This window comes from Hirundo rustica, chromosome 1 (assembly GCF_015227805.2).
Source record: "Hirundo rustica isolate bHirRus1 chromosome 1, bHirRus1.pri.v3, whole genome shotgun sequence".
Lineage (NCBI taxonomy): Eukaryota > Metazoa > Chordata > Aves > Passeriformes > Hirundinidae > Hirundo > Hirundo rustica.
The window spans coordinates 13,178,635-13,231,792 of NC_053450.1; the positions used below are offsets into that span (position 1 = coordinate 13,178,635).

At 41.8% G+C, this 53,158-nt stretch overlaps 1 protein-coding gene across 2 annotated transcripts; it reads right to left on the bottom strand.

Annotated features, from left to right (window-relative positions):
- Window positions 1–36,699: 36,699 nt before the first annotated feature.
- On the bottom strand, window positions 36,700–47,885 carry MAL2 (mal, T cell differentiation protein 2). 2 transcript variants are annotated; one of them, XM_040068599.2, is made up of 5 exons: window positions 47,713–47,885; window positions 45,285–45,455; window positions 40,972–41,130; window positions 38,501–38,587; window positions 36,700–38,402 (listed from the first exon to the last, which is right to left on the bottom strand). In XM_040068599.2, the coding sequence occupies exons 1-4, from the start codon at window positions 47,845–47,847 to the stop codon at window positions 38,507–38,509; spliced, it is 546 nt and encodes a 181-aa protein (XP_039924533.1). In that variant the 5' UTR covers window positions 47,848–47,885; the 3' UTR covers window positions 36,700–38,402; window positions 38,501–38,506. The 2 variants fall into 2 exon arrangements, with proteins under 2 accessions (XP_039924533.1, XP_039924525.1); XM_040068591.2 differs by having other exon boundaries at window positions 36,700–38,587.
- Window positions 47,886–53,158: the final 5,273 nt, after the last annotated feature.

A 53,158-nucleotide genomic window follows, 5' to 3' on the forward strand; every position in this document is an offset into this window, starting at 1 on the left:
TTGACTGCCCTCAGGGGGAAAAATTCCAGAGGTCTGAACCTCTTCTCCTTCAGCTTCTGCCCAGAGTCTCTCATCTACCCACCAGGCCTGGCTCCCTATGCCTGACAGCCTCCTCATGGGCACTGGCTGTGGGCAGCCCCCAAAGCCTTCCCTTCTCCAGACGGGACCAGCCCAGCTCCCTCAGCCCCTCTGCAAGGACATGCTCCTGCATTTACCTTCTCTGTCCCCCTGCTGCACTCACTCCAGTGGGCCAATCTCTTGTGTTGGGGTTGCCAAAATATACAATCCATCTCAAACTCATAAAATTACTTCTGTCTCCATCTTCCCCGCTGTAGAAGAGCAGCTCATAAGGTGACAATCTGAAACTTTCAAAAGGCAAATCACGTCCCAGGTGGAATACCATAGGTCTTGATTCTTGGTCTAATGATTTTCTCTTATTCCCATACAGATGTTTCTTTTCCATTTCTTAGATTCACACTGTTTCCCATTCCTCAGACTTGTATGACAAATCAGTTTAGATTGCTGTCTACCAGAGGTGCAAATGTGCATTTTCATTTTTCTTTTCTCTAACCTGCACCTTTGTTTGCTGATGCAAATAGAAGTCACTCTGCATCAACTAACCCTGAGAATGGCAAATACAGCAATGGCCAAACCACACTGCTTTGCTTCCAGATGATCTGAAGGCTAATAGGAATTTATCCTACTGCCAGTACTCACTGTTCAGTTTCCTAACGGTGGCCTGACTTTTGCTGCCTTTATAGGTGGTGGAGGGTAGACAGAAAGAAAATTAATTCGATCAAAATTTATTTAATCAGAACCACTTGAGGATGTTAAGGAAGAAGTCAGTAGAAGTAACACAACCATGACAGTTTCAACATAAGAGTAATCCAAGTTTTTTCACTTCTTAGGTGCAGTGCTTCCAAAATGTGCTTACTTTGGAGCACATTCTTTACTTCTTGGTGTTTCAAAGTCAGAAAAAATCCCCCAAACAAGTGTAAAGCTGCTAATTGCATTGGCTGCTCTATGCAATGAAGAGCACACTGAGTTTCTCTAGCTGTCCAGGCCAAACCTGACCCTGGCCTGCTGAGGTTGCTGGGCACACACTGCCTGGACTTGCATTCCACAGCCATGGGAAAGGAGCACATGCCTTCAATATCCCTACCTTTCATCAGGAAAAGGCAAGCAGATTGCAATGTGCCTTGTAGGAAAGGGAGCCAAGGAAATCTCTGAAATCAATGGTACTGGAGGGAACCCAAAATTTCACCTGTGGGGGAAGGGGCTGGTACAGCACAAGGCTCTGTCACAGCACTGACTCCTCCAGCCCATCTCTAACTATCTTAATTTGGCCCTCTGGATTACAAAGACCCTCAAGAGAGGTTGACTTTGGTAAGTGGAGATAAAGGCAATACCGTCTAGTCCACTGATTTCACTGTTGTCTTTTTAAGCTGCAGAGGACCATTATTTTCTGCTGACTTTATTTCCCAAATAGCCATAAGGGAGGAAAGCTGACTGGGAACAGTGTGGTGCTGGTTTGAGGGGTGAGAGGGGACCACTCTTTGGCAAGATGAACCTGAACCTTTTCACATTCCTCTATGGCCACTATCATTAATAATTTGTAACCTGCTTTTTTTTCAAAGCACACCAGAAATATCACGGCTGTGTGGAAAGCTCGGTGCCTGCCCCACGGCTGACTGAGGTAGCTGCAAGCCTACTGTTGATAGCTCTACAGTAAAGAGGTTTCTTTTCTTGGCCCACACAAAGAGTAGCTTTGACACTGCAAGATTTTCCTGATTTGGATGCATTTATAGTCATAGAAGTGGAAAAGAAATTATTTTAAAAGAGAAAGGGCAGTTTTATTTCATACTGAGGTGCAAATCGTGAAAAGCCTTTTATCCCTGCTAAAATTTAGTGATGATAATTGTGTCATGAGCAAGGGAAGTGGCTCTTTCTTTTAAAGAGCTGTGGAAGAGCAATTTTCTGCCTATGCCAGCAGTTTACAGCTGGTATCTTTTTATTAGCATACTGGTGCATTTCCTCCCCACCCCAAAATTGTCTGTGACTAGAGATTTAAATCTGAACTTTAGTCCATTCACACAGAGGTTTGCAGAGGATCCTGAGCTTGCACTCCCACACAAATCCCATTTTTATCTGCCACTGCTCTGGAGAGAGGCTGAGATGAATAGTGTGCTGTGAAGAGGAGATTCAGGATTGCCATTCCCTGGACTTGAATTATGAATAATCATGATCCACACACTGCCAACCATGTAAGTGGCTTTTGTATTCTCACTAGAAAATCTGTTTATTCTGTGCCTTCTTATACTTGTGTCTTTTATATTCACATTTTCACTTGACTATACCACTTAGCAAAAGAGGCATGAACCCAGCTGTCCCCCGAAGCTGTGGCTTGAAGAAAAGAAGCAAGAGGGGGAGATCAGTGACAAAACTGTGTTTGTCTGCAGCTCTGGAGTAAGGCTGCCCTGGACTCCTGGTGTGGAGGGAAGGTGTGGGCACTTTGGTTTCCATATCCTACGAGTGAGGACATGTGTACCCAGCCCCATCCTGGCACAGAACATAGTCATGGCCAGGTTGGACATAAGGCCTCACAAGTGAGTTGGAGACCTGAGAATTTGAGAGCAGGAACCCTTGGCACCTGAGCTGAGATGATGTCTAGAGTTAGGAAATAAAGGGTGATGGTCTGCAGTAAAATGATTTTCAGGTTCTGTTTTGGGTGCATGCTCAATTCAGCTCTCAGTGAGGCATTGGAACAATAAGAGCATATCCTGAGCCTAGGAGGTGGACCTTTGCCTAAATCTAATCCAGAGTCAGATCAGAACACTGCACCCTTGACCCTGCTTCATGCACCTGGCTTTGGTGAGTATTTTCTCTCAAGTGAGACAATGAAAGAACTGTGGAACAGAAATGTCAGAATTTCTTGGGGAATACGTGCCTTATAGTATATAAGAGGTTAGTGTTGTTTTAATTTCAACAGTCCTTGATGGATTTTCCTTGGTTAGATTAAGAAGTGAATGTAGCTATTCCCCAGTTCCCTTTACCTGATTCAAGTGCCTTGTGGGTTATATAAAAGATCAGGAGTACTAAGTTTCAGGTCATAGTTAAATACTGCTCTGGTTCTAGTTATATTCTTCGATCAGTAGGAAAATTCATCCCAGAAAAGAACAAACAGAAACATGACAGAAAGGACTTACTTACTGCACCTTGCTTATCTCCTTTTTTTTTTTTTTTTTTTTTTTTTAGAAGAAGAAGAATGATATGCACTAGAGTGACACCACTTTGAACATGTTTTCCCATCACTGCTCTACCAGCTCTAAAAACTGCTTTTGTTTGGATATTGTTATTATCTGTTAGACACTGATAGGAATGTGGAGTCACTCGCTGAGAAAGGGAAACATGGTTCTCATTCAGAAGGAATGCAGCTTCAGCCATGCACTTTACAGCTCCGCTGTATTTGAAGTTGAGCCGTGGGATCTTGTGGCAGTAAAAATCATTGTGATTTATAGGAAAATGTCACTCTGGCTGTCTCCTCTATAAAATCTTTTTACTACTCTTGTCGAATATAAATCAGAATTATTTGTCCAACAATATCATAGTTTTGGCAAAATGTTGTGAACACAAAAAATAATCAGGTTTGAATTGTCTTGGCTTTATTCTACAGAGAGATATTACTGGAATTTATTGCTTTGTCAAGATCAATATCCTTGTCCTTAAAAATAGGTGTGTGCAATTGTATATGTAAATTGATATCCAAACTAATTTAAGGATGTTCACCATGAAGTTTACCTCCAAATTGCAAGCACAGTAGATCTAACTGCTTGAAATGAAGGTGACAGAATTTCAAAATCCCACTCTGACCATATTTGGAGCACCAGACTTCAAAGTCTTTGGCGTACTTTTTCTCTTTTCAGGGTGAAATCTGGTGTGTCTCAGTATATTTGACTCTTATCAAACTTCACCCAGGAATTTTAGTAGGAGATCAGTCTCTCTTCCCACACTCTATATTAGTTCAGTTTCTAAGGAAAAATACTAGTGTGGCAAGAAGTAAATGATCAATTAATTGTTTGTTACAGTCCAGTTTCTGCCTCTGCAGTGAAACCAGCAGGGGGATGGATGAGAGTTAAAGGAAGGTAAAGGAGGCCAGGAGACAATAAGAGAGATGATATTTAAGGCTAGACCTGAGACACCTCTTTCAAAGCCAGAGCTAGCCAGGGGTTGCCAACCAGCAGCATTTTAGCCATGTGTGGTTCATGGGTGTGTAATCATTGTGGTTTCCTGAATTTGGCTGAGGACAGACAGGCTACAGGGACTGCAGGGACAGTATTTCCAGTTTGCCCTAAGACCCAAGCAAAGTCCCAGCTCTGGCTAATTATTGAGTGGAGCAGAAAGATTCATGGAGGTCCAGGGACACCTCTCACTGGTGGATGTTTGTGGAGTCCTCTGGGGTTGGTGGATCTTGGCCAAATGAAGATAGTGGGGAAAAAACGTTAACTTTCCTTGCACCATCCAGGAGACTGGCTTAGACAGAGATTGTAACTCTCCTTTCTGGCCTTTATGAATTTATGAGTTCACAAATCCTTCCCTGTACTTAAAATACCACTACTGCTGGTAGATGGGCATCTGTGCATGCTTTCTGTTCAAAATTAGCTGTAGAGCAGCTGGAACAGGCAGCACCCTCCTGACCCATAAATTATTCAGCACACCTAGTTCAGAGTGATGCGCTGGTCAGAGGTACCAGCCAGAGATGCTCAAACCACAGAAGAGTTTGGGCATGCAGTGAAGGGCAGAAGAGACTTAACTGTCCTATGCAGCCAATTCCTTTTTTCTTAGAAGTCCACACCTCAAATAATATTGAGCAGTATTGCACAGGAGTATAGAGGACAAAATAATCCACCTCTTGCTTCTGTATCAATGTCAAAAAAATTCTAAAAAGTGAGATATAAGGACTTGCCCAAGGCTGGGCATAACTCGTTCTAAGGCTTTGTTCTTTGGTGGAAAATGCATCATCTAGGCCAAAGTAGCTGAAATAGTGATCCACAGGTAGCTCACAAATGAAGCAAAAAATATCTCTATGTCAAGTAATACATAAAAAAGGTAGTACAGGGAGATTTATTTAGAAATGGGTACTGATTGTATAAGCCGGAGCTGATATGGACTTCAGAAGCAGCATATAATATATTTAATGTTCAGAAATATGAATATATGTTAGTAAGAAGCCCTGATATACTTTTGTTCCTTTCTATTTTCTGTGTATGAAAAATGCAGATATATCTCTGTGAAGGGTCATTATGGCATTCCTAAAGTATACTGGTCTGTTTTCACCACTCTGCTGAGTATTCAGGATGAGGTGATACAGATTCCTGACTTTTGAATTAGATATGTATTTTGTAATAAGTTATATTTCTGCCTCAGCCTTCCCATTTGTGCAGTGGAGGTAAAGCTATCTACTTTCTTTCTTCAAGGAAGGCCCAGCAAGATTAAAATATTTATTTAGGATTTTTAAATGGAAAATATGAGACAGGCACAAATTGAATTCGTTATAAATGTGCATTTCTTGCCTTACATGCACAGTGAAAGGTGTTTCCCTTTGCCTCTATTATGACAAGATTGCAACAGCCCAGAACATTCAGGAAAGCAATCACAGATGTAGACTACACCCACATTTTTCTGAAGCTTTTGGTGATAAGCACACAGTCTGCATACTACAGGAATAAGCATGTACTGATTCACATAGAAAATGAAGATACAGCAATTTAAATCAAGTACTGACAAATTGAGTCTATCCCCCTCTAGCTATTTTCTGCAATGTAAAAAAAACCTCAGTATTTTTACTTCTTCCTACACAAGACAATAGGCTTTCATTTCTCTTTCTTCTATTATGCCAATGAGTCAAAGATGTCAATGTGACGTCTTTCAAGGTCACTTCTGTAGGATCAGATATTAAAAAAACAAAGTGAGAAAGAAATTGGAATCAAATTTATATTGAAATTTGATTTATTAAGAAAAGTTTAAGTGTTAAAACTGTTAAAAACCTGGAGGTTTATAGCTAGCTACTGTATTTTTTTGGGTACACAGTTTGTTATCCAATACTTTTGGCAGAAGAAGAAGCAGAAATATGGAAAACTATTATAATATGGAGAAATATTACAAGAATTCACTCAGTCTTTCAGAGACAGGTTCATGCTCAAATTTGCAGTGTGATACACAACAGATTAATATGAGCACACAAAATTTTCAAGTCCAGCTTTTCAAACAGAGAGTTTTAAGTGTCCAGGCAAGCAGATCTCACTGTACGACTTCTAAGACTCTGACATTAGGAATGTATATTTATTTAGCAGTTAATTTCAGGATTTGGGAAGAAAATGTTACTCCCCAAAATGCAGAAACACTTGACCATAGCTTAAAATGCATCTTGTTTTCTCCATAACTGTCTTAGCTTTCAAGCCTTGTCACTGAAAAAGCCATGTGAAATCAATATAACAGTGGTTTTGCAATTATTGAGCCCTCATTCTATCAGTGGATAACAAGGAAAAAAGTTCTTGTAGTCATTCACAGCCCTATCTCAGCCCCTCTTTGCTCCTATCTTTGTCCTGGGCATTTTTTTAGTCTGTGTTTGGCATAGAGTTACAGTCCCTATGTTCTAAACTTTTCCAAGTAGCACAAACAGGTACTGGCTCTACTTTGTGGTTGCTGGTGCAGTGCAGAACTTCTCTTTCTTCCTTCTGAGGATGGAGATCCCAAGAGTGACCCATTTGCAGAAGCAATGTCTATGAAGTGTAAATTTGTGGAGAAATGTGATAGCAGAAACAAATGAATTTAGCAAAATTACTACTTTGACTAGTAAAAGAAATGTACATATTCAAATAAAATAATAAATGCACAGGTGCCATCACCAGTCTTGTTTCTTTACCTCTGGAGAGTGTTCTGGGATTTTGAACTAACAGACATTACAGAACTTAGAGTTCCTCCCTTTCCCGATGTCTGCTATAAATGGATTTTCTGGTAACATCTACCTATCTGCAAAAGGTCAGATGAAGGTTATTTTGAAATAGCTCCTCTCATGCCTATGTTAACACTATAACTAAGCTATTCGGTCTTGAATCAAGCCTGTGCTTCCAGGAGCTACAAATGCTCCCATATGCATGTGTATAGATACACATATTTACATTTATATCTATTTACACTGCTTTTGTTTGGTCTGGATTAATGAGAGACAGAAAACCTGAATAGAGGCTTTAGCACTCTGCAAACTTTAGCACTGAGTGTCAAGGAGTTTTCCTAGGAAAGATTTCTCCACTCACTGTCTTCTGCGGGTGACTTTGCTGTCTGCTGTCAGCTGTGTGGTGTCACTGCATGGGGAAATGCCTACAGGAAGAGTGCACCAAAGGCTGAAAGCAGAGCAGACGGCCAGGGACTGTTCCACTTCACCAAATACAATGAACTACCTCAGAAAGAACTCAGAAATACTCCTGAGGGCAATTAATATGACCCTAAGGCCTCTTTTGCACAAGAGAATAGATGTAACCGATGGGTCTGTGGTTACTCACAACCTTAAGTGCTTCATATTTAAGGCAGCAGAAACAGTGAGAATGTAGACTGATAAGATGGTGACTGATATTTGTAGAGTTTTAACAGAATTTGGTTTACTAGCAGATGACACCAGGATCTTCCAGCTAACTTTGAGTCAGATATGAAGACAGAGATTGAATAGGAAACAATGATTTCTGCCCAAAGTGCTAAGAAAGAAGACAAACCATTGTAATCCCCTGGCTCTGTCCAGGTTTAGAAATGGCTAATAAATATCAGTGAGCACCGTGTATTTTTTTGCTTGACCTTCTGGTGGGCCACATAATTGCATTGCTTTTAGCTGTCCTGGCATTCCTTACAGGGCTGGGCAGGGTACACATAGGCTCTGCCATTAAAAATAGCCCTGTGAGAAAGAAAATAGCATTTTGGAATCTGAACTGAAAGAAAAATACATGGGTTTTGTCATAAGTTGACGTAATTTGTTTGTCTTATTAATCTTCATAAATCAAGTTCCACAAATAGATTCACAACATGATTCTGCTGGTAGAGGGAGTCTGACGTATAGCTGATAAGCATCCAATGTAGAGACCTCTGCTTTCAGTGCCTTCTTAATTACAGGCTCAGTTTTTCATGCCTCCAATTAGATGAGCTGAGCTGAGAGGAGTTCTCCCAGTGCTGATGTCACATCAGTGAGACAGAGCATGACTTCAGCTGTACCTGCAGAAATCCCCATGCACAGCCACACTGGACACGGGATGGAATTGCAAAACACATTACCTGGTGTGTTCAGAGGCCAGACACAAAAATGGGAGGCAAATTCTGCAAAGATGAAGACAGAAAACTCGGCAAATCCAGTTTCTGTCTTAAGGCAGGCCATGAGACGGCCCGTAACTTCACTTTGCCGGAGGATCCCAAAACAGAAGCCATTTCCTCATGCTTTTATGGGCACATAACAAGCAAATTCAGCTGTTGTGCTGACCTTCCTTCTTGGCCCCAAACCCTGGAAACAGGACTGAGACCATACCTGCTGTTACAGATCTTCTACCATCAAAGCAAGAGCTGAGAGGACTGGGAGGACTGGTTGTACCTCCCCTGCTCGCTCATTCACTGTGTACTGCTGGAATCTGTGTAATTTATGCTCCTTTATGTCCCTGCAGACTCTCAAAAGGAGCAGTCACGATATAATCCCCTGTTAAAATGCCATCTTAGAGATATTTGTTGAGAGTTCTCGTGTGCTGCTGTGTAATTTGATTTATTTCTACCACCAACTCAAATGAAGTGCTGGGCTGCTTTCCTGTCTCTGTTTGGATTTTAAATCCTCTCTGGATCCTGCTGAAATAATCTCTGCCAGAGACAACTTATCGCTAGGTATTACTGAAATGCTCCCAATGAGCACATTTATTTCTTTCTTATTCTTGGCCTAGACCAGGTCACAAGAAATGGGAGGAATTTTAAAGAAAATTCACATAAGTGGATGCCAAAATACTCCTCCTTTTGCTCCAAAATCTCATCTTCCCCAGGTTTAGGGGGTGCAAGTCAAGCATGGCTTGCTTTGCCTGTATCCATGGTCTATTTTCCAGGAACAAAACATGAAGTGATGTGCTTTGTGCAGGTAAGGTCACCTCCCTGTTTGGGAACAGAACTGGGAGAGCTTTCAGGTGATGTGGATGGCTGAATAGACTCTCCAGCCTCCCAAACATCCTGGGTAAAAGCAGATGGTTGGTACTGGAAATTTGCTTGTTTAAGATGTTGGCACTAGGCTTCTGCAGACTTTATGTTATAAATAAGATCGACCAAATTCAAAGTATCAAAATTTAGAATTTTATTTTGAGACAAAATATCAGTCTCGGAAAGCCACAATTTAAAAGGACAGCGCCGAGCCCGGGATCGGTGCCGGGTGAACGCGGATAACAAGCTCTGTCAGCCTGGTATCCCCCCCAAGTTCACAATTTCTGGTCTCCGGCTGTCCCTTTTTATACACAAGATCGCGGAGTGAAGTCCGAAATTCTGACGTTATCCTCTCCGAGGCGTCTTCATTAATTATTCAAGTCCTGGTATCGGAGGTCTGAATAGACCGGTAGGGTGGAACAATGCTGTTGATGATCGGGTCCGGGTGTGTCGTGTATATGTTAATTTCAGCGGAGACGAGTAGAGATATCCATCTGAAGTGATTATCTTGGTCTCCGGACTTGTATCTTCTTCTTCCGTGGTTCTTTGTTTCCTTTCAGGGATTCCCGGCAGCAATAGTTTCAAGGCCCCCTCTCTGGTAATTCCAATCATACTTTCCTCGTGTCCCTCCTGTGCTTCCCAAGCCAGGAAATTTCTAATTTTTAGTTTCTACATTTTACCTTTACTTTATGTACATTTGAACACATTTCTAACATTCATATTTTATACAGTTCAACATTTACCTTGTATAATTTGATAACACGAATTAACTTTAGCACATTTATCACAATCCCCCCTCTTCCAAATTCACCAATTTAATTCGTGTTCTGGTTATAGTCTTTTTCTCTGTCAAGATAAAAAAGCCTCTTAACCATTATTCTGTTAACCTTTCCCCTGTTGTTTTGTTCCAATATGTTCTCTCTATGTTTCCTCCCTGTATCTGGGCTTCAAATTTTTCTAACACTTGAGCCGCAGTACTTCTTTCCTCGGTTAAATTCATAATTTTTGAGGCGGCTTTTTCTTTGGCTAATCCTCCTGAAGCTAATTCCGGATCCATAGGAAGGGCTGCTATTTGCATTCCCTGGACCACAGTGTGAATTAGTCTTATTAGGCAAGGTATTAAACAAGGCAAGAACACTAACCCAGCCACTGAGCACAGGATAAAGAACCCCACCTTCTTCCACCAATCTCCCGTTCCAAATATTTGATCCCACCATGATGCTTTTAGGATCGAATTCCATTTCTGCACTGGGACGTGCGCCACTTTTTTAATTTCTGCAGCCAAATCTCTAATAGTTTCTCCATAGTCATTGATTTCGATACAGCATTCTGAGTCATTAAATTTCCCGCACACACCCCCTTCCTCTGCTAGTAAATAGTCCAGAGCTATTCGATTTTGGTATACGAAAGCTCTCATTTGTGAGTGTTGTTTGGCTAACAATTCCAGGGCGTCTGAAGTGTGGTTAGACACTATTTCTACTACAGCCTGTAGCCTGATTAGCCGGTTCAATAAGTATACTGGGGTCCTGTAACCCCAACTTCCATCCTGTGCCCAGGTGGCTGGACCATAGTATTCTATGATGCGCTCTGCAGGCCATTCTTCCTCTCCCCATTTCTGATTCCCTCCCACTTGTGGGAGTCCTTTCTTTACCTCTCGCTTTCTCCTGCTGAGGGTTTCATACAAAGGGGCCCCTAGCAAATTGCTACCAGTCCTGGGGAGTGTAAAGAAAGAGGGTCTAATCATACCTAGGGTACAGGACCCTTTCCATTTCCGGGGCAATTCACTGTAAGCTCTTTTCCCACAGATCCAATAAATCCCGCTGGGAGCTTTCCATTTAATGTCTATATTTTCCGGTTTGTCCCAAAATTCCACCAGTTCAGTTAAGGAGTAATATGGGTTAGCGTTAGTGAGTTCATGCCAACAGAGTTCAATTTCCTCTACCCAATTACACTTTCCTTGCTTCTCTTTTCCCCAGTACCCGTTTGGGGGTTCTGGTTGCCACATTTTGGATCTGTTGTTGGAATTTACAGCCAGAGTGGATAGACAAGGGGTGTATCCCACTACATCACTGTACACATTCCCTTCCCTACTAATACAGATTGTCCCTATTACTCGTTCATCCAGTGTCCACCCTCCTGGCCGGGTTAAAGTGTTTAGGATTTTATTATCCCATTTTAGTAACTGCTCAGGAGTTAAACTCTCACCTTTCCATGGCCATCTTTCGGCGGATTTTAGTCCTCCGCAGATCCAACAATTAGTTAGCCCTAACTCGGTAGCAATCTCCTGTACCAAATCCAGGAAAAGATTTTTGCTGGAAGTAGCCAGACTCCAATCATTAGACTGTTTTTCCAATTGATCATATTGTTCACTTAATGTCCTCATTCTTTCCTGCTCCATTCTCTTTTTCTTAGCTGCCAATTCTTGTCGTTTAAATTCCAGGGCTACCTTTTGTATCTTGTTCTCAGGGTCTAACCCTTCCTCGTCCTTGGAAAAGCAGAAAACTTTATCCATTCTTAAACAAACCCTTTCATCATTCTCCCCCAACATATCGAGTAATATAGGTCCATTCGCTAAAGTAGCTGTTTGCAATTTCTCATTTTGTCCCACCCAATATGTTTTCCCGTTCAAGGCACACATCTTCAGTTTCCTCTTATCATAACATAAAGGGTTAACTTGGAGATATCCCACAAAGGTACTCTCCTTTTTCCCTCCAATCCACACAGTTTTGTTACATTCTTTGCATGTTGTGATCAAAGGAAGACTGCTTACCTCCCTCCTTTTCCTAGCCGTTGCCATCGGGTGATTGGATTTGTTCAATTTAACCCCTCCATTCCACTGACGATTCTCCCCCCTTTTTGGTGTAAACCAGTCTACTCGTACCCTGGATTCCAAAACTCTGTTCCGGGTAAGGTTTGGAGGGACCGTGGGGAGATTAGTTTCCATCCCCATCCCCTCTTGGGGTTCGTGGAGGCCATTCGTGGGGCACATGGCTTGACTCAGGATCACCAGGGTTACCCATAGGCCTATCCCTCTGCTCCACCCTTCGCCCGTTGGGTTGCCACCAGCGGCGGGGTAATCCATCTTCTTGGCAGCAGGGATATTCTTCCGGGTCCCTGCCGGTGCTTCTCTGAGCATATCGCCTCTTGTACTGCTCCCACCTTGTTCTCCTTATTTGATCTCCTCTACAGGGTACTTTCAACGTTCTCCTGCACTCAATTACGAGTGGATCCGCCCTTTTATTCAATCCTCCCCTTAACCCTTTAGTGTAATAGTGGAACCACTCAGGAGAATCCAATTCGAACAATCCCGATTCTGTGGCAACGTATAGGAATAGATTGGTAAGCCTGACCTCCTCCTCGTAACAAGGTACACACAAATTCCAAGGTCTAGCCCCCCGGACACAATGAGTTACCCAAACTTGTTCACAATACCCGCATTTAAAATGAACAAAAGGATAGCAGGGACATCCTGCTTGAGTGCAACTTATCCGATAAGCGCTGGTCATTGGGTGTCCCGGTGAATTCTCAGCTTTAAATCCCCAGGTGCAGAGGTGATTTTCCACTGCGGAGAGCTGCTGTGTTGTTCCACCTTTTTCACTCGGGAGCAATGGGTCCAGCCTTTCTCCGCTGTTCTCACGGCAGTATCTGTTGTGAGGAGGACGAGGAAAGGTCCCTCCCAATGCGATGACAGCGGTGCTTCTTTCCACGCTCTGATCAATACTTGATCGCCCGGCTGGATCTTGTGGATAGCAAACCCCAGCGGGGTGCTTTGTGCTATTAACCCACGCTTCCGGAGTTCCTGCAAATTTTTGTTAATCACAATGATATAAGACTGGATCTGACAATCCTCCACCCGGGGATGTCCAACTGGCATTCCATGCTCATAAGGCATTCCGTACAACATCTCGAATGGAGATAATCCCGAACCGGAATGAGGTTGTGTTCTGATGTTTAGGAGGGCTAGAGGGAGGCATTTTATCCAAGTCATTCTAGTTTCTAGCATAAGTTTTGACAATTGTGCCTTCAGAGTTTGATTCATTCTCTCTACTTGACCTGAGCTCTGAGGATGCCATGGGGTATGATATTCCCATCTGATTCCCAGAGCCTCTGCTAAGCTTTTTATGACCTTGGATGTAAAATGAGTTCCCTGATCTGAATCAATGGAATCAGGGATTCCATATCTGGGAATTACTTCCTCTAATAATCTCCGTGCTACTGTTTGAGCTGTAGCCCTAGGGCTAGGGAATGCCTCCACCCAATGTGTTAATTGGTCTACTATCACTAGCAGATATCTATATCTACCTATTTTTGGTAACTCTGTAAAATCCACTTGTATTCTCCCAAAGGGGCGATATGCTAAAGGACGTCCCCCTAATGCATTGTGTTTGACCTTTGATTTATTAATTTTCTGGCAGACCAAGCAACTCTGTACCTCCTGCTTGGCTAACTCGAAGATACCCTTACATCCAAAAAATTTCAAAAATTGTTCTGCTAAAGCTTGAGTTCCCCAATGAGTTTGTGCATGTAATCTTTTTAATATGATCCTTGCATAAGCCTTTGGGATCAATTCTCGACCGTCAGTCAATTTCCATTTCCCATCTATTAAATTTCCCCCCATTTTCTTGAAATCCTCAATCTCCTTTTCTGTGGGATGAGGAGAACCTTCTCCAAAATTTTCTGTCCTGCTTTCCAGGGTATCCAGGGTTAGGAGAGCTGCTTTCCTGGCTTCCTGATCAGCCAAATTATTCCCACGTATTCTGAACTGTAGTCCAGCCTGGTGACTCTTTACATATACCACTGCAATAGCTTTTGGTTCCCTTACTGCCTTGAGAATTTGCCTTATTAGATCCTCATGTATTAACCCTTTTCCTCTAGTGTTCACCAGTCCTCTTTCCTCCCAGATTTTCCCAAAGGTATGCACTACCCCAAACGCATACTTTGAGTCAGTGAAAATAGTTCCTATTTTTCCTTTAAGTCCTTTGAGTGCTTGCAACACAGCATACAATTCACATGCCTGAGCTGACCATGAAGTGCCCAAGGGGCCTGACTTTATCACTCCCCCAGTTTTCCCATCTATAATTGCATATCCTGATTTTCTTTTCCCTTCTATAACCCTGGCTGACCCATCTACAAACCATTTTTCCCCTTCTTCGAGCTCCTCGTCCTCCAGATCTTCCCTAATTTTTGTTTGTAATTCTACTAGGTCTATACAGTTGTGTATAGGCTCTGATGAAGCTTCCCCAAACAGGAACCCAGCAGGATTACTTGCTTGTGTTGTCCTTAATTCTAATTCTGGAGCATGAAGGAGAATGGCCTCATACTTCAACAATCTGGCATCTGTGAGCCATTTTTCAGCTTTTTGTTGTAAAATAGTTCTTACATTATGTGGAGTGTAAACTGTGATGGGAGCCCCAAAAGTAATCTTTTTGGCTTCTTCTATCAATAAGGCAACTGCTACTATCGCCTGTAAACATGTAGGCCATCCCCTGCTTACAGGGTCCAACAATTTTGAAAGGTAACCTACAGGCTTCCTATCCCCAGCCCATTCTTGTGTCAATACCCCATGTGCTGTGTGGTTTTCTACATTCACAAATAATTGGAATTTCTTATTGATATCTGGGAGGTTCAATACTGGGGCAGTCACCAAAGCACCCTTTAATCGCTCTAATTCCTTATCATCCTGTTCTGTCCATTTTATCCTCTCTGCAGTTAATTTTTCATACAAAAATTTTGCTTTTTCACTATATCCTTCTATCCACTGCCTACAATAACCTAACAGCCCCAATAGCTGACGTACTTGTCTTTTGGTTTTAGGGGGGGGCAGTTCTATGATTCCAGCTACCCTTGCAGGGTCCAATTTCTTTTTCCCTTTTACTAACCAATGCCCTAAGTATTTCACCCCAGATTCTGTGAACTGTAACTTTTGTTTTGCTACCTTTAATCCCTTTTCCCCTAAAAAGTTTAACAAATCAATAGTGCATTCTCTTACACCTTCCTCTGTTTCACCAGCCACCAGTAGATCATCTACATATTGTAAAATCTTGGTCCCTTTCCTAGGGGAGAACTGACTTAGCAACTTTTCCAATGCTTGTCCAAATAAATTTGGGGAGTCCACGAATCCTTGGGGAAGTGAGGCCCACCTTAACTGTTGTTTCCGGTTAGTGTCTGGATCCTCCCATTGGAATGCAAAAAAATCCCTGCTGCCTTCAGCTAAAGGGCAGGTCCAAAATGCATCCTTTAGGTCTATAACACTGTACCAAGTATCTCTCGGGGAGATCCTATTCAGAAGGGTGTAGGGGTTAGCCACTACAGGGAACCGAGTTCTTGTTCTTTCATTTATGGCTCTTAAATCTTGCACTAACCTATAATTCCCATCTCCCTTTTTAACGGCCAGTATTGGGGTATTGTGTCTGGACATACACGGCTCCAATATGCCTTTTTTGATCAAATCCTCTATTATAGGTTTCAGCCCCCGCCTCCCTTCTAGAGGGATTGGGTACTGCCTGATCCTTATGGGATCCTCAGGCTTTTCAATCTCAATTGATATAGGTTCCATAGCCAATTTCCCCGCTTCCTTCCCTGTGTGCCATACCTTGGGATTAATTTTGTCCTCATCTTCACAGGTTAGTTTATATATACTAACCGTAATCTGTGAATTCCTTATGATGAGGTTGATCCCCAGTGCAACCATCAAATCCCTACCCAGCAGGTTGTAATCAGCCTCTTCTACTAGCAACATATCTCCCAAACAAATTTTATTCTCTGATTCTATTTCCACATTCTTAACTATAGGTACCTTGAATGGCTCCCCTTTAGCTCCTATAACTACCATAGAATCTTTACTTACTCGGCATCCTGGGGGCAGCTGCTTGAATGTACTTCTCTCAGCCCCTGAATCTACCAAAAAATCCATTTTTGTTCCCTGGGGTCCTATTTTCAATGTTATCAAGGGCTCTCCTGATGTTATGGACCCCAAAAGATAGAGCCCCTGACTTCCCTAGTCCTCCCGGAACATCTTCTCATCTCTCATCTTCTTTGGACAATCTTTTTCCATATGTCCCTTCTTTTTACAATAGAAACATTCCATTCCCTCTATCCATTTTCCTGAAGTCCCCTTTTGCGGGCGTGTGGCTCCCCTCGGAGGTGCTTTCCTTAAGGGTTTCTCCGAAGCTTGTGGGCGTTCCTGTTTCTGGGCTTCCCTTACTGCAGCTACTAACACCCTAGCCTGTATTTTCTGTTTTTCCTCGTCCCTTCTCATGTAGACTTTCTGGGCTTCCCGCAGTAATTCCTGCAATCCCTTCTCCTGCCACCCCTCAATCTTTTCCAGCTTTTTCCTGATGTCCTCCCATGATTTTGCTACAAATTGGGTTTTTAAAAGTACCTCCCCCACGGGAGAATCAGGGTCTGTCCCAGAGTATATCTGGAGGCTTTTTCTCAACCTTTCCAACCATTCTGTGGGGGTCTCATCTTTCCCTTGACATTCCCCAAAGACCTTGCTCAGATTTTGTCCCCGGGGCACGGCCTCCCTTATTCCCTGTATGATGATGTTCCTCATATCAATCATGCTTCTCCTACCCTCCTCAGTTTGAGCATTCCATCGGGGATCTTGGCTTGGCCATTTCTGATCTCCAGGAGTGCTCTGAGGGTTCCTCCGTTCCCATTCCCGTATCCCCGCTTGTCTGATCATTTCCCTTTCCTCCGTATTGAACAAAGATCTGAGAATAGCTGTAAGATCTTCATACGAATAGATGCTAGTTCCTAAGAATTCATCTAGTCTTTCGGAGACCCCTAAAGGGTCATCCATAAGTTTTCCCATCTCCTTCTTAAAGGCTCTCACGTCACTGGTATTAATCGGGACGTTTACGTACCCGATAATTCCGGGAGCAGTGGGAATTTCCCTTAAGGGGAAAAGATTTGCTCTTTCACCTTCCCCTTCACTCTCCGTCTCATTCATCCTCTTTAGTTGTCTCCTAGTCCTCCTAGCGGGAGGTGAGTGTTTTGCTTCTGCCCAACCCTGCTGTGTGTTTTCAGGAGAATTAAAGAAAGCCGCCAGATCTAGATCAGGCAACAGGTCATCTCGGGCTGGCGCAGGGGTGTCTGTACTTTGTGTACCTTTTCCCAGTGACTGAGTGGCTTGTACAGGTTCTAGCGGGGGAGGGAGCCCGACCGGTGGGACCGGGGCCACTGTTCGTGACTCCAACGGAGGGGCAGAGGGGAGAGACGGGGATATAGGAATCCTCCGTCCCAGAGGGGGTCCCAATCTCCCCGGGTTCTGTGGATTGTTCTGCTCAGGGAGGGGAGGGGGTGAGGGTACTATGTAAGGTGGAGGCAAGTTGTCTAAAGGTTCCCACTTATCCCCGGAAACATCGGCAGGGTCCTTTATCCTTATGGGTAGTAATTTTGCATCAATTCTACCCCAGACCCCCGCATATTCCCGTTCTTCCACAGTTCCCTTTTCTCCGACATAACGTACCAGTGCCTTACATATCCATTCCTCAAATGTTCCAAACACGGGCCAAATTACGTGATCCCGTATTTCTACCCCACCCCATACTTCTATGCAAAAATGCACCATCCGTTTCTTGGATTTTCCCTCCCTTATGGGGCATTCTTCCCAATGTTCTAACATCCATCCCAGAGGGCTCTCAACTGGGATTTCAGGGATTCCTTTACCGGTTCCCCGCTTTGGTTTCCTAAGATTCCTTTTGCTAGCTTTGCTTTTTGTCTGTCCCATGGTGTGAGTTTACCAGATACTAGCCCTTTGTGGGTGATCGCTCCCCCCCCGGGTTTCCTCTGGTGTATGCGAGCTCTCTTCTCCTTACTTCCTTCCCGGACCGTCCCTGGTCCAAGGCTGGAAGGTTTACCAGTCCCCGGAACTCTTGTAAGGACGTAACCTTCCCTCCCAGCCTTCCTGTGACCGACCCCCCTTTCCGAAAACTCCCCGAGTTTTCAGGGCTTAACGTGTGAGGTGCGTTTTACCCCCGAAACTTTCGCTTCCCCCGCAACCGACCACGCCCCTCGCGGGACTATGGAACTGCGATTTTGGGGTCCCACTCGCTTCGTGATAAAATCACGTCTCACTCACACGCTCGGTCACTCCCCACTCAACCACGCAATACTTACGATCCTTTTCCTGCGTGGATTCTTCGTGCACGTAGATTTTTATGAGTAGATTTCTTCACCGCGGCTCCGGAGGTTCTGCTTCCAAAGAAAAAACCTCCCCGAGTTCCCCGAGAGCTCTGACCTCGCCTATCTCCCTTTTAAATGTGGCTTTCGCTGTTTCGTTCGTCGTGTGGTTGATCGGTTCCTCCCGGACACCCCAGTTCCGCCAGGCCGCTGAATTCAGCGGTGCGCCTCCTGGTCAGAGACGGGGGTCCCTCGGGGGTCCCGGTATCACTCCAATCACGTCGGGGTCACCAGAATTGTTATAAATAAGATCGACCAAATTCAAAGTATCAAAATTTAGAATTTTATTTTGAGACAAAATATCAGTCTCGGAAAGCCACAATTTAAAAGGACAGCGCCGAGCCCGGGATCGGTGCCGGGTGAACGCGGATAACAAGCTCTGTCAGCCTGGTATCCCCCCCAAGTTCACAATTTCTGGTCTCCGGCTGTCCCTTTTTATACACAAGATCGCGGAGTGAAGTCCGAAATTCTGACGTTATCCTCTCCGAGGCGTCTTCATTAATTATTCAAGTCCTGGTATCGGAGGTCTGAATAGACCGGTAGGGTGGAACAATGCTGTTGATGATCGGGTCCGGGTGTGTCGTGTATATGTTAATTTCAGCGGAGACGAGTAGAGATATCCATCTGAAGTGATTATCTTGGTCTCCGGACTTGTATCTTCTTCTTCCGTGGTTCTTTGTTTCCTTTCAGGGATTCCCGGCAGCAATAGTTTCAAGGCCCCCTCTCTGGTAATTCCAATCATACTTTCCTCGTGTCCCTCCTGTGCTTCCCAAGCCAGGAAATTTCTAATTTTTAGTTTCTACATTTTACCTTTACTTTATGTACATTTGAACACATTTCTAACATTCATATTTTATACAGTTCAACATTTACCTTGTATAATTTGATAACACGAATTAACTTTAGCACATTTATCACACTTTATATAGAGGTTTTATACAGAATTATCTATAGATATAGGTATAGATATAGATATGAGTGTTAACCTGCTGCATTTTTAAAGCCCTTCATAACCACTTCAATTTTCCTGTCTCCTCTGCAAATCTATGGTCAGGGAATCTGTGCAATACCTGATTTTAAGCACTTTTTTTTGTAGGCAGCTCTTCCAGTGGCTTTTAGCCAGTTCTGACCATTCAGCAGATCCTTCCTCTAGGGCAGGACCCCAGGGACAACTGGCAATGGCTCCGCCACAACTTATTTCCTCTTCCAGCCTCATCAAGCATCTGGCTTACAGTGGGGAGATTGTGTACCTAGTGCTTAACCAGCATTCAGGAAAAAGTGTTAAATACTTGTGACATGTAGAGAATGAATATAAAAGTAGGCAAGAAAGGACTGTTAGCAAACCTTCCTTTTGATTAGTGGAAAGGAAATGGTAAGAGCAAGTGGAAGGGTTTCCTAGAGCTGGTATCACAAAGCCAGCAAGTGTTTGACATAAATTAGTAATAAAGAACTCATAGATACTGGAGGAATTTTTTAAAAATGAATGTGGTAGATTACACTGTTTCATTTTTTTAGAGTTAAATCCTGCAGGAATGCTTTGTCTCCTTCAGTATTTTAGCAGGACATACTGCATGTACAATGAACAGAAGTTTGTATTCCTTGCAAGGAGGTGTTGAATTTTTTGAGAAAATTTGTTCTCAGGAAAATAACTGTGTGGTTTTATCAAAAACATGTTTTTCTTTACATGTAGTAAACCAGATTACCAGATTTCACTAGAAGCAGTTGGCATAACCTATTTTTCCCACCATATTTTTCAGTTCTTGAGACTCCAGATTTTGACTATCAAAGAGCAGTGCCAAACTTCCACTATTCAGGACACCAGCTGGTAAAGTCCCCCTGCCTGGAGCAGTTGAGAGGCTCCAGCTCAAGGGTCTGATCTGCATAGGGAGTTGCTGCCCCTTCTAGAACTCCATGGAAAGCAGTAGGAAACTCTGTGGTTGTAAAGGTTTGTCATCACTTATGTTCTTAGACTTGTATTTCAGACAATCTAAACCCGTGTCAGGATGTTGTTTAGGAAATCAACATTATCTCCACAAGAAACTGAAAACAGTGATGCACACACCATATTCAAAATGCTAACTATTTTAAAGAAATATTACCATAAAATATCATAGTCTTGATTTTTCTGTGCTGTTCCTGTTCTTCTCCAACAAATAAACTAAGCCTTAGTGCATATATAATAGATTTTACTAGAATGCAAGTGTGCATGGAAAAGTATGAACCATTTACTGAAGGAAGCTTGAACTTCCTGTGGAATGGAAACAATTTGAGAGCAAAATATTAAGATCATTCTTTTATTATATTCATTGGCCTTAAACTACTTATTTATGGACAGTCAGAAAAGATGGGAGAGGTGTTAGACATATCCCAGCCACAGTATGTATATTTCCATTATTGATGCTAAACCCTAAGCTATTTTAAAGAGGATTGGTGCCTTCATCTCAACTTCTGCTTTTAATAAAAATACCATTTTCATAGTAAAACTAATAATGGCTTCCTGTCATTCCTCCAGATTTGGATTTTGCTGTAGACTTCGGTATTAGAGTAGGCACAAGGTACAAGGTAAGGCTTCCTAATGACTGCTTTTATGCCTAGCCATGGCAATAAAATCATGTTCCTTTTATATATATATGTATATATACACACACACATAAATGTACCATATCCTCTTTAAAGGTTAGGAGAACATTCTACAAGTTATTGATGGGATGGAGATACACTGCATGCACTGTGTACGTTCTCCAGGCCTATGAAAGCCATGGAAAGTTCCAGGCCTATGGAAAGACTGTGGTGCTCCTTGGGGGAACCGGATCAGGCTCTGTATGATTAAAGAAATAGATTAAACATTTCTGTTGCCCTAATTCACTGGATGTCAGCAATATAGAGAATGTCACTGAGTGATTTTCTTTGGTAAATTTCACTTCTTCATTGGACATCTAACACAAAACCCATGAGAGTTGTAGTTGCTGCAAGAGGTTAAATGCTTACACCTGAAAAAATTCATCTGATGAAAAATCAGGAGAAAGAAATATTATCATCAGTGATACAATCTGAATTTGAGCAGAAAAAGGGAGAATTCCTCAGTGGTATAGATTTGGGAAAACAAAGAGAAATACCCCTTAAAAAATACCCCCTGAGAAATACCCAAAGGAGGATTAGCAAGTTGAAAATAAAGTGAGTTGCAAAGCAGTCTAAGAGATAGTAGCACTTAGGGGTGGGTGATTTCCATTACCATCTACACCCAAAGATGCATCCAACAGTCCCTGGACTCTGTTACACATTACACTTTTGAGGCAGTAGAAATATAATTGGTGTGTTGGAGACAGGCAGCCACTGGGACAGTCACTGGGACACTGAAAATAAAGGGAAGAAGAGGAGGAAAAGGTGCAGGCTTTTGAGCCCAGAGTTTGTTGGAGGCGAATTTCGATGGGGGATAGTTTGCTGCTGTTCTTTATTTCAGTTGTGAGTTTAGTGAAGGGAAGCTTTAAAAAAACCAAAAACAAACAAACAAACAAAAACCCAGCGCCCCCCAAACAACAACAGCAACAACAGCAGCAACAACAACACAAAAACAAAACCAAAAACCACACACCCCCCCCCCCCCCCCACCTATTGTAAATAAATACAACTTTTTTTTTTCTGAGTGCATGCTTAAATCTTATAAACTGTTTCTCATTCTAAGGGAAATGACCCTTGGTGGGCTCAAATATTGGCTAAGCACTTAGATTTTAAAAAAAGTTGTGTAAACTGTTCAGGAACGTGAATAGGATGGAGGATGAAATCTTACTGAAAAATAAACTTTAAATTATAGACATATTTTCCTGGATTCTTTTCTTCATAGTATCCACTAAAGGCATTAGCAAATGCCAAGGACTTCATCAGAGGTTATTGGACACTGTCCTGCTGTCACTTATCTTGTGGAAGCCACTTGGTGTGGCTTCTCTGCCACGTTATCCATGGTGGCACCTTTCTCACTGTCCTTCTAGAAATTGCTCTTGACCAAAGAGCAAGTCCTGGTCCCGTGCCAGTTTCAGGTCAGACTCAGCCAGCAAGGGGGACGCCCACACGTGCCGTGATGATGCACTGGGAGAGCCACTGCTCCTCCGCAGAGTGGGCTCAGTTTGTGTGGAACTGGGCTGGTGTGTCAGCATACGGCCTCTGTAAGTACTAAGTTTTGTCAGCTGAACTAAGAAGCCATGAAATACAAGGTGATTTCAGCAAAGGCCAAATGGGGATGGAATAATGCTGGAACTGGGAGTTGGTTTTGTTCTGACTTGTGTGCAGAGCTGTGGGTGTAAGCCCCAGCATGAGCACTTGGCAAGGAAATTGCACAAAAATTACTTGCCAGAGGCTTGCAGTTTATGCCTGTATACATTTCTGTGGTGAAATGTCACGCATGCTAGCCAAGCCAACTTCTACTTGGCACTTCATGGGAAGACTCCTCACAAAGGCGTGCCTGTAGCCTTCCTGAGACTCCAGTGCTGGAGCTTTTTCCATTGGCATCCCAGTTCTGCTTTTCATTCTGGGACGCTCAGTGCCTTGGAGCATCCCAGAGTCAAATTCATAACCAAAAATGTCTTTTTGGTATTCCACAGCAATGTGATTTTGCATTGGTTTCCATCATAGAAAATGTTGTGGTTTAACCCCAGGCAGCAGCCAAGCCCCAGGCTGCCGCTCACTCAGCCCCCCACCAGTGGGACTGGGTGGAGCACTGGAAGAATAAAAGCCAGAACACTCGTGGGTTGTCATAAATACAATATAATAGGGACAGCAAAAAGTGTGCACACAAGCAAAGCAAAAGAAGGAATTAATTCACCCTTCCCATGGGCAGGCAGGTGTTCAGCCATCCCCAGGGAAGCCGGTCTCCACCCCACGTAACAGTGACTTCAGAAGACAAATGCCATCACTCTGGAAATCCCCTCTTCCTTCTTCTTCCCCCAGCTTTATGTGCTAAGCATAATGCCATAAATTATGGAATAGCCCTTGGGTCAGTTGGGATCAGCTGTCCTGGCTTTGTCCCCTCCCAACTGTGCTTGTGCACCCCCAGGCTCCTCTCTGGTGGAGTGAGGAGCACAAAAGGCCTTGGCTCTGTGTAAGCACTGCTCAGCAATAACAAAATCATCTCTGCATTATCAACCCAGTGTTTTGCACAAATCCAAAACACAGCCCCATAGCAGCCACTGTGAGGAAAATTAACTACCCCAGCCAAAACCAGCACATAAGTGCTGAGCCTTGGAGCAGAAAAAATGTTAAGAAACTCCCTGTGGAAATATATTTTTCTAATCCTCTTTTCTTCTCATGACTTCTGATTAAGCTAAATGAGGAGATGTTTTGGAAAAGCCAGAATGTATTTATGATTTGTATGTCTAATTTCTGTCCCTAAAAATGAAAAATTTCCCCTGAAATATCTAAAGACTGACTGCACATTAGGAATTTTGCTCAAATAAAAATCACAAAAGAATTGCTGCTGGGGTCTGCAATAGATCAATGATGTTTCAGGGGGTAGAGTACAGCATTCTATGAAGAAAGCTTCTTCTCAACCCCGTGAGGTGCTACAGCTGTAAGGGAATGTGTAGACATCCTCCAGGATAGTCCTTTGGGATTTCATGGTCTGACTCCTAGTGAGACAACAAATAGAGTCCTTCTGCAAAGCAAAAGGCATGTGTGAGGTCAGTATATAGAACAGTAAGTGTTTACTAATGCTTAAGTAAGGTGAATAAATAGTTTGTGCCTTGCTTAACAGTGCAGGACTTCTCACAGCAAGACTTCCAACTCACTGCAGTCAGCTTCTGAGTTCTGGTCTTGTTTGCTTTGGAAGAACTGTTCCCAATAATGGTTATCTGCAGACACCTCCCAGATTGTCCCACATGGTGATGTAATTCTCTGACAGTGAGTTCTGCAACAGCTTGAGGGAATAATTCACCTTATTTAGCACTGGTCTCTGCTCTAGGTCTTCCAGTGTAGCACAAAACCACGTGAAATTCAAAAGCTAGACCAGGTGCCAAAAGGAAGAGCAAAACAGGGTATTTCCTACTAAGCTGCACCTCAGCATCACTGCTGGGTGTGGGTGAGGGGCCCAGTGCCCTGCAGGGAGCAATGTGTGCACAGCCCTTGTCTGCAAGCACAGGGTGATGAGGGTGAAGCACTGTGGTGATGTGCTGTGCGAACTCCCCTTGAGATTAAAGTGAAATACTGCTCAGGACTGTTCAAATTAGGAATTGAAATGGAAGCACAGGTGGCAGGAACTGCCTTTTAGACATTTGATGGGTGCTTCCTCATCTCTTGCCCCCCTTTCCAGGGTATTTTGTCACATTATACCTTTAAAACAAAGTGACAATTAGCTATAGGCACCACAGTGGCTCCACTGGGACACTTTACTGGTCTTCTCATTCTGAATCCAGCTAGGAGACTCCAGTTTAGGCACTGACCATCCATATTTAAGTATGGCAGGAGTGGTCATCATTTTGACCTTTGTGGAGTTGACCCATCATAATTTAAAAAGATAATGGGATTTTTAGCTTTTCATATCCCATACATGGTTTTTAAAAATAGCTCATTTGGCATGTTGTTATAGCTGATTCACTACATTTTCTTGTCAAAGTTTTCTGTTCCTCTGTGGATAAAAGCTGTGAAGGACTACTTGAAAGCTGAAAGTTTGCTCACTAAGTGGCAGCACTGCTTTCTTCCAGTATCCTAGAAAAAAGCAGCAGTAAAACTCAGGCCAAGTGTCATATGAGGTAAGAGAATCTATCTGACATAATTTCTTTCTTAGAAACTTCCAGTGTTGAAAGTCTTTAGACTTTGGCCTTTCACCAAAATCCACAATCCCTACCACAAAATTAGAAGATATCTAAAAAAGAGGTCCCTTTCCAGGAATGACACAAACAGAAATGAATACAGTGAGAGGAAAAAATTTCCCACTGTTCAGCACAGATTAGACAGAATATTTCCCTTTTATACTTACGGAGCACTAGGGATTTGGTCTTAGAGAAATGATTATTTTCCAATTACAATTCTCAGACCTGAGTTCTGCTCTTCCCACAATTTATTGTTTCCCAGCAGTTACATTTTTCATATTTTTGCTTTCTTTCTTTGACACTGAACAAGATTAAACCAGAAGTCTGAAGAGGAGAAAAAACCTAAGACATTTAGAAAGTCCCTTTCCCCTTTCTGCACTTATCAAAATTTAATAATTTACCAAAACTGCTATAAATACAGCATTTTTTTACCCAGCTAAATTCCAGCAATACTGACCATCATTCTATTTGGCTGAATTTTACCATATTATTTTAGCCCACTGATTATAAAAGAATCTGCTCCTGCAAAAAACATGGTGCAGCTTCAGTTCACATTTCCAGCTCATTTGCTTGTGGCTTTCACAGAGAGAGCTGTTTTTCTGTTCTTTGGTGAAGTTTATTATACTGCGGGCAGAACATCAAAGGGGAGTGCTGGACTGAGCTGTAGAGTGAGCCACCAGGGACACACTAGTACACTGGAACAGTCTAGATTTTTTCAAATGTTAAAGATAGGAAATATTTTAAATCCCTTTTTTCCCCTTTCTGCTGGATGTGCTGCCCAGTACACCCTGGCCCTGTCTGTGGAGAGAGAGAGCTGCCAGCTCCCTTGGGGACAGGTATCCTCCATGGGGCCTGCAGGATGGGACACGCTGTAGCATCCTTGGGCTGGCAGCAGCAACCAGGGTGGGGATGTCCAGAATTGCCATTGGAAGCAGGCTCACCTGAGACTACATTTGGGGACAGATGTCAACACGCTGACACACACACACAGATGTGTGCTGTCAGAAGAGTGGAAAACCCATCCAGGCTGATCGTGGCTATGGGTACTAGTAAAGACATAGGAGTCCAAGGATTTGACCATCTTCTATAGCTATTAAGATTTTAACCTGTAGCCTGTCAGAGATATTCTATTTAGTGGCATTTATGGATCTCTTTTGACAGTGGGAGACGTGAGTTTAAACCCCTTAGGTGAATGGAGGATAAAAAGACCAGTCACTTAGGAGAGTTTTCATCACAGGAGGGTTATATGAAAAGGAAAGGACTTCTTCTTAGGCCTTGTTTCTGGTGAATTTCTTCCCACAACAGGCTTTGTTTATGTGTGTTACCAGCACAATAGCATGAGCTAGAAGGTCACTTGTCTCCCTTTGGACTTACATGATATTACTGCTAAAGCCAGCAGGCTGGAAAATGGAAAGCTTTCCAGGTCTGCCTCGGCTCCTGTAAAGACAGTCCAGGAAGTTTGTGCAGCCTTTCTGCTGAGAGTTATAACCCAGAGATATATGGCATCCTGAGGTTACTTTCTACCCTTTAATGGATATTTAAATAAAGAATACTTTCTGAGGGAAGCATGTTGTTGTGAACCTCTGAAACACTGGTGCTCAAGTTTGTCTTCTCCACCCACTCTTTTATGCTCATATCTCTCACAGAGAGACATTGGTCCTATTGTCAGTTGTCCCTCACCATCCTGGTGATTGCTAGGTAAAGAAGAGCAAAGCATAAGGGTTCAAAAGGAACCTTATTAAAGACCAGATTGAATGCTTAGCTGATGTGAGCTGGCACAGCTAAACAAGCCAAGACAGCTGCTCCATGGCAGCAGAAGAGCTCCTCAGCTTCAGACCTCCAGGAAAGTGGTACATATGCTCAGGGAAAAGGGGTACTTTAAAAGTGGCCTATGCTTCCTTCAGTATGAAAAGCAAACCTCAGAGTCATTTACTTCAGAAAAATGGCATTTAGATTGTAATTGAGAAAATTTGGTCATAACAATACAGGCATTTTCCAGTGATGATCATACAGCTGGAATTTTGTCAAAAAAAAGGCAGTGGTACTTCAGTGTCAAGAGGACTTGGTGTGAAGGCTTTAAAGATGCTATGGTCAGAGTAGGAAGCATTGTCTGTCATTAAAGAAATAATGCTTTCCTTTGAAAGGCTTTTTCAATTGCTTATGATTTTTCAGATTTTAAACCAGTTCTCCATGCTGGTTGTTTATTTTCCACTGAACTCTCTGGGAAAGGTTTCATCAAAAGTCATTCAATCCCTTCAAAAAGAGTAACTGGGAAAAACTGCTTTGCCTATAGTGAAAAATAATCCTGTATCCATATTAGCAAGCAGCTGCATATTATCAAGGGAAAGGCAGGTACCTGAGCACCTCTGAGGCCCCTCACTGAACATGCAGAACTAGTGGCATGTTCAGCAGCAGAGTGTGAGACCCACAGCCCTGCTCAAGTCACTTGGAGCATGACATCCCCAACTTGTGTCTTAACACAAGTGATGAGTCAGTTAAAGCCTGACAACAGGAAAGATTAAAACATGACACAAGGACTTTGAGAAGAGGTGGGGATGAAACATCAGCAAGGCATATGGGACCTGAAAACACTACACAGAGGAGACTGAGACTGGATTAAAAGAAAAAAAAAGAAAAAGAAAAAAAAAAAAAAAAAAAAAAAAAAAGAGAGAGAGAGAGAATGGCTGAACTGAGTGGGATGAGGAAGTGTGAGTGTGCATGTTTGCATGTATGAGCATGTGTGTAAAGACAGCTCAACCCTTGCAGAACCATAGAAGAAAAAGTAATGAACCTGAAAGGAGAAAAAAAACAGACCAGGAAGTATCTAGGAGATAACATGGAAATTTCATTAATATTTTTTCAGTTACTTTGTACATATAATTAGTTTGGACAATTAGTTTTCAGCTTGTCACTGCTGAAAAATATTTTTGAGGGAGTCTGAGGAACAGTACTGAAGGGTAAGGTAGACCTCCTCAGATGACTTGGGCATCTTTAATATACCTATTTACTGCTCCCAAAACTGTGTATAAGAGCACAACCTGATTTTACCTTTTGTTCTCCCATTGCCTTGTGAAGGACAAGGAGCCAACACTGTTATTCATTTGTACCAAGTCAAAGTTACAAATACATGTACCAAATACAAGTTCCACCTTTTCCAAGAAATCTTAATTTACCTGCCTCAGTTTTCAATTATCAGCTGGCCAATGAGCTCATCATTTTGGTGATGGAGCAAGGACTGAGTGTGCAGGGGAGCCTGTATCCCACAGGGGAACCTTGCCAAGGGGAAGAACTCCCAAGCTGCATATCAGACAACCTGTTGATCACATAATGAGCTGCCTCACTCACTGCTCTGTTTCCAGCAGTGGCAAAAAGGGATGCTGTCTGGGAAGACTACGTGAGGCTGGCTATGTCCTTTTCCCTAATAAGCAGCATTCATAACTGTTGTATTAGGGATACTAGAGGGTATGCTCCTGCCTTATCCTTTTAGCATAAAACCACACTAATTTGTCTAATCCCTTTTTGAATATGCTAACAAGAGCTTGTCTGCCCCCATAAGCTCCTGTGTTGGCAAGCTCCAGAGGTTCACTGCTTACTGTGTCAGCAAATACTTTGTTTTATCTCCTTTAAACCAATCTTTTGGTAGTTGCCTCAAGTGTCCCCTAGAACCTGTACAAGGTCCTTGTAAACAACAGTTACATGTTTGGTTTAACCAACATGTTCATCATTTGGTAAATCATCATTACCTCACTCCATTGTCTCCTTCACTCTTGAGTGGAGTCCCAGTATTTTCAGTCTTCATAAGGCAGCAGCTTTAACTCCTCAACTATTTTTGCTGCCCTTTACAGGAAGGCACCACAGGGCTTTTTGGAGTTCTGTTTGTTTGTTTTTTATGTAGCAGTAACATTACACTCTCTATCCTGTTCCTAACAACTTTGTTACGAGTTCCAACATTTTATTGGAGTTTGTTTGCCATTGCATATGAGCTGATGATTTCAGAGAACCATCAGTAATGGCTCAGAGGTCTTTTTCCTAAGTTATAACTCTCGGTTCCAGGTCTAATGTGGATAATTTTTTCCTAGATGCATTGTCTCAGATTTATCTATATTAAAGTTCATCTGCCATCTTTGAGCCAACTCAGTTCGGTGATATCTTCATGGCCTGCCCAGAGCTTGACTGTCTAAAAAGAATCAGCCCCAAACAATGCGATGACGACGACTCCATGGTATGAGCTCGTTCAGTTGTCATTTTATATTAGTTGACCTGTTTAACTTTTATAACTAACTCCCTAGGAAAAAGAAAACCCTCCAAAATCTCCTTAAGGTTTGAAGGCTAGTTTCTCTTCCTCTAACCTACTGGAGCTACATGGATTTCAACCACAAATGATTTCTAGAAGCCAATAAAGCCAATTATGTCCTGCAGGGAGAAGAGTGAAGATTACTGTCTGCAGCTACTTCTTACCTTCACAGAAAGGGACTTTGCAATGAATTTGTGTCCTGGGATTTTTCTTGATAAATATGAAATTTGTAATACAGCCATAACAACAGCAGTATGAAGTCATGTACAGTGCTATGTGTCCTTATAATAAAAAGGGGAAGGAGCAAGCCTGGTTGTTTGCGATGGATGACGGAAGCCGCAGTGAGCGGCCCCAGCCGCGGCGCGCCGAGGCGAGGCCGCCGGCGCTCGGCGGGGATCCGGGAGCGGCTCCGGCGCTGCGGCTCCATCTGCCGGCACGGCCCCGCTCCGCCGCTGCCGGCAGGCTTACTGCAAACTCTGGATGGATCTCTCCTGCTAGCCTTCCACACAGCCTGTAACTTGATGGTAAGGTGGAAGCTTTTCATCTTAGAAGCTTTATGTGACCTTGTCTCTCATATACCCTGCTCCAGCAGTGCTGGCCCTAAACTATTCACAAGCTGTAAGTCAGGTCCTCCAAATTAATGAGATTCTACCAGTTCTGGATTTTTATCTTGGAGTCTTCACACTTTCTAAGTCTGTCATGGCCACAAAGGCTATTTGTCCCTTACAAGCAGCAGCAAAATACCCCAGCAGCAACTCACTCTAGCAGCAGGATCCTTAAGAGAAACAGCAAATGACGCAAGGCCAAGGAATTCATAATTCCATTTGTTTCAAAGGTCAGCTCTACTTAGTGCTGAGGGGAAATTCTGCTCTTACTTCCATTAGTGAAATTCCTCACCGGCAACTAGGCCTCAAAGGAAGTTGCATTTATATAACTAAAAGAACAATTTGGCTACTTGTTCACCATTAAATTTCTCTCTGAGGTAACTGTCTTTTTCTAAGAACATTTGCTCCAGCTAAGACTCAGGCTTGTTGCTTGAAAATTTCATTATTTTTACTTTCATTTTGATTAATTTATTTTATTGATTTTTATTTTAGGTCAGGGGATGGATCTTGGACTTGGCCCAGAAACAGTTGTCACTGCTGCGGGTAGGTCAGGTGTATCTTAGAACTCAGATTATTCTGTACAAGTCCTGACCCTTTCTGTCCTGCATCTCATTCTAGGTCCATGATGATTGCAGCCAAGGAATGAAGGTAGAGGAAAATTATTCCTGCCCTTCTCTCAGCGCTTAGAGCTGGCAACAAGTTGGAAAAGGGAGTTGTAAATAACTGTCTCTCTCCCCTGCTCCTGAATTTTGAGTTAAGTATTCAGTGATGATTCACCTTGCCTCTTATTCCAACAACCCAAAGCCCTAAGCTGGCCCTACAGGTTCCCCAGGGCTTTAGATCTCAGGCCAAGGTATTAACAGTTTGAAAAACTGGTACATTCAAGAGCTGAGTGCTGGGTTTGATGCCAGATTTTATACAGGAAGGAACTGTAGCCAAGTGCTGAGCTCTTATGCACCTTTTCTATCCAGGAGGCCTCCCACCCCATTTCCCCTTTTGCCATAATTTTGTATTTTATCTTGGTGGAACCACCTCAAGACTGTCTGTGCATATAAGTGCTACTGAAGAGTGAATACACATTAGTTTTTTGAGTTGTCCAGCCTGTCTAGATCATGCTGCAGCTCTCTTTTTGCTTTCCAAAAATGGGAAAGAGGCAGGGAAAAGGCAAGATGCTGTTTTATGTCTTACAGAGGCATAGAGATGCAACCTAGCTGGGGTGTTCATCTGGACCCAGGGGTCTGGGAATACTTCCAGGCCATGAAGTTTGTGAGTCTGTCATATCACTAATTACATTACTAAGTTATGCTAAAGTATGTTTTGCGCTTTCAAAATAATAATGAAAAAAAAAAAAAAAAAGGCTGTGATCCCTGTGTGGGACAATATATGAGTCAGCAAATATTCCACACTTCTGTTCTATATGGAAATAAAACACTTTTTGCCTCATTAGTTTCTTTGGTAAAGCTTATTGAACTCATACCACTTGTAAAAAAGTGATGTTAAAAGTCAATCATTGGTGGACACTGCAAGCAGAACTGCTCAAGCAGGCAATCTGATCACTGAGGAGTCCCAGCACCTTTGTACAGGGCAACACAACTGTGGGAGGTCCCAGCTCTGCAGCAGGAGGAGTGCAGAACCTTTAAGATATCTTCAAAAGCCAAACTATTCTGTGATACTTTTCTCTTCAAGGTATGCAGAGCTTTTCTCAGGTTTGTTCTGATCTGCTGTTTCTTGTGTCTCAGCACTGGTCCAATTACAGAAACCACACCTTGCTGAGATGACCAGGAAAAGGTGTTTGAATGAGATTCATATCTGCAGTCATTCTTTTAAGATTACCAATAATGTTGCAACCATAATCAAACCCTGTATGGATCCATAGGGTTCAGTCCTTGATTAAGAGCCTCTCTGTAGCCAGGCACAGTAACTCTGGACATAAGTGTATGAACATACAGTCCACAATCTCCAGAATCTTTACCAACATTTCAAATTATCCCACGGCAAGAAAGATATTAAAACCACACCTAGACATAACCTAGTTTGATCATTTTGTTCCCTTGAAAGGTAATGTGACAAGTTAGTTGCCAAAACTTAGCTCAGGTTTCTGAACTGAAAGGTGCAGTGCCCTGGCAGGTAGTATTTTGTTAGCACCAAGAATTTAGGGCTCAAACATATCATATAGCATGGAGCATCTGAAACCTACAGATTCCTCAAGACCTTTATCCTCTTTTTAGATGCAGAGGGTAGATCAACACCTCAAACAGGAACTCCATGTCTACTTACAACTGGAAAACCAAAATTTGTTAGAACACCCAGAAACTATGATGTTTGATCTAGGGATGCTGATTTGGCATTTTAAACCTCCCTTTGACTCATAATCCTCCACAAACAGTCATTCTACCTTTTAACCCCATGTAACTTATTGCCAGAGTAATACCACCATGACAGAGATAGGAGTGGGATCAGGTCACTGTCATGGGTTAGTACAGTTTGGTTCTTTAGTTATAGAAGAATGTAAAATAATTCTCCAGGTCAGGACCTGGGAATTGCTTTAGAAAGGACAGGGACCTATCAGAGGGTTAGTTGGAATATTGGCATCTCTTCTGACCACTGAAAATTGTTAGCTACGACTTTGGGAAGTACCATATAAAACCCCTTGATTTTCTGTAGGTGGGTCTTTTCCTTCTTTTCTTTGGCCAGAGAGAGACAGGTAACATCGAGCTGGGCCTGCTGCTCCCCCCTTTTGGGGAGGAGCTGGGCTGAGGCCTGGCCGGATTCCATCTGCTCCCAGGTAGTGGGGGGAAGAAGAAGTTGCTGCTTTACAACAACTACTGTCTCTAAACTTCCCTGGAGCAGGAAGAGATCTTCCGGGCCCCTGATAAGAGCTATGGGCACCATTTGGGCTGAGGCCGCCCCGATTTACACCGAGGGGTGGGCTGAGAAGGCATTTATGATCCTGCCTGGTTTTTTGTGATTCTGGACTGCCCGAGTGCTCTGATCTCTGATGTTTCTGTGAGTTCTTCCTCCCTCACCAGCACGGCCTTGAACATCTAACACCACGAGCCACAGAGGGAGAGACAAAGACTCTGAGCAGATTTAACTCTTTCCTGGCAACATGAAGCTTCCAGAGCTTGGCCCTTCTCTGAGAGAGTAAGAAAGGACAGAGTGAACATAAAGAAAAAAACCCAGCATGAAGTCAGTAGAGCAAGAGTGAAAAGACTATTGGGACAGAGGGTGGAAGAGCTGGTTGTTCCATTCTTACTTGAGCCATGGAAATGAACTCTATATTTAGATCATTCCTTTAAATCATGGGAAAGATACGCATTTTTGGGGATGATTGTTTTGATTTGTGTGTGCATTTGAACAAAGGTGTTTGTGATGGACTAAGTAATATTAATCCTATAAGATGCTTGAACAGAGATAAAGGTGAGAAGCCCTCTGCGCCAGTGGAGAAGGGAGAAGATCTCTCTGTACCTTGAGATGAAAAATCCTTTGCTTTGGAGTTATTCATCTTTAAAAGGTGACACCCCAGTATGCAAAAGTCTAAGACCCATAACTCATAAGCAGCTTGGGAAACTGCTCCTGGGAGGGTCACAAAGGCAGGTTCCTCTGGGCGGTTGTTTTTGTGACAGTTAAAAAACCCACAAGGAAACTGTTCTAAGTTGTCAGTGGGATCCATGACTGTAAGAGAGACTCTTCCCCTAAAGAATTGATGAAAGACTATTGTCAGATAGTGAAACTGACTGAAAATTACAAGTTTTGTCTCTTTATGTTGTTTTATAGGAAAGTGAACAGTTTGTAAGGGGAAGGAAGAGTGTTTTGGAAGTTTCATTCTGTTTTAGTTTTTTTCCAACTTTCTTTTTTCTATTCTTTCAGTGTGTGTTAATAAAACTATTTGTTAATTTTTAAGGTTGAGCCTGCTTTGTTTTTCTCCTAGTCTCTCTCCCACAGAAAAAAAGTACTAAGATCAGAATTTAGTGAACATGAAACCACTACATTAATTGGTGTTTCTGCCTGGTTGTCGAAATTGAAACTACTACAGTCACATACAACCACACTACAGCGGGCAGCAGTAGAGGCTGTTGGACAAGCACCAAGAAACTTTCCCTTGAGAAACCAAGTTTCCTCTTCCTGCTCCACATATCTCCTGAGAGAGGCCTCTGTCAAGAAAATTGTTCTTCAGTGTCTCTGCATCCAGGTTTTCCACCTGTGAAATGGGAACAGCACTTAACCTTCTTTACAGGAGCACCTTGAAGATATATACAGTAAATTCTGAGCTGGTCAAGTTATAAGAGTGTTTAGATAACCACCATAATTGAGTAAAAGAAGGTGGGAGAAAAGAGAACAGTTATGCTGAATTCAGCTTCATAAAAAAATTAAATACTTTCCATTTCTGTTTACTAATTTTAGTATATAAGATTTGCTTTTTCTTCTCTTTTTTTTTTTTTTTTCTTTCTTTCTGGTTTTCTTTATGTCTCAACAAAGACTACCGTGTCATGACCGATTGTACAAATACAGCTAAGATAGAAAGACAACATGCTCTCACTTTAAAGTTTTTCTTTGTGTAAAACTGAAAAGGGCAATGTTCTATTTGCATCTCAGTCTGAGAACTAATTGTTCACTGTTATCTTTGGGCAAAAACCTGGGAAGACTTTCTGCACGACTTGGACAGCCTGGCAGAGGAGCATGAAATGCATCAGGACACTTTTGTTCAGACACCAGTTTCATAGTGTCTAGATAAAAATGGAAAAACCCCAAGTTTTAAGAGTTTTAAGCTCTCTTATTTTTTGAAATTCAGATGGAGAAATTATGAATGTCAAAATTCTTTAAAGTTATAAAGCAAATGTAAAACTATAACAATTAGAAGAAGTGCAAGAGGGGTCAGCATTGTCATCTGGTTTTGGAAGTGAAAGAGCCAACACAGGTCTAGTGATTATCCAGTGGTTTTTCTTGTATTTTTATGAAGGGCACAGGTTTGCGTAGTCACTGGTTCTGCCTCTCTTTTAAAAGCTGTGGTTTACAGCTGTGTTTTAAGGAAACATTTTACAGTAGCACAACTTAACTCACATCAGGAGTTATAACCAATATACACAGCCAGAGAAATCATGAGAATCTGAACAGACAGATCCTGTGCAGATCAAAAATCCTGCAAGACCTGTGTTACTTTGGATGATTTCCAGACATTTTGCAAGGCAGAAGCAGAGTCACGACTTCAGTGAAGCAGGTGCTGTGCATATTTTCTGCCAAAATTCTAACAAAATTTTAGCTTTCTAATGTGCACTTTTACTTCTGTTTAGAAAGAGAATAACTATAATAACTGTTGCTTATCTCTGAACCCTTTGAAGGAAAGTCTTCTTTGAGGCTCCTTCTGAATTACCACCAGCTACCACATAGTGCTATCCAAAACACCATGAAATATTTTCTAAGAATAGGGACCTGCACGGTACCTTGGATACTGCTGCACCGCAGCTTCACATCAAATAGAGACATTTGATGAAATTCCTATTTGGCATCTTGCTCCTTTCACCCTAAATCACCTGAGATAAATTATCTCCCTATGTCCCTCCCCCCATACCTTCCATTCTTTGGAGAGGTCTAAGCTTGTGTCCTTGAAGGTCATAGACTTGGAGGAATTTTCTTACAAGGAAGAAAGATTTTTCAGAACCAGCTTGCACGTTTTCCCTGGAATACCTATCACAAGGATTACATATGATATCCGTATCAGTATTTGCATACATCCAGCACTCACATACCATTTCTAAGTCACACCTACTTTTTTTAGCTCCCAGTATAAAGTAATACAAAATTAACTACTGACTTTTTTTCCTTTTTCTTTTTGAAAGAACATAACTGCATATTCTGGTTTGACTGTCCATAGATCTTCCTCAAAGTACAGCAAAACTCTGTCCATATTAACACAAAAATTCTATTCTTTCACTCCATTTTAGCTGTGAAAGTTGTTCTTCATTACTGTAGTTTTTACCTTTATCTCTTCTCTCTCCTTTGTTTGTCTTTGATACTTAAGAGGGAAAGTTCAGCCTTTCCTCACTATGCAAACAGTTTCCATGCTACGCTAACCACACTCTGCTATCTGGACTTCCACGAGCAGATTGAGGCTTGAATAGCACTCACCAGCCAAAGGTTTTTACACCTCAGGTTTGAACTTGGAGGTTAGATACAAACACCAACTAAGCTTGCACAGCTCTTTAATTGACTCCATGTGTGGGATTCATACTCTGTCTGTTTAAATATGCAAAACATTAAGAGCTGCCCTCCATGATCTCAGCTGGCTGCAGAGACTGCAGTGGTGGCATGCATGGTCTGTGGTGTGCAGGGCACAGCCAGGTTGCAGGACACAGGAGAAACCAAACCAAAGATCCGCATCTGTTTGAAACGTTGTTACTGACTTTACTCTTCCCACTGATATTCGCACAGTGTCACATAGCAAACTAGCTGTGAAAGTAATCAAAAATGTGTGAAACTAGCTCCAATGCAACTGTGCCTTCTCATGAAACCGTAGCCTCAATTTTGTATGTCTAGCATCAGGTGAGTCAGAGTAGCAAGGTAGTTTTTTTGATACTTTCCAAAGACAAAATTAATAACCAGACTACTGTCATAAATTATTAAGTAACTTTAATGCTGCTTAGCATAAGTCTTTGTTATATACTTTCATCCATATACTCCAGTGTAAATATATTTTATACAATATGAAGTATTTTTAAAAGTACATGGATCTAGATAAAATGTTCACAAAAAGTTTCAATGTGATGAGAGAATTAGGGGAAAATAATCAGCCAGAGTACAAAATCTTCGGAAGGAAAAAACCTTCAGAAAACAGATCTATGACAGCACTCCATTGTAGTAATTCAGGACGACCAAGTAGTTCCATAGTCAGAAGGGTGCCACTCACTGCTGTGTCACCCACAAAAATCTGCCCTGGGTCAGCAAGGCACTGCTGAGGGTGGCTGCCCCTCGGAGATCCTTGTACCTGACAAGTTTGATAAAGTAACCTCCATGGCAGACACCCTTATTGGCTCAAGGAGAGTGAGTAGGCCTGGGAATGAAGGAAATCCTGTCTTCCCTTATGCAACCACTGCCGGTCTCTGCAGAATAATCAGGTGCACTGGCAAGATGTAGTGAACAAGTTGTTTTACAAATGACAGGGAGCCTTTATTGTCCCAGCTTATCTTTTTGGCACTATTCACAAAAGCAAAAATTATTTACTAGCAAAATAACAAAAAGCTTCACCATGTGCAAAATGACATGAGTGTCAGGGAGCAGACCACAATGCTATAGCTCAGCTTTACTAAATCTATTTTCTGTATATAATATTGCATGTCACCATACACCAGGATATTCAAGAGAGGCTCAATTAAACATCATTCATGTGAAAAGCAAACTCCACAGTGGGCGGACAGCTTTGCATTCCACTGCTTTCAGCAAGATGTTGCATGGGCATCGGTCCAAATAAAAACACCTTTACAACACTGCAGCTTCAGAATGCAACAAATAACACACTGCAAGAATTGAGGTCAGACATTATTCACTATTTGGTAACATTCCATTCAAATTATATTGACTCACATAGTAGCTAACAAACGCAGCACTTGAAGTAGCAAGAACAAAGCTGTACTCCAACAAAGTTAAACAGTGCAAAAATTCCTGTTAAACAAAAATATACCATGTATATACACACACAACACAAATGCACTGTTTGATTTTGTATTATAAATAGATCTGATTAAGCTAAATTCCTAAAACCAATAAACTACTGATTGAAAGTCCCAGTTCTCATCTAGTATGGAACACAGTAATCTTTAAAGCTCAGGTGACCCTAGCCAGACATAGCTATAGGAGAGTATAAAAAGATTTCACTGGATGGTTTTTTAAAACATTTTCTCTGTACAAAGTTAACAACATACATATACTAAGTTGGAATTTCAAAGTCAGCTTGGGCCCTGATCATGCAAAGGGCAGCACACAGAACACCCATGGCTTTACCAGAAGCCTCAAGGCTCTGCCTGTGTGGAGTGCACTGTAATGCTGCAAAGCACCTAATCCCAAGATTTAACAAGGGGGGAGCTTTTTAGCTGCCTGTGCAGTTAAATTCTTGTCTTGGCTTCCATTTTCTTCATCTTCTGGTGTAGCACTGGAGTTCTGTTGTCTGCTAATGACATATCTTTTTATTCCTAAACACTCTAATACCTTACAATGAATACACAGTAAAAGTAAATATCAGAAATGGAAGAGATGGATTTTTTTTTTTTCTGTTGAAGAAATCCTGATTAGGGATTACTTGCATTTAAAGCAGATTTTACGCTGGGGGAAAAAAAAAAAAAGTCTTTTTAGAATTAAATTACAGTAAAACAGACAAGTAGCACTTAATTTGATCTGAAGTAGAACACGTGGGCATTAACCTCTCTTCAGCTGTTATTTAGCCTCCATCTCCTTAATGCCAGAGCTGTGCTGCAACCATAACAAATAGCTGTTGCAAAGGCAAAAATCTAGAGGAGGAGCAGAGGAAAAAAAAAAAAAAAGTGAATCACACATTATTCCACAATATTTTTCTATTCTAAATGAATACAGGAACACAAGTGATTCAAAAGGTACATCCCCCAAACAAAATGCTTAATAAGGTAAAGACAGGTTTGGGATCCTCTGAAGTTTTCTCAGGAGCTTCCCTGTAATAACCCCATTTTACTACTACCACCTCATGTTACTACTTTTCCCTTGCTTGCTTCAGCAGACATTTAGAAATAGAATATGAAATAGATTTTCTGCATAAGTTATGGTAGAAGTAAACATGGGTATGTACACTGTGTATTTCAGTTCTCTTATCTGGATTGATCAAACATCAATCCCAGATGTTTCCAACTGAATGCCTTTACCTCAGCAGGCATCAAAGAAGACAACCCTCTAAACAGCAGAACTCTTTTACTTGCAGAAACACAGAAACAACTCCCATCTGGCCTCCTTGACCAGATATCCAGCTGTTAGAACAACTTCCCAGGCAATGCCAGGGAAGTTGCTCCTATGCAAGGACTTAATTGGATAGATTTGAACTGAAGGTCATGCCACAATGAAAGTGAATATGTAACGTACACTGGACAGAAGAAATGAGAAACCAAATTTCTGAAAAAACATTTCTCATATTGTCCAGTGATAACAATGAATTCTGACTCTTGCAATATACCAATGCAATCATCCTTTGCTTTACATACAAGTGTTAATTTGACTAAATAAAGTTTTGAATAAATGCTACACCATGGAACCACCACTTGTAAAAAATGAACATATATATATATTTCTAATCATGGTATATAAACATCATCTTAAAAGACAGAACATTAGCAACCTTTTTTCTTTTTGTCATGTGGCTCACAGGACTGTTTTAATTAAATATTTCAAAGATTCAAGGTTTTTTTCTGTATGTTTTAACTTCCTAAATATATACTTTGTAAAAACTGCAAAGAAACTAAAGACTACATTTATCTCATTCACAGTTTTCCAGTTACGCAATTAAGATACTGAGACAAGTTACAAAAGAGTCTTCTCCTCCTCTATCTTGACAGGGATTTGACGGGTTTGAAGAACTGAATTCTCCCTTTAAAAAATTAGTATGGAAGCAGGGAATGGTTTCTTGGAGTGCTCAATGTTCTGTTGTCAGACAAAATGACTGTAGTGACCATATATTCAGTGGGATCTGAACACACTAAACTAGGACTGAAGAGGTACACTTAAGGGCAGAATTTAAGATATTTTCTTAGTATAAAGAACCTCCCTTAGTTCAGGCACAGCTGGAACACCACCTCTGTCTTTGTGCCACCCAGGGATCAGATGTGCTCCAGTGTGTTACTGGCAGGTGGGTGATGTAAGGAGCTCTGGCCTTGGGACACTGACAAGCCCACTTCACCCTTTCAGGGCCTGGCTTGCCAAAGCTAAAGGCTTCTCCTTTCTATTCTGCTCTTGCAGACAGAACGTGAACCTAACACCTTCCATTCATCTGTTTTTATCTTAAGATGAACTGAAAGTTCTTACTGTGCAAAAGTTACGGTGTACAGAGTTTTAAAGACAACATATAACCACAGAGGGTTTGGAAGCTTAAAAATATATATATATATACAGTTCCCTGGTATAACAGTGTCTGGATGGAACAAAAAATTAAAAGCAGTGGTTTCAGTTCTTTAAGTTAAGCCTGACATACCTCTAATCATCCCTGAAGAGTACAGCCAGGGTGAAAACTAAAGCCTTGATATATCTTCTGATTCAGCTATGCACACCAACATCACCAAATACATTGATTCAGTGATGATGCAACTACAGTGAGAAAAACACATTCTGGGCTTATGCTATGAAGAAAAGCACTCTAATAATTGCAGTAAGAGACAGCAGGGTCCTGATAAGTAGTAAGTACATATGTGGAGCTTCACAAAGACATAGTCTGAATTTTTTTATGTCCATGGCATGTTCAGGACTATCTAAATGGTATAAAAAAAAGCAACTGAAAATTTGAGCACAGGTATAAATTTCATACCTTATCCTCTGATAAAGGCTTGTTGTTCTTTTTCTTCTAATAACCAAAACTGTTTTTACAAAATACCTTGTCTAAAAATTATAAGATATAGTGATCATGTGTTTAAAACACTATAGTGAAGAATATCAACTCTACACTATATTGAAGAGTAAGTAGCTATCCCATAAACATTAGCTAATATCAATATTTTTGCATGCTTCTGTTAGATACTGCTTGCTGCTGTCAAAGGCAATTCTTTCTCTCACAGCTCCTCTTTCTATTCCAATTTGCTCTTAAATTCCCAAGTTGAATGGCTGGCTACAAGTGCTTGCTACGGACATCTGTTCCCCTGATACAAATATACAAAACACATACCGAGGCTGCTATGCTTATGTTATATTCACGACCACTGAGAATCATCTCCTGTGTGGTGGAGTTGAATTTACGGGGAAAGTGATGCAGAGATGTAGTTGCTGCTTGCAGTAGAAATGCTCCAAAATAAAAGACAAAAGTAGCCCCATGGAAAATAAAATCCTAAAAAGAAAATAAGAGAATCAGTCTGGGCACCAACACATATCTAATTCTTCTCATCTCTGTACAAAAAAAATCCAACACTGAAACATGAAACAAGAACTGATAAGACTAACTTGAGATAAGCAGCGCTAAATCCATCTGACAGCTTAATCTGAACATGTTTTCACAGCTTCTTGCAATTATAAGCATCTCACTAACAGTACTAGTGATCAAGGGCAGCTCTCCCCTCTCCCCAAATCTTATATTCTTTCAAATTAACAGACACATGCTCATCTTTAGGTACACATGCTGACATTTTAGACCACCCTAAAGTTAGTGGAGTTCACAGAAATCTCCCTTCAGACAGATAAAAAAAGAAGACATATACAGGCCAACTTGATCACAATTCAAGCAGTACAATACAATCTTGCAGTCTCATAAGTTCCTTCTCAGCTATAATCAAAATTTCAAAAATCTTCCTTCCATGCTTGAATTTTGCTTCTCTAAATGCCGAGAAACAACTAACTTTGACCCAGCTGAAATGTTCAACGTCCCAATACAATGAGATCCAAGAATTGAGGCATTTCCACAACTCTCTCTGATTTGGCTGTATCCAATAGCCAGTAACCTGACAGTTCTTAATGATACTGTGGAATAAAATGTCCAAGACTTGTGAGGACATGTTTAAGGATTTATTTCAAATACACTTCTCTCCTGGCCCTCTCCAGGCAATTCTCTCCTCTGTGATGAATGCTAACTGAACATAAGGTTTAAACACCTCTCATTTCTGAGTTCCATTACTGACACACATAAAAAAGGTCTGGTGCCTTTGCAGGCCCTAGTTCAGAGCCCAGTTTTCCAGCACCAAGATCTAAGGCATGTTCCAGTACGCTTTAAAATATCTAAAGTATTTTTCCAACATCTCCTTCTGTTACTCAGTCTGAAAAGCTGACATTTGCACTGCACTCAATTCTCTGGTTCCATACAACATATACTTTGTAACTATACCTGTGAAGGTCTGCAAAAGCCACAGAGACAATTTTTAAAATACACACAGGTATATGGATGCTTTATGATACCCATGCTATGCAGTCTAACTCCAGTACCAATGAGTTCATCATGAACTTTAATTTCACTTGAATGCAGTATTAGTATGCCCAGAGTGAGAGCCCAGGATACTTCATGCGTGTCCAGCAGACAGCACTCACCTGCACTAAAAATTAAGTGTGTGACATCCTTACCTGCTGCCTGCCTGAGAGCAAAGTGAGAATGTGCTGCATTTCCCTGTCCAGAGAAATGCATTTTCTTCATAGATCTGAGATTTTCTTTCAATTGAAAGAATCTTCTTTTCAAACTCATTACTTGTTCCATATCTGATTGCAGCTAAAGCTACTTAAATCACACCCTAGCCAGTTTTGATAAGTTATGATACAAGCTACTACTACAGTTCCCCATTCCACTTAGATCAGGACTGACTGCATACAGGAGGGATATTTTTCAGGAGAAACTCTTTCATCTCCTTCATTCTTTTGCCAAACCCTCTCATTTCCTTCTCCTGGCAGCAATTACAGTGAAGCTCTGTAGCATCAGTAACGTTTCACATTTACATGGTTATGGTTTCTGTAACCAAAAATCTCAAGATCTTCTGAAGGACCTTTTTTTGTGTTTTAGTAATTGTTATCTAGTTCCTAACTCTCTCCCACACTTTTATAATCATTGAAACCTCATACAAAGTGTATGCAAAACACTGTCAGAGCAGCAGGATAAGTTAGTTCACATCTAATTTTGTAAATGAGTGTGTAGTGAGTCAGGCTGTAAAGGGCAGTACTTGTCATACCATCTGGTTTAATGCACTGATTTACTGAGCTATGGAGCTCTGTAAGGACCACGTTTTCTGCTGTGCACCATCTTATTTTTTAAATATCTCTATTAGTATGAGCAGATATATTTACAGCATAAGGTATTACTAAATCCAGGACTGCATTTATAGTAACAAAAATAGTTTTAGTGTTTCCAGTAATTTATTATTTATTTGCAACAGAAGGTAAAAAACCCCAACTTGTCAAGTGCTGCCAAAGAGTTTAGTGTCAACAAGTTACAAAACATTTAGGTATCTGAAAATAGTGGTAAAGTGTCTTCTCTTATTTTTATTGACAGCTGGAAGAGACTGGGTTTCAGCTACCAAGTTAGAGATTAAATTATTCCCTTTGCATTTACTAAAGATCACAGAATCACTAGGTTGGAAGAGACCTTAAAGATCATAGAGTCCAACCCATGCCCTAACACCTCAGCTAAACGATGGCACCGAGTGCCACATCCAGTATTTTTTTAAATGCATCCAGGGATGGTGACTCCACCACCTTCCTGGGCAGACCATTCCAGTTGTACTGGATGTTGCCTGAGTTATGACAGCTTTTTTGATAAAGTTACAGATGCAGTTTTTATACAAGTCATGTATCCATTTCCTGACATAGAAAAATTTTCAGCAATTTATTATAGACAAGGAGACAAAATTAACAGCACACCAACTGCCAGCATCAAGTAGCCAATGTGTAACACACACACAAGTGTTATAAGATGAAATTTGTATAGGATTTTCAATCTATAAAAGGCTTTGTCCTTACCCAGCAACTCTTGAATAGATGCATGATTGCAAACTGGCAAACAGTTTCAATGAAACCCAGGACACTATTAATTTACTTTAGTTATGCTCAAGGGCTTTGTTGCATCATAATTTGAGAGGATGTTGCAGCATAAATCCCTGTAAAGGTCTCTGTGATTGTAACTGATTATTAGCCTAATTACTGCCTGTATTGTGCTGAAAAGCTGATGCTGTATGTATGTTTATTCACTATCAAAGTGCTAAAGATTTTTTTAATAGAATCCAGTCTGTTAGTATTGATGGGCTTTGATTTATCAGAGCTCCAAACTCATAAAACTTTATGATTTGCTTTAAAGAACTTTTGTTTTAAGGGCCTATCCATTACCTGAACAAATAAATAGCCACAGCTGTTGATACCGAAGCATGCAACTCCAGCTCTGATCAAGGGAAGTGTCAATAGGAAAACTAAGCTGCCCAGGAGCAAAGTGAAGGTTTGTTACAAGCAAACATATTTCAGGAGTTTAGAAGCTGCAGTCCTTTTGGGAGAATTTTTTTTGAAAATTAAAAATTCTGATCAGATATGCCACCTCTTATTATTCACTTCCAGTAATATAAGAGAGTGTGATATTCTCATGCTTAACTATTCGAGTACTAAAAACTCAAAGTAAAAAGCAGTTATTGACAACAAAGGAGCATGTAAATTACCAGTCAATAACCTGAGGTACCCATGCGATTGGCAAAAACTAATACAAAAATCTTCCATTTTTTAACAGGAAGTTACAGTCTTTGAGAACTACTGGCACAAGCCACAACAATTAATTACAGCAGGATTCTGTCTCTGTTGTCAAAAGGAAAAGCTCAGCAAAGAATGCTTATATCTGTAGACTCACCAAGCTCTCCCTAAGAAAGATGAAGATGTTAAGTCTCCTAATAAGATGTTAAGATATATCATACTGCAGGTTATGATGTCTTTTACCACCCAAGGTCTAACAGCCACTCACCATTGCTGCCCTAGCTTTGAGGAATTGAGCCAAAAGTCACCAGTAGACTTTCTTAGGAACTGGAGGGGACCTTCTGGGTGCTCAAGTCCATGCTATCTCATACAACCACATCACACAGTATGTTCATAAATGCATTCTTTCTTTTATAATATTAGATATATCTTTCTACATTCCATTATTCACAAAGTGTTATTACCACTTCTCTAATAGTCAGAAAGTATTTTCTGATTTCAAGTCCACAATAATTTCTGGCCATTTAACCAATTTGTTGCCACACCTCGTTAAATTTGTCCTCTTCCTGCTGCTCATACATTTTATGTGCTCAGAGAGGACAAGTGTACTCCTTCAAACAGCTTCAAAAGCTCCTTCAGCCTCCATCATAAAACAGGTCCTGGATTCCCTCTGCCACCTCTGTAACCCTATTCTTTCTTTTTCCGGTTTTGAATTCCTGTTTGAAAAACTTTGTGCTGAAGCAGAAAGCTAGGTGTTAAGACTTAAGATCAACACTTCTCATTAAATAATTTTCAGCTTATAAAACAAAGGGAATCCTTAAATAAAGAAAAAAATCTTACCGCCTGGTTCCAGTTGACAGCAATTCTATTTGCATAACCAAAGAGGAACACAGAGAGGAACACAATGGAGAGGAACCACGCTGTCACTGCCACAAACATTACCCATCCCTGCAGCAGTGGCAGTGGAACTTGAGTAGAGGCGACCAAAATCCAGACTATTGTTCCAAACAGCTGCAAGGAAAGGAATATAGAGAATAAACCAAGAGACAATTTTTACTCAGTCTTTTCTGCCTAAGAACTGATATCACACATTACGTATCATCAGATGGCTCTTAGGAACCAAGAGGAAACCCTTCAAAAGTACTCAGAGAGCCCAAGTCCTCCTCTTAGAAATGACAGGCGCTAAGTGGTGAAAAGACAAAGCCACTCTGAAATTCCTAAAAGCTCTTAAAATAGTCTTGAAAATGGGATTTATAAACCCAGATGGCTTCTCTGTGCTGCTGTTGAAAATTTTACTCTTACTGTAATTTTGAGCAAAATGTTCACACAAACACACACAAATCTCTCTCTATATACACAAATTAGCACAAAAGGGATAAACTTCTACTACTCTGGATTCAAGCTCATACTGTTTTGCTTTGTAGTCCTAATCAGATGAGATACAGAAAGAAGATAAAAAGACACCCATTTTTTCAATGTAGTTACAATACCAAGCTGAAAGAAGACACAAAGCATTAAAGCAAAAGCAAAAATCTAGAATACAGAATAAGGTGAGTTGTAAACTGTGCTGTAAAGACTAGAAAAATATAGAGCTTTCCAGAATCATCATAACTTGGAGAAGAATTCAGCAGTACCAATTTTCATTTCAGCAGGCTCCTCACAGCAAATGAGTGGTAGGGACGCTATGCTAGGAATGGCCTGATGGAGAATTTATGTACGCTAAGGCTTCCCTGGTTTAATCAACTCTTGGCCTAAAGAACACTACTGTTTCTTCCTGCAAATCCTGCCTCTTCATAAAAAAGGATAAATAGAAGACAATTATGATTCACTCCAAGTATGCTTATTACAGAAAGACTGAACTTCATAATTAAACCTGCTAAATAGTGTCAACTGAAGTCTAATTCCAAGATGCAAGTTAACTTCTTTCCTGTTTAAATTCAACAGATTTACAAACCAGGAAGTAAGAGGCTGCGTTTTCAGATTCAGAGAGCTTTCTTTTGTATGAAGGTTGGATAAGAGATACCTTTCAAAAGAGTGCTATAAAATTAGTTGGTTCCTCTCTGATGTTACACTGTAACAGCACATGTGTAAAGATGCATTGCTAGTCTCAGTTCAAGGCTCCCATGAGGTTTATGAATTACTGTTCAAGCAGTTCTCTAGGGTTCCTTTTTTAGCTGTGAAGAACCAAACTTTCTCTAGTTTCACAAGACTGCAGGTGCAAGTCTGTTACTTGGTGACCAGAGAGTGATGGGCAGTGAGGAAGCAAAAGGGACAGCAGAAAGTGTCTGTTAAACAAAAAACAGAGACACATGAAATGCTTTCAGTATTTTGAATGTGCAAACTTGCAGGGTTCCTTAAAAATTATTTTAGAACTGTACTGTAGAGACTGCTAATCTCAGCACTCACAGTTGTGCTATTTCCCTCACACTACACCTGTCCACTACAGCTTGGCTGTCAGATGTACAATTGGTTGGCCAGCCGAATTAATCTTCTGTCCCTACTGCCTCTGGGCCTGATTTAGTACCCGGACTTGTGTTTCGAGTTTCAACTTGTTCCTTACTCAGGTACAATTTTACAGCTTGTGAGGTGGGATCCAGCTCAGAGGCTGGGACCCAAGCAGTACTCTGCTCTGATCACAAAGGGAAAAAAAAAAATAAAATTATTAAGTCAGATGAATTCTACCAAGTTTTTTTGTTTTTTTATCTCCCACTAATCAGTGGTGTGGAGTCCCTAAAGCCAAATGAAATAACCCCCAGGTTTTGGCTTTGGAAGGATTTGCTGTAATTCCTCCAAGGCCAAAACCCGGGGGTTATTTCAATTGGCTTTAGGGACTCCACAAGTGGCACTGCAGAGCGTCATACCCAACCTCAGCTCAAAGGTCCTCAGCCCTGTGTACACCAGCGAGGTCTAACACACACATGACATTGAACGTACTTGTAGGAGTTTGCGGAGGACGCGTAACGCGCGCACAGACAAAACCCGCTGTAACTCTCCGTGGTGCCTTTTCGGGACGGGGGCACGGCGTGGCTCAGAGCTCTCGACAGCTCAAGCGGCGCCGCGAAACCCATCCGTGCGCGGGGCCGCCCGCGCCGCGGCCCGGCCCGAGGGGAGCGAACCGGGGCGGCCGGAGGGTGCGGGGCCGGTGCCGCTCCCGCAGAGCCCGGCCCGGCCCGGCCCGGCCCCCCACACCTGCCCCGCTCACAAAATGGCAGGTGAGCGGCGCGGGCAGGCCCGCGGCCGCTCCCCGCCCCGGGCCCCTCGCACTCACGATCTCCAGGAAGACGACGGCTCCCGAGAAGGTGCGCAGGATCTCCAGGCCGGAGGGCAGCGTGACCCGCGGAGGCGGGAAGTAGGGAGCGGGGTTGGGAGGCGGCGGCATGGACGAGGCTCCCCTGGGCAACATGTTGCTGCGGCGGCCGCTGCTGTGCCGAGCGCGGCCAGGTGGGCGAGGAGGCGGCGGCGAGGGCGGGCGCAGGTGCGGGCGGGTCGGTCCGCGCCTCCCCCGGCCCGGCCCGGAGCCGGCACCGCCCCGCAGCCGCCGCGCCTCGCCCGGGGCCGGGCGGCGGCCCCGCCGTGCCGGGCACCGGAGCTGGAACCGGGCCGGGGCCGGCCGCTGCCCCTCGGCTTCCCCAGGAGCGCGCCGCTCCGCATTCACGAGTCCTGAATCAGGCCAGCCAGACTCGGGGCGTGATTTCCTAATGCTACTTTGCAAAAGGTTGTTATTTACCTTCTGGTTACGGATATTTGGGCTTCGAAATTGCGTGGTTGTACTTTTTTTTTTTTTAAGGAGCCTACTAGGTTATCCATTCAAACTATTGAAGATTTTTCATTTGTATCTTCTTTTTGTTCAGTCTGGCTCAACTGTGCACCACTACTTAAAAGTAGTAGAAAATGTTTGTAAAAGTTCGGGTAGAGAAAGACACACATTCACCAGACGACCTATAATCCTTTTATTCTTTTTTTTTTTTTTTTTTTTTTTTTTTTTTTTCCCCCTTATGCTTCTTTGTACAAGCATCTTCTCCAGATGAAGGATATGCCATACACTTCATTTATTTCTGCCGTTGTGACTTAGGCTGAGATGTTGAGATGTCCTGCCTCTGCAATGACCAAGACTGTTTCACCCAATGTTGTCCTGTGTATCCTCCACGCATACAGCTGTAGCTTTAGAGATTACATTTTAAGAAGGTTTCATACAAGTGTGTATGGCTGTTCTGGAAGCTGAACTAGCTCGGGCATGAACACTATATTCCTTTATTTTTAGATGCACGGTGTTTCTCAGATATGCTTTTGTGATGACAAGAAATGCCACAGCCTGAAATGCCTGTCTTCCCCACTCCAATCCAAGCCCGAGGTGGAGAGCAGTTAGCTCCATAAAACAGGACTCATCTGTGTTTCTGCCATACCATTCTGTACATAAATAGGTTTTTGATGCTTTCAAAATGCATTAATAGCTGCTTGGCTTTGAAATCATGGCATCTAAAGGAGGAAGAAGCAAAAGTTTGCATTCTTTCTTGTGCTCTGTCTTCATTCCTATGCCTCCAATCCAAGAAGCTGGATGCCTCTTGAACTCTTAAGTAGGAGATGTGGGATTGAATTCCCATTTGGCTGAAGAGGGCACTAAGCCCAGCCTCCCCTGTTTTCTGAGTCCTTTACCCCATCGCTTATCCAATAAGATAATACCTTTTTCCTCTAGACCTATTCTAAAACTGAACCTTGTGTCCCATCCTTTTATCCTCAAGAAAAGACTCCAGGCTCTGGAAGTGCATGCCTCCAGGACCTGGTTTGGATGTGTTTTGGAAAGGAATGGAGTTCAGACTTGTTCCTAAGTGATTAGGTGTAGGGGGTTTGTTCTTGGGGTTGCATTCTGGAGACCATATGTCCAATTAATTTCACAGTCTGGTCCTAAATCTGTTAAGACTGCCCCGCAGAGGGAGAAGTCTGAGTGGGTGGAAAACAGGGTTGGTGAGTTTATGATTCAGAACAAGAAATGTGATTGTCCTTATCTTACACCAAGGAAGTACAAATAATACTTGGTCATAAACATTTCCAGTGTTATTAGCCATCTGTAAGTTAATCTGTGGGAACTCCAGCAGTACTGGATTTTACTAATGATTACATACCATGTGCAGTCACTTTTACTTGCTTGCAAATACCATTTCTTTTTACCTGCACATTCCTTTTAACGTTTACTTTCTTGAAATTTAGTCAGTTTTAACAAAAAAGTCCAAATGTCACTTTCACAGCTAGGTATAGAGATACACTGGTATACACTAGATATAGATTTTTGACTGTGCTTTTTCCTAAATCCTAATTGAGTGACTGTTTAAATTATTTTTGCTGTGTTCAGGCAAGATGTGCTACAGTGCCATGTGGGATTGCTTTTATACTGATTAGTGTATTGTTTGAATCTTTAAAAGCTGCATTTTTAAGAGACTGGTGTCAGGATTTCATTTTAAAGTGTCCATGCAAAAACACGTTTGTGTTGAACTTCTTTTAAATAGCATTTTTGTGCAACTAATTGCATCTTGGCATGTTACAAGGTAAACTAATGATGCAGCTTCCAGTCCACCAGAGTCAACAAGTAGACAGAAGTATATTGATTCACTGTGTCTCTCTGTCTACACAACCACAAGGACTAAAAACTGCTCTTAAATGGCTGTAAAAACTCTTTCCCCTTTGTGTTTTTATGTTTATGGCAGTCTAATGTAAAAGAGGCATTGTCACAGAACTACTTAACCAGTTGGTATCAATTTTAGATGGAAAATAATTGATGATTTAATTCCACATATAGTGATTTGCATATTATATATAGAAATTAAAATATTTTTTTTGGAATGTGATAATTCTTCCCAACCATTAGAGTTGACCAACCATTAGAAAAATGGAAGAAGTTATGACAATCTGTAGTCAGCTATAATAAAAGATAGACTAGTCTTTTGAAAAATGTATACATTATACTGGATATAAAAATTACTTACACAGTGGTCCTATGCAGCAAGAGTCAGACTACCTTTTGTGAGGTATGGCATGATACTTCTGGAAGAGCTGAATATTAGTGAGGATACTAGAATAATAGGTGAAAGTAACGTCAATTTCAGAATTCATGGTCCTTAACACCTTATCTGAGTAGGTTATCAGGAGCACTTCAGGAAGAGATGTAATCGCATGTCTTATGTTACCATGTGCACAAGAGTGGTCTGCCAAAGTGGTCAAAGAGATGGAAAATACAAACCAAATAAATGATAGTAACCCTATTGTCCTGTGGCTCTGTTTATGCACAAGCAGATTTTCCCAAGCCAGAGTGGAGCTAAACAAGGTTTTCCTGACAGTATTAGGATCTGCTTCTTTCTTCCAGTTTCTTTCTTGTTTTGGAGGAAGTTGCCTCCAAAAGTCACCTCTGTTTCTTTTAGATTTACAAAGCTGCTCTTAAGATGGAACACAAACTCTCCCAATCCTATAGTTAGTTACATATCAAAAATAGAAAGCCTGGAGCTGATCATGCAAAACAGGCTTTTTGTTTATGGATGAATTAATTTAACATGCTCCTGGAAATTGCATGCAGGATTCTGATCTCATGCTGGTACAAACTCTGGAGTTATTCCCCTTTAGCCAGCAAAATTAAATAGGCATAAAACTATTTTGCATAAGATGAGTGATAAGGAGAGCTTTTATCATCATTTGTGTAGTGTATTTAGTCAGTGGTAATAGAACTTCAGGGTCATGGTTGGACCTATGCATATTATGAATTAGTGTACAAATACACCACATTGTTGAGGTTTCTTGGGAGGCAGTGCAACAGTTTGAATTTTTAACAGGCAGGGCCAGGCTTGTGAATGTATGCTGTCCCTTCTTGCATCATTACACTAAGGGAAAAACAACTGTTGAAATCTCTTACTTCATCCAGTTAAACTGAGCTTGGGGTGTGTGCTGAGGGGAGGAAGTGAAGGTAAATGTGCCATCTGTTTTGTCCACCAGTGCTGGGGACGGCTGGTTGCCAAACCAGTCCCTGGAGCAGCTTAAGGCAGTCTCAGAGCTGCTCTCAGCAGTCGTTTCTGGCTGGTTCATCAGGCTTTGGTGGTACTTTGGACATGGCCTCTTCCTGCAGAAGTGTCTTCTGTGCCCAGAGCTGTCGGATGAAAAGCTTCGACCTGGCTGCTTTGACTCCCATTAAAGAAGGGAGTCCTTTGCTGGCTGGTTAGGGGTGTTTCAGGGTTTCTTCACACAGGTACCACACAGCTGGAGGCTGGCGTGGAGCCAGGGACCCTCCTTGGTGGAGTAAACTGGTGTTAGGGAGGTCAGGCTGAGGTTCCTGACCTGTTCTCATAACATTGTTTCCATGTTCCTAAGGTTACCAGCTCTTCGTTTGTTTGACTTGATGGCACTGCTGTTCTCTAGCAATATAGTATGATGTGCCAAGGGCCAGTTTGCCTTTGATTTACTTTGAGAAATTCCTTTTAGGTGTGTGAGGGTGCAGCAAAGGTTAAAATGCAGAGTCTCATCACAGCATTAAGGAGGATCCTGACCTGAGATGTTGCAGGAGGCAAGGTGGGTAGAGAGGGACATGGCAGAGCAAAGCCAAGTTACCTAATGGGAAAATGTCTCAAGAAGTCAGTGCTCTGCTCTTGGCACAGGTGAACCAGCAGGAAAAATGGTTTGCATGGATTGTCCTCAGAAGAGAGTGTGAAAGCCTCAGAGGTACAAACTGGGAGCATAGCATTGCTGTCGATGAGGGATGAGTAAATAGAGCTGCTTGTTTACGACAGAATTGCCCAGGAAAGCAGTAGATAGACGGCAGCAGCAATACTTTTTTTCCTGTCCGCCTCCAGGTTCATGGTACAAAAGAGGACCAGTTCAGCTGGTTGCAGAGGGACTGAGGGAGGATGTGATAGATGCTGCCATTGCAAGATGCAGCACAGACCTGTGCCATTGGTGCTGCTGGTAGCATGGGCCTCTTCTCACTCTGTCAGCACTCAAAACTTGATGTAGTAATCTTTGCTCATAACGTGTTGGCCTCTGATCTTATCTCTCGTTGGGCAGCAGTAGGTATGCATTGTTTTCATGAACTATCAGTGCTTTCAGGAAGTCACCTTTTTCCTCAATTGCACTTTGTTTGCCTTTTGGGACTGTTTGTTTTATTGAGCAAAATCCTGGCTAAAAATCCAATAGAAGGCAAAGGATAATTAAGCAAAAGACAATAGTGCCTTTATTTTGTGTTGACTAAATTCAGGGAGGAGAAACATGTAGACATTAAAATATGATTGTATAAAAAAGCACGGTAATGGTTTGAAATAGTATAAAAATGCTGCTGCAAAAAGAGTGAGCCTATAGATTTCAAAGCACTCTGATTTCATTTATTTGTAATAAAAAGAATTTATCAGCGTTACAAGGTATACACATAATTAGAACTTACCTGATGACTGTTACTAGGATGGTAAAGATCTCTTTGTGTGTAAGTACAGGCATCGTTAAGGGGATCATAAGTAACTTCTATATTTTTAGTTAGTTTTAGTTTGCTTAAAACAACAGGGTCTTATTCTAATGACATCTGTTACTTACACTAACTACTGGAGTTATAAGGCTGAGAGAGATCTCTTCAGCTACCATATCACTGGCAGACCTATAATCCTTTTACTGACTATGCATCACTTCAAAACTGTCTCCAAGCCTCCAAGCATCCAAGTGCCTCTGGTGTTCACAAAATTAATTAATTTCAG

Excerpts from the sequence above, each read along its gene's own strand:
- MAL2 (XM_040068599.2), bottom strand. The coding sequence starts at position 47,847 with ATGTTGCCCAGGGGAGCCTCGTCCATGCCGCCGCCTCCCAACCCCGCT. Across the intron at positions 45,456-47,712 it reads CCGTCGTCTTCCTGGAGATC|CTGTTTGGAACAATAGTCTG; the intron begins GTGAGTGCGAGG and ends CTTTCCTTGCAG. Across the intron at positions 41,131-45,284 it reads CTGTCAACTGGAACCAGGCG|GATTTTATTTTCCATGGGGC; the intron begins GTAAGATTTTTT and ends TTTTCTTTTTAG.